We start from the raw sequence: 66,117 nt of genomic DNA on the forward strand, positions 1-66,117 counted from the left end.
CATGTGAAAATCACTGCTCCCAGCAACCATTTCTTCCTATTTCTTTCTTTCTTCCCTTCCTTTTAATTTATTGGATAGGACAGAGAGAAATTGAGAGTGGAGACAGACAGAGATAGATAGATACCTACATACCTTGCTTCACTGCTAATGATGCATCCCCCACTGCCGGTGGGGAGCTAGGGCTCAAACCCAAGCCCTTGCACAAGGTAGCTCAACCTGGTGCACCACCACACATCCTTGAAAGTATATTTTCTGAAGATGAATTTAATTGCACATGAGACAGAGAAAAGAGAAGCCAGAGCACCATTCTGGCACATAGGACATCAGGGATTAAACTGGAAACCTTAGGCACTCAAGTTCAATGCTCTGTCAATTGAGTTATTGCCCCAACTGTGAAAAATATTTCATTTCATTAAATGTCTCTTTTTAAATTTTATTTATTCATTTCTTATATATTTATTTATTTTGCCTTTGTTGTTTTTCATTGTTGTAGTTATTATTGATATCGTCGTTCTTGGATAGGACAGAGAGAAATGGAGAGAGGAGGGGAAGACAGAGGAGGAAAGAAAGATAGACACCTGCAGACCTGCTTCACCACCTGTGAAGCAACTCCCCTGCAGGTGGAGAGCCAGGGGCTTGAACTGGTATCTTTATGCTGGTCCTTGCGCTTTGCGACAGGTACACTTAACCCGAAGTGCTACCGCCCAACTCCCATTTATTCATTTCTTTTTTTAAAATTCTCTTCTTTTATTCTGTTTATAGTTTATTTATTTATTTATTTATTTATTTATTTAAAAAAGGAGACATTAACAAAACCGTAGGATAGAAGGGGTACAACTCTACACTATTCCTACCACCAGATCTCCATATTCCATCCCCTCCCCTATAGCTTTCCCATTCTTTATCCCTCTGGGAGTATGGGCCCAAGGTCATTGAGGGTTGCAGAAGGTGGAAGGTCTGGTTTCTGTAATTGCTTCCCTGCTGAACATGGGCATTGACTGGTAAGTCCATACTCCCAGTCTGCCTCTCTCTTTCCCTAGTAGAGTGGGTCTCTGGGGAAATGGAGCTCCAGGACACATTGGTGGGGTCATCTGTCCAGGGAAGTCTGGTCGGCATCATGCTGGCATCTGGAACCTAGGAGCTGAACAGAGAGTTAACATACAAAGCCAAACAAATTGTTTAACAATTATGGACCTAAAGGCTGGAATAGTGCAGATGAAGTGTTGGGGGTTACTCACTGTAGACTATTGTGTACTTTTGCTTTCAGGTATATATTTTGCCCTAGTTTATGGATACGTGTGAACATATGCTCTATCTCAGGGGACCTGGTCTATATCTAGGTTTTGAGACTTTGTTAGCAAGTGAACCGCTTGGAATGGAATTAGAGAATACTATGAAAAGAAAGGTCTCACCGGAATAATGAAGCTGAAGGGTTGTCATTCCACACCTGAAGTCTCTGGACACCGACTGAAGTGAAGCATGCTGGGGTGGCACTTGCGTTGATTAGGTTGGGATCGGTGGATGCAATATTATTTTATATGAATTGAGAGAAGCATGTAGGAAAGTGGGCCCCACTCTAAGGTTCCAGGACTGGGGGAAATATAGGCTCTATAGTGGAAATGTGAGGTTCCTGCTGTCTTAGGGTTCAAGAAGACAATGGATAGTTGTTACCATCACATTATTTGGTAATTGGGTTAACTTTGAAAAGTCCCTTTGTTAGGATTTGCTGTATAATACCCAACATCTTGTATATAGCTGTGCCATTGGTTGCTTCTGTTCTCCCTGGTCTAGGCTTTTGAGAAAGTCAACATATCAAAGTCTCAGCCTATATATTAAAAAGACTCAGTCTGTGCTTTAAAAAGTTTGAGACATACAATCAATTTTTCCCCTCTCATATTAATTAGTGATTTATATGACTACAAATTAATAGGAGTGTACATAAACACCATTCCCACCACCAAAAGACTGTGTTCCATCCCAACCCCCCCACTCCCACCCCTACCCCCGCCACCCCGGGAAGCCAAATGTCCACCCTCACCCTCACCATAGGGTTTTTACTTTGGTGTCCTACGCTAGATTTAGTCAATTCCTGCTTTTAGTTTCCCTTTCTGATCTTCTCTCTTAACTTATGTTGATGAGTGGAATCATCCCATACTCATCTTAATCTTTCTGACTTAGTTCACTTACCATAATTCCTTCTAGCTCCATCCAAGATGGATCAGAGAAGGTGGGTTCATTGTTCTTAATAGCTGTATACCATTTATTCATTTCTTTATTCCGGTCCTCGGCTTTGCGCCACCAGCGCTTAACCAGCTGCGCTACCGCCCGACTCCCTATTTATTCATTTCTTAACTACAGCATTGTTCAGCTCTGGTTTATGGCGGTGTGGGTGGGATTGAACCTGAGACTTTGGAGCCAGGCTCAGACATGAGAGTTGCTTTGCATAATCATTAAATGTCTTCTTATCAGAGCCATGAAAAGAGATGGTAGATAGGTAGAGAGATGATAAGAGATAGAAATATAGAGAAACTGGCGGGGGTAGATAGCATAATGGTTATGCAAAGAAACTCTCATGCCTGAGGCTCCGAAGTCCCAGGTTCAATCTCTGGCATAAACCAGAGCTGAGTAGTGCTCTGTTGTTTCTCATTGTGTTTTTCTCTCTCTGCATCTCTCTCAAAAATAAAAATAAGTAAATAAATAAAATACTTTAAAAATATTTAAAAAGGAGTCTTTCTGGACAGCCCAATATATATATATATTCAACAAATACCACATTTCACCAAGAATTCACACAGCTAGTATGATCAATCTTCCAATTTTTTAAAATTATGTTCATTTTTTTCTTGGGTAGAGACAGCCAGAAATCTAGAAGTAAGGGGAGATAGAAAGGGAGAGAGACAGAGAGACACCTGCAGACCTTCTTCACTACTCATGAAGCTTTCTCCATGCAGGTGAGTCCAAGGGCTTGAACCTGGGCCCTTGTGCGTTGTAATGTGTGCACTTTACCAGGTGCCCCACCTCCTGACCCCTCAATGTAAATTTTTTGTAATATATTTTTTAATTTCTTTATTGGGGATTAATGGTTCACAGTTAATGGTTAATTAATGGTTCACTGTGAACCCCCAGTTCACAGTGGGGGTTGTATTGTTAAATGGGAAACTGGGGAATGTTATGCATGTACAAACTATTGTATTTACTGTAAAATGTAAAACATTAATTTAATGTAAAACATTAATTCCTCAATAAAGAAATTAAAAATATATATATAGTAGTTTGTACATGCATAACATTTCCACATAACAATACAAACCCCACTAGGTCTTTCTCTGCCACTATGTTTCAGGACCTGAACCCCCCCACCCCCAACCCCAGAGTTTTTCACTTTGGTGCAATACACTAACTACAGTCCAAGTTCTGCTTAGTGTTTTCCCTTCTGATCTTGTTTTTCAACTTCTACCTATGAGTGAGATCATCCCATATTTATCCTTTTGTTTCTGACTTACATCACTTACTATGATATCTTCAAGCTCCAGCCAAGATGGGGGTAAAGAAGGTGGATTCACCATGAACCTGGGCCTTTGGAGCAGGTGCAGGTGGCACAAAGTGCAAGGACAGGTATAAGGTTCCCAGTTTGTGCCCCAGGCTCCCCACCCGCAGGGGAGTTGCTTCGCTGCAGGTGGCAAAGCAGGTCTGCAGGCCTCTATCTTTCTCTCCTCCTCTCTTTCTTCCCCTCCCCTCTCCATTTCTCTTTGTCCTATCTAACAAAAATGACATCAATAGCAACAACAATAATAACTATAATAACAATAAAATACAAGGGCAACAAAAGGGAAAATAAATAAATAAAATATATAAATTTTTTTTAAAAAGTAAAGTTAAAAAAGTTTTCAAAAAATGAAGTTGGGGGAGTCGGGCTGTAGCGCAGCGGGTTAAGCGCAGGTGGCGCAAAGCACAAGGACCGGCATAAGGATCCCGGTTCGAACCCCGGCTCCCCACCTGCAGGGGAGTCGCTTTACAGGCGGTGAAGCAGGTCTGCAGGTGTCTATCTTTCTCTCCTCCTCTCTGTCTTCCCCTCCTCTCTCCATTTCTCTCTGTCCTATCCAACAACGAGAACAACAATAATAACTACAACAATAAAAAAACAACAAGGGCAACAAAAGGGAATAAATAAAATAAAATATATTTAAAAAATTTTTTTAAAAAATGAAGTTGGGGGGAGCCAGGCAGTAGCGTAGCGGGTTAAGCGCATGTGGTTCAAAGCCCAAGGACCAGCCTAATGATACCGGTTCGAGCCCCCGGCTTCCCACCTGCAGGGGAGTCGCTTCATAGGCAGTGAACCAGGTCTGCAGGTGTCTGTCTTTCTCTCCCTCTCTCTGTCTTCCCCTCCACTCTCCATTTCTCTCTGTCCTATCCAATGACAGCAACAACAACAATAATAATAACCACAACAATGATAAAACAACAAGGCAACAAAAGGGAAAAAATGGTCTCCAGGAACAGTGGATTCATGGTACAGGCACCAAGCCCCGGGAATAACCCTGGAGGCAAAAAAAAAAAAAGTTGAGTTGGTGCTGCCGTGACCTTCCATATATGGTGCTGTCTAGTTCTCATATCAATCAATCAGTAAATAATAAAATTTTTTTAAAATAGTGTAGACAAGATATTAATAGTTTGTAAATGTGAGTACATACTATGCTGCAGAACTCATTTTTAAACATTTATTTCTTTATTCATTTCCCTTTTGTTGCCTTTGTTGTTTTATTGTTGTAGTTATTATTGTTGTTGTTACTGATGTTGTTGTTGTTGGATAGGACAGAGAGAAGTGGAGAGAGGAGAGGAAGACAGAGAGGGGGAGAGAAAGACACCTGCAGACCTGCTTCACCGCCTGTGAAGTGACTTCCCTGCAGGTGGGGATCCAGGGCTGCAACCTGGATCCTTACATGGCTCCTTGCGCTTCGCGCTGTGTACACTTAACCCTCTGTTATCGCCCAGCCCCCCTCTGTTTGCTTGTTTTGTTTTACCAGATTACTCAACTCTGATGTGCACAATTTCCCAGGTTCAAGGCACAGGTCCCCACCTTCAGAAAGGAAGCTTCAGGGTCGGGAGGTGGGGCACTGGTTGAGTGCACATGTTACAATGTGCAATGACTCAGGTTTGAGCCCTTGGTCCCCACCTTCAGAGGAAATCTTCACAAGAAGTGAGGCAGTGCTGCAGGTGTCTCTCTTTCTCTCTCCCTACCTTCTTGATTTCTAGCTGTCTCTAATAAATAAAGATAATAAAAGTAGTTTTAAGTTTTTGTCCCTTTTGTTACCTTTGTTGTTTTTTTATTGTTTTAGTTATTGTTGTTATTGATGTTGTCGTTGTTGGATAGGACAGAGAGAAATGGAGAGAGGAGGGGAAGACGGTGGGGGGGGAGAAAGACACCTGCAGACCTGCTTCACCGCTTGTGAAGTGACTACCCTGCAGGTGGGGAGCCAGGGCTTGAACTGGGATCCTTATGCTGGTCCTTGCGCTTTGTGCCACGTGAGCTTAACCTGCTGTGCTACCGCCTGACCCCAGTAAAAGTAATTTTTAAAATAGAGGAAGCTTCACAAATGACGAAGCAGTGCTGCAGGTGTGTGTGTCTCCCTCTCTATCTTCACTTTCCTCTCAATTATCTTGTCTCTGTCCAATAAACAGTAAATAAATATGGGTAGGTACTGGGGAAATAATTTAGCCTGCTTATAATGCACAAAATTTGGAGCAAGGTCCAAGTGGTGGTACACTTGGTGGAACCCACACACACTTTATCTTGAGCTGGGGACTGAGCTCTAGCCCTGGTCCCTCATCTGCAGTGGATATGTATGTGAGGTGGTGAAACACTGTTGCAGTGTCTCTTCTCCTCTCTGTTTCTCTCTCCTTATCTATCTGTTTCTCAGCCACTAAAAGAAAAAGAAAAAAGGGGAGTCTTGCTGTAGTGCAGTGGATTAAATGCACGTGGTGCAAAGCACAAGGACCCAGTTCGAGCCCCCAGCTCCCCACCTGCAGGGGAGTCGATTCACAGGTGGTGAAGCAGGTCTGCAGGTGTCTATCTTTCTCTCCCCCTCTCTGTCTTCACCTCTCTCCACTTTTCTCTGTCCTACCCAACAACATCAATAACAACAACAATAAAACAACAAGGGCAACAAAGAGGAATAAATAAATAAATATTAAAAAGGAAGAAAGAAAAAGAAAAAAACTTTTTTTTTTGCCTCCAGGGTTTTTTGCTGGGGGTCTGTGCCTGCACTAGGAATCCACTACTCCTGGAGGCCATCTTTTTTCCATTGTTGTTATTATTTCTTGATAGGATAGAGAGAAATTGAGTAGGAGAAGACAGAGAGGAGGAGAAAAGGATAGACACCCACAGGCATGCTTCACTGCTCGTGAAGAGACCCCCCTGCAGTTGGAGAACCCATGGTTGGAAATGGGATCCTTGCGCTGGTCCTTGCACTTTGCACTATGTGCGCTTATTTGGTGAGCCACCGCTGGGCCCCTTATATTTAACTATTCTATGCCACAACAACAATAGAAAAATGACCACCGGGAGCAGTGAATTCATAGTACAGGCATTGAGCCCCAGCGATAACCCTGGAGGCAAAAAAGAAAAGTTCTTTGCCTTAATCACTAGACAATCTCAAAGGTCACTAAAATAGTTTTTTTGTTTTGTTTTGTTTTTGTGCTTCCAGGGATATCGCTGAGGGTCTGTGCCTGCACTACAAATCCACTATTGTTATTGCATAGGACAGAGAGAAATAGAGAGTGGAGGAGAAGACAGAGTGGGGGGAGAGAAAGATAGACACCTGCAGACCTGCCTCACCACTTGAGAGGCAGTACCCCTCCCCCCCCCCCCAGATAGGAGCTGGGGGCTCGATCCAGCATCTTTATGCAGGTCCTTGTGCTTTATTCCATGTGCACCTGACCCGCTACTCTATCTATCGCCCTGCCGCCCACCCCCCCTCTTTTTTTTTTTTTTTTAACTAGAGCATTGCTCAGCTCTGGCTTGTGGCAGGTGTGTTGAACCTGGAACTTTGGAGGCTCAGGCATGAGAGTCTCTTTTTGCATAACCATTATGCTATCTACCCCCCCCCCTTTTAAAATTGTGATCCAAGAGGTGGTGTAATAGATAAAGCACTGGACTCCCAAGCATGAGGTCCTGAGTTTGATCCCTGGCAATGCATGTGTCAGAATGATGCTCTGGTTCTCTCTCCCAAATAAATAAACAAATAATAAATAAACCTTTTTTGAAAAAGAGAAGAAAAGGGAGTTGGGCGGTAGCACAGTGGGTTAAGCACATATGGCGCAAAGCACAAGGACCAAAAGATCCTGGTTAGAGCCCCCAGATCCCCCACCTGCAGGGGAGTCACTTCACAGGCGGTGAAGCAGGTCTGCAGGTGTCTGTCTTTCTCTCCCCCTCTCTGTCTTCCCCTCCTCTCTCCATTTCTCTCTGTCCTATCTAACATCGTTGACATCAGTAACAATAACAATAATAACTACGACAATAAAAAGACAACAAGGGCAACAAAAGGGAAAATAAATAAATAAAATTAAAAAAACTTTAAAGGAGAGAAGAAAAAACAAACACAAAGTGAAACCAGAGTAATGAGCACCCAAATACATACACATAACAAGCATCCTAAACACGTGGGCATGTCCTAAAGTATTTGTTGATTGATGAAGAGAGGGAAATTGCAAGAGGGCCTCAGGGCAGAGTTCCAAGATTCCCAGATGCGAAGGGACTGAGAAGTCAACTAACTCCACCTTCTGCAGAAGAGGAAACAGTTCTAGAAAGACAAAGGAACATGTTCAAACTTGCATGGCTTCTTGCTGATAAAGGTAGCTGTGAAAGCCCTGGACTCTGGTTTTGCCAGACGCCCGGCCTTCCTGTGATTTGACTAGCAAGTGACCTTCTGAAAAGACATTGTTTGGAGATAAGGACCTTGAGGCCTCTTAGGCAAGTTGAAGTCTGTTTGATAAGGGATCTATCTCCTCAGTCTCAGAAAGGACATTCCTGTGGGGATCTCTGAGGCTGACAGAAATGCAAAAGTAGCCAGAAAGCTAGTCCTCTTCCTCAGTGACAGTGTGGGTGGGAGATAGAAAGGAAACACCTGAGGAGGCAGTTTGAAATGTAGGTGCTCTTGCCCCCCCTCTCTAAAAAATTCTGAGTTATTTTCATGTTAAGAAACAGGGATGGGGTAGATAGTATAATGGCTATGCAAAGAGACTCTCATGCCTGAGGTTCCAAAGTCCCAAGTTCAATCCCCCACACCACCATAAACCATAAACCAGAGTATCTCTCTCTCTCTCTGCCTCTCTCATTAAATAAATTAATAAAATATAAAAAGAAAGATAAAAAAAAACAGGGAGAGGGAGTCGGGTGGTAGTGCAGTGGACTAAGCACACGTTGCGCAAAGTGCAAGAACTGGCATAAGGATCCCAGTTCCCCTGGCTCCCCACCTGCAGAGGAGTCCCTTCACAGGCAGTGAAGCAGGTTTGCAGGTGTCCTCTCACCCTCTTTGTCTTCCTCATTTCTCTCTGTCCTATCTAACAACGATGACATCAATAATACCAACAATAACTACAACAACAATAAAAAAAAAACCAAGGGCAACAAAAGGGAAAATAAATTTTTTTTTCCTCCAGGGTTATTGCTGGGCTCGGTGCCTGCACCATGAATCCACCGCTCCTGGAGGCCATTTTTTCCCCCTTTTTGTTGCCCTAGTTGTTGCAGCCTCGTTGCGGTTATTATTGACATTGTTGACGTTGTTTTGTTGTTGGATAGAACAGAGAGAAATGGAGAGAGGAGGGGAAGACAGAGAGAGAGGGGAGAGAAAGATAGACACCTGCAGACCTGCTTCACCGCCAATGAAGCGACTCCCCTGCAGGTGGGGAGCTGGGGGCTCAAACCGGGATCCTTACGGTCCCTGCGCTTTGCGCCACGTGCGCTTAACCCACTGCGCCACCGCCCGACTCCCGGAAAATAAATATATTAAAAAAAAAAAAAAGGGAGAATGGAGAACATCAAGGACTTGAAACTCACAGCACTTTCTGTGCCTTAACAGACAAATAGAAACTAAAATAGCATAATAGTTATGCAAAGAGACTCCTATGCCTGAGGCTCTGAAGTCCCAGGTTCAATCCCCTGCACCACTATAAGCCAGAGATGAGCATTGCTCTGGTTAAAAAAATAAAATAAAATAAAGAAAGAAATTAAAGGAGTAAGCATCTTGGAGGGCTACAAAAATGCTCAGGCCAGGGAAAACCTACTGGTGTTGCAAGAAACACATCACTAACCTAGACATAGGCAAAGAGATAAAGAGAGAGAGAGAGAGAGAAGAGTTATAGTGATATGGAAATATCTCTACATACAAAATAAAAATCTAGGGGAGCCAGGTAATGGTGTACATGTTACAATGCACAAAGACCGGGGTTGTAGCCCCTGGTTCCCAGTTGGAGGTAGAAAGCTTTGTGGGTGGTGAAGCAGTGTTACAGGACTCTCTTTCTCTCTCTCCCTCTCTATAAACCCCCTTTTCCTCTCAATTTCTGGCTGTCTCTACCCAGTAAATAAATAAAGATGATAAAATTTAGGGGCTAGGCGGTAGTGCACCGGGTTAAGCACACATAATGTGAAGTGCAAGGACCAGCGCAAGGATCCCATTTCGAGCTCCCAGCCCCCTGCCTTTAGGGGGGTCACTTTGTTAGCGGTGAAGCAGGTGTGCAAGTGTCTTTCTCTCCCCTTCTCTGTCTTCCCCTCCTCTCTCCATTTCTCTCTGTCCTATCCAACAACAACAGCAACAACAACAACAACAATAGAAAAGAGATGGCCAAATTATAAATAATAATAATAATAAATAAAAAATAAAAATAAAGCTCCAATAATAATAATAATAATAATAATATTAAAGTAATTAAAAAAATCCAGTGGGGTTGGGTGGTAGCGTGGGTTAAGTTCACATAGTACTAAGCATAAGGATCCCAGTTCCAGCCCTTGAAAGTGCAAGTAGTGAAGCAGGTCTGCAGGTGTCTTTCTCTCTCTCTCTCTATGTATCTTCCCCTCCCCCTTTCAATTTCTCTCTGTTTTATGGGGGAAAAAAAATCTAATCTGCCAAATCCTGTGACTTGACTACCAAGTGACCTTCTAAAAGACATTGCTATTGTCTGGGCAGATGATGTCATGGCTGGGAAAAAGAGCAGAAAGCTGGATCTGGGAAGAGAGTAGCTCCCAAATATGGGAAAGGGGTATAAATATTGTTGACTGTCATCCCCATCAATTTGATATAAATATTGGTATAAATGTAGGGGAATAAATATTGTTGACTGTAATCCCCATCAACTTGATCTGCTCTGGGGCCCTTATTCAGTTTAGGAGCCTATGTGACATCTGCATCCCTGTAGATCTGAGCTCACATTCTGTGGTCATGAGTAGGATGTGGTCATGAGTAGCTGCCCCAATTTCAGGACCCATTTTCCTCAGGTGGAGCATAGAGTATGTTGTCCATCCTCCCTTTGGAGGATGGAACATTCTCTACCGTTGTTGATCCAAGTTGAGGGCAAGGTCCCATGGGGGGCCACAAAGAGTTCTATTGTGTTGTTCCTGATAGAGATGATTGGTAACATTGGGGAGAGGGATTTATTCAAGGTCTAGGCCCATCATGTCTGTTTGGGAATCCCAGGACTCCCCAAATAGGGCCCCAGCTGATGGGGTGGCCTGATAGTGACTAAAGAGTCAGCATTAACGTATGCTAGTCTCTTGCCCTTATTTAGTTTTTGCAGTCCTTGCTTTGCTAAGGTTAGCTTTGGAGTGAGTGCAGGAAGTGTAATAGGAAGTAGGTGAGGAGGGTATCTAAGTCTAGGTAGACACTATTTCATATGAACTTTATACTGACTCACTGCAGACTTGTGTACTTTTGCTTTCAGGTATATATTTTGCCCTAATTTATGGATACATGTGAACATATGCTCTCTCTCACAGGACCTGGTCTATATCTAGGTTTTGGGACTTTGTTAGGAAGTGAACCATCTGGAATGGAATTAGAGAATCCTATGTAAGGAAAGGTCTCACGTGAGAGAAATGAGGCTGAAGGGTTGACATTCCATGCCTGACGTTTCTAGACACAGTGTGAAGTGAGGCATGGTGAGGTGGTACTGGTTGCATTGATTAGGTTGGGATCGGGATTGGTGGATGCAAGATCATTTGGTATGAACTGAGAGAATCATGCAGGACAGCTTCAGCTGGATACCTATTACTACTTCTAGGTGTTGATTTCGTTTTTTCCTCTCCTGTCTTATGTAAGAGAAACAGTGCCTGACTTCCACTAGTGGTTTCCTGATTCACTTCCCTTTCATTGCTGGTATAAAACAGGATTCCTTGTGGTCCAGGAGGTGGCGCAGTGGATAAAGCATTGATTGGACTCTCAAGCATGAGGTCCCGAGTTCAATCCCCGGCAGCACATTTACCAGAGTGATGCCTGCCTGGCTCTTTCTCTCTCCTTCTATGTTTCTCATTAATAAATAAAATCTTAAAAAAACAAAACAAAACAGGATTCCTTCTAACAAACACTCTGGGGGGTCCTAGTGGAATGGGGGTATATAGCCCTCTTGTTTACTTCTCCTACCATTTACCCCTCTGGGTATATACTGTTCTTTACACTTCAGGGTCTTTGGTTATCAAAATGGTTATGTTTTGGGGAACTAACTGAAAGGGTTGGGAGACATCCCCTCGGTGCCCGGCATTTATTGTATGTGCTATCACAACGTATGAAATAATAAATAGTACATGGTGATGCTGGGGACTGAACCTGGTACCTTTGGTACCTAAGGCATGAAAGTTGGTTTGCAAAACCGCCTCCTTTCAGACTTCTCTTGCCCCCCCTTTAAAAAATTTTTATTTATAAAAGGGAAATACTGACAAAAACCATAGGATAAGAGGGGTACAACTCCACACAATTCTGAACTCTGTATCAGAATTCTGTATCCAATCCCTTCCCTGATAGCTTTCCTATTCTTTAACCCTCTGGGAGTATGGACCCAGGGTCATTTTGGGGTGCAGAAGGTGGAAGGTCTGGCTTCTGTAATTGCTTCCCGGTTGAACATGGGCGTTGACAAATCGATCCATACTCCCAGCCTGTCTCTCTCTTTCCATAGTGGGGCGGGGCTCTGGGGAAGTGGGGCTCCAGGATACATTGGTGGGGTTGCCTGTCCAGGGAAGTCTGGTTGGCATCATGGTAGCATCTGGAACCTGGTGTTCTCTCCCGAGAATGCCAGGTTGAAAGCTGCTTCTTTTCGGAGTACACACCAGGAATTGTCTCCAAGTCTCCATCTTGGCTCCGCCTCGCCGCCTCCCCCTTTTATTTTTATTTATTTGTTTGTTTTACTCGATAGAGATAGAGAAAAATCAAGAAGGGGGAGATAGACACCACAGAACTACTTCACCATTCTCAAGCTTTCCCCTGCAGGTGGGGGTTAGGGGCTTGAACTCAGGTACTTCTGTTTTGCCATGTGTGTGCTTTAACTGGGTGTTCCACCCCCTGGCCCCTGCCCCTTTTCGATCTCTTTATGATAGGCAGAATGGAAGAGGTAACCTTTGGTTTGCATAAATGCTGAATTTTGGCTTGCAAGACATTGCAGGAGACAACAGCTAGACAGGTAATGGCAAGACAGATCTCCCCTCAGCCAAAGCCTAATCAACAAACTCTTCCTGGGTTGCCCAGCTGCACTACTTTGGACTACAACTCCCGGCGGGACTTGTGTGACAGGGACGTGCGTCCCGCGAAGAGCGTGTGCGACTCATGCTGAGTGACGGAAGTGGGCGGGGCGTGCCTGAATGAGCGCATTTCGGTTCCACAATAGGAGGAACCGTGGAGAGGGGGCGGAGTCAAGGTTTGGCTCAGCCAATAGTTTGCGGTAAAACGGAAGGGACGGGGCATGGCCGGCCTTTCTCGCGTTCTGCGAGGGGCTCACTGAGCCCTGGGACGCGGGTTTGGGGCGTGAGGAGGCGTTGCTCTGGGGCCTCAGCTGCCGCGCACAGGAGGAGATGGCGGCACGCTGGAGCAGCGAGAATGTGGTGGTGGAGTTCCGAGACTCCCAGGTGAGCTGCTGGGGGCTAATGGAGCCTTCTGGACTTGCGCTCTCTCGGGCCCCCCAGCTCCCCTCCCCCACGGCTCCGAGAGCCTGTGGGAGGAGGGAGACCTCGGTTCAGTTTGGGGAGATGGAGCGTGGGGAATCCCAGATCGTCAGAACAGAGCGAGTGACTTGCAGACCGTGGAGGGCGGTTTGTGCAGCACTGAGGGGGTTTTGAGCATCCTCGCTGGGGGACCAGGTGTGGGGTCAGGCTTGGGACATCGAGGCACCAAGGTTGTTGCACGAGTGTGCGCCCGCGAGCGCTGAGAACTTTCCCACGACCTGGACGGGGAGCTCGGCGGCGGGTGTTTGCGCCCCTACACGGCTCTGTGCTTAGTGATTTGGGCCCAATCGAAGGAATTTCTCTGAGACTCTGCAGCGTGGACCGAACCTTGCCTCATGGAATTCTTCTGTGGAGTCAATAAAAAAGTCGCATGTTTGGGGGCCGGGCGGTAGCACAATAGGATGAGCGCAAAAGGCGGAAAGTGCAAGGACCAGTGGAAGGATACCGGCTCCAGCCCCCGGTTCCCCACCTACAGTGGGGTCGCTTCACAAGCGGTGAAGCAGGTCTGCAGGTGTCTATCTTTCTCTCCCCCTCTCTGTCTTCCTCTCCTCTCCATTTCTCTCTGTCCTATCCAACAACAACGACAGCAGTAACAACAACAATAATAAAGACAAGGGCAACAAAAGGGGAAAAAATGGCCTTCAGGAGCAATGGATTTGTATTGCAGGCACTGAGCCCCAGCAATATCCCTGGAGGAAAAAAAAAATCGCATGTTTGGAGCCATGAGGTGATACACCTGGTTGAGCGCACAGTTGGTTTTTTTAAAAAAAATATTTTATTTAAAACAAGGGCAACAAAAGGGAATAAATAAATAAATGTTTAAAAAAATATTTATTAATGAGAAAGATGGGGGATAGAGCGGGAGAGAACTAGACATCACTCTGGTACATGAGCTTCTGGGGATTGAATTCTGAACCTTATGCTTGAGAGTCCAGTATTTTATCCACTCCACCACCTCCCAGACCACACTGCACTTTATCATGAATAAGGACCTGGGTTCAAGTCCCTAGCTCTCACCTGTAGGGGGAAAGTTTCACGAGCCATGAAGCAGTACTGCAGGTCTCTCTCTCCCTCTCCCTCTACCTCTCCACACACACACACACACACACACTCTCTCTCTCTCTCTCTCTCTCAATTTTTTTCCTTTTTTTAAGTATTCCCTTTTGTTGTCCTTGTTGTTTTATTGTTGTAATTATTATTGATGTCGTTGTTGTTGGATAGGACAGAGAGAAATGGAGAGAGAGGAGGGGAAGACAGAGAAGGGGGAGAGAAAAACACCTGTAGACTTGCTTCACCACCTGTGAAGCGACTCCCGGGATCTTAATGACTGTCAGTCCTTGTGCTTTGAGCTACGTGCGTTCAACCCAAGACTCCCTTTATTTACTTTTTACTTTTACTTTTGTTTCTGTTTCTGTTTTTTCCCCAAGATTGTTGCTGGGGCTTGGTGCCAGCACTATGAATCCACTGCTCTTGGTGGCCATTTTTTCCCATTTTATTTGATAGGAGAAATTGAGAGGGGAGGGGGAGGTAGGGTGGGTGAGCAAGAGAAAGACATCTGCAAACCTGCTTCACTGCTTGTAAGACATCCCCCCTGCAGATGGGAGCCAGGGGCTGGAACTCAGATCCTTGCATGGGTCCTTGCACTTGTTCTTGTACTTGGTACAATTTGCACTTAACTGAGTGTGCCATTGCCTGGTCCCTAGAGTTTTTTTTGCAGTCAGAGATAGGGAGATACCACAGCACCAGAACTTCTCCCCATATCATGGCATCTTCCATGTGGTGCAGGCATTTGAACCCAGGCAGAGCTCATCACAAGGCATGTCCTCTTTGCTCTGGCTTATTTTGTACATTTCTTTCTTTCTTTCTTTTTCTTTTTGCCTCCAGGGTTATTGGTGCCTGCACCATGAATCCACTGCTCCTGGAGGCCATTTTTCCCCCCTCTTTTGTTGCCCTTGTTGTTGTAGCCTTGTTGTGGTTATTGTTCGTTGTTGTTGGATAGGACAGAGAGAAATGGAGAGAGGAGGGGAAGATGGGGGTGGGTGGGTGGGGGGGGTGGGGTGGGGGGGTGGGGGTTTCGGGGGGTGGGGGGGGAAGAAAGACACCTGCACACCTGCTTCACTGCCTGTAAAGCGACTCCCTGACTCCCCTGCAGATGAAAGCGACTCCCCTGCAGGTGGGGAGCCGGGGGCTCGAACCAGGATCCCTATGTGCGCTCAACCCGCTGTGCTACCGCCCAAGCCCCCTGTACATTTCTTTCTTTCCTTTTTTTTAGCTTAGGGCATTATGTTTGTGATTCCATTGCTTCTGGGTCAGTTTTTTAAATTTTATTTTGTTATTTGTTTAAATTTTATTTATTGTGTAGAGACAGAAATTGGAAGGGAAGGAAGAGAGAAAATGAGACTCCTTAGCATTTCCATTGTTTTATAAGCTTCCCCCTGCACGTGGAGACCAGGGGCTGAACCCAGGTCCTTGAGCATGGTAACACATGCTTAACCAGGTGTGCCACCACCCAGCCTCTAACTCTTTTTATTTCAGATAGGAAGAGGGAGGGAGAAGAAGAGAAAGAAAGAGGGGAGAGACACCTTTCATGGAGCTTTCTCTGTGCTGTGGTATTTTGTGTTGTGGTGTTAGAATCTGGGATCTTGTGTATGGTAAGACAATGCCCTACTTAGGGGAGCTATCTCCCAGCTCCCGTGTTCTTTTTTTTGATTCATGAAAGATTCATACAGGGAGTAGGGCAGTAGCGCAGCTGGTTAAGCGTAGGTGGCGCAAAGTGCAAGGACCAACGTAAGGAACCCGGTTCTTGCCCTGGCTCCCCACTTGCAGGGGAATCGCTTCACAAGCAGTGAAGCAGGACTGCAGGTGTCTGTCTTTCTCTCCCCCTCTCTGTCTTCCCCTCCTCTCTGTCCTATCTAACAACGACATCAACAACAACAATAATAACTACAGCAATAAAACAAGGACAACAAAAAGGGAATAAATAAATAAATAAATGTTAAAAAGGAAAGAACCATACAAGATAAATAGATATTCCATTTTTCCAAATGGGGAAGTTGAACCCTATTTGATCCCAAGTAACTTAGCCAAGACTTTTTACTTTGTTTCCATATTGGGATTTGAACTTCTAGGCCTTTATTGAGGTTATTGCATTATGTTGCTTCATACTGTGTGAGTCTATACATAGGAAATGTGTGTGTCTGTGCACGTGCGTGCACACCCCCCACCCACTCAAGATAATCTTGGTGATTATCTTTATTTTTATTTATTTATTTTCTTTTGTTGCCCTTATTGTTTTATTGTTGTAATTTTTGTTGTTATTGATGTCGTTGTTGGATAGGACAGAAATGGAGAGAGGAGGGGAAGACAGAGAGGGGGGAGAAAGATAGACACCTACAGACCTGCTTCACCGCCTGTGAAGCGATTCCACTGCAGATGGGGAGCTGGGGGCTCGAACCTGGATCCTTAAGCTGGTCCTTGCGCTTCACGCCAGGTGCGCTTAACCCACTGTGCTACCCGCCTGACTCCCGGTGATTATCTTTATTTAACAATTATATACCTTTGGTGTGCCAGACTTTAGTTAATTCATATTTGCTCATTTATTCAACAAGGGATTTATTTATCTCTTGCCTGGTTCACACTGTCAGTCACTGTGTTGATACATAAGTGGTTTATATTGAATGGAAGTCTGGAGTATAATAATGCAATATGTTTTCCTTTATTTTTAAATATTTATTTCCCTTTTGTTGCCGTTTTTAAATATTTTGTTCCCTTTTGTTGTTATTTTTATTGTTGTTGTAGTTATTATAGTTGTTTATGTCATTCTTGTTGGATAGGACAGAGAGAAATGGAGAGAGGAGAGGAAGGCAGAGAGGGGGAGAGAAAGATAGATACCTGCAGACCTGCTTCACCACCTGTGAAGCAACTCCCCTGCAGGTGGGGAGCCCGGGCTCAAACTGGGATCCTTACACCAGTTCTTGCACTTTGTGCCACGTGCACTTAACCCGCTGTGCTACCGCCGGACTCCCCCACTATTTTCCTTTTTATACAACCCCAGCCTGTCTTTTGCCATAGGCTTAATGAGTGGATGAGCCACCTGCCATTTTTCTTATTGGGCCCTCTGCTACATGCCCTCCATGGAGAATCTGAGCAGCAGTGTTAGGATTAAAGGATTCTGAAGCACTTTGCACTGTCGGCACATTGTCTCCCAAGGGAGTTGCCTGACTCCTAGGGGAAAAGAATTATATTCCTGTTCCCCTTCTTGTTTTTTGCTTTCACTGGGGGACTAAGAACAGACTCATGGATGGTACCTCTGAGCTTGTTAATTTGGAAGCTACTGATTTGTAAGCCCTTTAATTCTCATAGAAAGGCAGGCAGTCTCTTTCCTACTTCTATATAGGGAGAGCTGTAATTGAAGACACCTGCAGAGAGGGTGCTGCCACATATATTAGGATGCTATGAAATGGCATCAAATAATTAAACTGAAGCAGCAGTTGTCATAGGAAGAGAACAAAGTAAATTGGGTAATTTTAAGTGCCTTGCAGGAGTGCAGGAGTTTCTGTTCTTTTTTTTTTTTTTTTTCCCTTTTCCTTTCTGAATTTTGTTTACTTGGAAGGGTATATCTTAATGTGAATTAGCCTAGTTTTGTGGTTGATTTTGATGGTGATTGGAAGGGGTAGGGATCCATTTTCATTAACCATCTCACAAATGTAGAAAGAAAAAATAGGAGCCAGGTTAGTGGCGCACCTGGTTTAGCATGCACGTTACAGTGCCTAAGGACTCAAGTTTGAGCTGTTGGTCCCCACCTGCAGGGGGAAAGCTTTGCAAGTGGTGAAGTAGTGCTGCAGGTGTCTCTCTGTCTCTCTTCTTATCTCCCCCTTTCCTCTAGATATCTGGCTGTCTCTATCCAATAAGCAAATAAAAATATTAAAAAATGTGGCCTGGGAGGTGGTTCAGTGGATAAAGCACTGGATTCTCAACCATGAGGTCCTGAGTTCAATCCCTGGCAGCACATGTACCAGAGTGATGTCTAGTTCTTTCTCTTCTCCACTTCTCCTATCTTTCTCATGAAAAAATAAATACATTATAAAAAAATATTAAAAAAATAAAAATATAGAGAGGGAAGGGGCCCGGGCCGTGGCACACCCAGTTAAATGCACATAATACTAAGTGCAAAGACCAATGCAAGGATCTAAGTTTGAGCCCCTACCTCCCACCTGCGGATAGGTCGCTTCACAAGTGATCCCCCCTGCAGGTGGGGAGCCGGGGGCTTGAACCAGGATCCTTATGCCTTGTATGCTTAACCTGCAGCACTATTGCGTGGCCCCTAATGTTATCTTTTGTATTGCTGAGTAGATCTCCATTGAGTATATAGCCTATAATTTAGACTATTTCAGGTATATTCTAAGGGGCCCATGACTTTTTTTGCCTGAGCCCCACAAATAACGTGCAAGTGGGCTAAAAGTATTGATCTGAACCTCATTAAAAATCTTTCAAGGGTGATCTGGGAGGTGGCGCAGTGGATAAAGTGTCGGATTCTCATGCATGAGGTCCTGAGTTCAATCCCTGACAGCACATGTACTTGAGTGATGTCTGGTTCTTTCTCTCTCTCCTCCTATCCCTCTCATTAATAAATAAAATATTAAAACAAACAAACAAAAATCTTTCAAGGGAGTTGGGGGGTAGCGCAGCGGGTTAAGCGCACATGGCGCAAAGCACAATGACAGGTGGTTCGAGCCCCCAGCTCCCCACCTGCAGGGGGCTTCACAAGTGGTGAAGCAGATCTGCAGGTGTCTGTCTTTCTCTCCCCCTCTCTGTCTTCTCCATCTCTCTCCACTTCTCTCTGCCCTATCCAACCATGACAACATCAGAAACAATAACAATAATAACTATAACAAAATAATAAGGGCAACAAAAGGGAATAAATAAATAAATATAAAAAATATTAAAAAAGTGTTTTCAGAACAACGGGTGCTGGGTAGGGCCTTGAATGCTCAAGCATGAGGTCCTGAGTTCAGCCCCTCAACCTGTGGCATCTCATGTGTCAGAGTGATGCTTTGGTTCTCTTTTCCTTCCTCTCTCTTACTATCAGATCAATACATCTTTATAAAAAATAAAAATAATAAATTATTAAAGCTACTAGGTTCTAGAGAACACCCCTCATCTAAAAAAGGTGGAACTTGGGAGCTGTACAGTGGTGCACTGGTGGAGGGTACCCCATTCCCTACCTATAGTGGGGATGCTTCACTAGTGGTGAAGCAGATCTATAGGTGTCTCTGTTTCTCCTTTTTTAAAAAATTTTTATTTATTTATTTGCTATTGGATAGAGACAGAAAAATTGAGATGGGAGAGGGAGATAGAGAAGGAAAGAGACAAAGAGACTCCTGCAACACTGCTTCACCACTTGTGAAGCTTTCCCCCTATAGGTGGGGACCAGGGGCTTAAACCTGCATCATTGTGCACTGTAATGTGTGTGTTTAACCAGGTGCTCCACCTCGGGATCCCCCCCTTCTCTATCTTCCTCTCCCCTCTCAATTTCTTTCTATCCTATCAAATAAAATAGAAAGGAAAAAATGGTCACTGGGAGTGGTGGATTCATAGTGCCAGCGCTGATTCCTAGTGACAACCCTGGTGTCAATTAAAAAGAAATTGTTCATTAAAAAAAAGTGAGGTGGGGTTAGATAGCATAATGGTTATGCAGAGACTCTCATGCCTAAGGCTCTAAAGCCCTAGGTTCCATCCCCTACACCACCATAGGCCAGAGCTGAGCAGTGCTCTGGTTTTGTTTTGTTTTTTTTAAAGGAACTTTAAAATTTTTACAGTTGACATAAATGTTGATTACTTTATAAAAAAATACCTTGAGATGTTACCACTCCCAGTTTCACTAAGAGGACTCAAGAATTGCATTTGTAGTTGTGATTTTTTTTTTTTTTTAAATGTTGGTGCTGGGAATTGAACCTGGGACTTCAGAACCTCGGGAATGAAAGTCTTTCGCATATATAGTATGCTGTCTCCCCACCCCCCTGCAGTTATGATTTTTTACGAGGAGGATACAAAGTGATGTATAAGGGAAAAGATGCATGGGTAGGATACCATGTGGGAAGGTGGGAACTCCCAAGACTCTTCTTCCCATAGAAACATGCAGGGGATGCCTAATTTTCTCAGCATTGCAATGTCCTCGATTGTTGAATTGAAATGTTGTTTCAGTTTAACGTATTGTGAGAAACTCAGTATCCAAGGTTTTTATTTTGAGCTGGTCACAAAGGCACCATCTGGTTAGCACAAATCAATTTCTAGATTCCCAGAGGGATAGCAGGAACCACATTGTTTGACATACAATTTAGGGAATGATGGGAACACTGCCCAAATTGAAGTTCTCGGAAATCAGCCAAGAACCAACCACGGACACTTCATGGGTGGTGGAGCTGTGCATTGGTGTGTCACTCACCTCCTTAAATTTTTTTTTTCACCAGGCTTATTGCTGGGGCTTGGTGCCAGCATAATGAATCCACCCCCTTCTATTTTATTTGATGGGATGGAGAGAATTTGAGAGGGAGAGTGATATAGGTATGGAGAGAGAGATTCCTGCAGACCTGCTTCACAGTTTGTGAAGCGTTCCCCCTTGCAGGTGGAGAGTGGGGGCTTGAACGAGGGTCCTTGTGCATGGTAATGTGTGTGTTCACCTGGTATGCCACTACCCAGCCTGTCTTGCTTCTCTTTGTCTTCCCATACCCCCGTCATAGATACACACACACATTTGGGTACATAGGCTAGATATATTTGGGCCATAGGCTAGAGAGCTAACTTACTGGGGTAAGCCTTGCCATGTGTCCCAGGTTCCAGCCCTGGCAAAATGTGGAAGGTTCCACTGCTTGTGACACCTCCCATGTGCATGGTGTTGGGTGCTTCAACCCTCAGGTCCTTGTTCATGGTAAAGTGTGTGCTTTCCCAGGTGAACCATCATCTCCTGACTATTATTATTATTTAATTATTTTTTTGAGAGCCAGGGTCTCATGCAACTACATTTTCACCACTTTGGGCAGCATTTTTTCTTTTCTTTTTCTTTAAAGTGATTCTTTTTTAATTTATTCCCTTTTGTTGCCCTTGTTGTTTTATTGTTCTAGTTATTATTGATGTCATTGTTGTTGGATAGGACAGAGAGAAATGGAGAGAGGAAGGGAAGACAGAGAAGGGAAGAGAAAGATAGACATCTGCAGACCTGCTTCACTGCTTGTGAAGCGACCCCCCTGCAGGTGGGGAGCCGGGGACTGGAACTGTTTCCTTAGGCTGGTCCTTCACCTGCGCTTAACTTGCTGTGCTACAGCCCGACTCCCTTCTTTCTTTTTCATTCAGGGGAACAAACACTACTATACTGGTGCTTTTTTTTTTTTTGATTTTTTTAAAAAGTTTTTAAAAAATATTTATTTATGGGCAAGGGTAGATAGCATAATGGTTATGCAAACAGACTGTCATGCTTGAGGCTTCAAAGTCCCAGGTTCAATCCCCCGCATCACCATAAGCCAGAGCTGATCAGTGCTCTGGTAAAAAAAAAAAAATAATAAAATAAAATATTTATTTATTTTCCCTTTTTGTTGTCCTTGTTTTATTGATGTAGTGATTATTGTTGTAATTTGATGTCGTTGTTGGATAGGACAGAGAGGAATAGAGAGAGGAGAAGACAGAGGAGAGAAAGATAAACACCTGCAGACCTGCTTCACTGCTTGTGAAGCGACTCCCCTGCAGGTGGGGAGCTGGGGGCTTGAACTGGGATCCTTCCAGCAGTCCTTATGCTTTATGCCACCTGCGCTTAACCTGCTGCGCTACCTACCGCCCAGTCCCTAAAATGGATATGTAATTCAGTCCATTTCCAAATTCAGTGTCATTTGGTTAATATGAAGTATCATACCTGTTTTTTTTTTTTAAGGATTTATTTTTAAAAATTTCTTTTTTCTTTTTTTCTTTATTTTCTTTCTTTCTTTCTTTTTTATTATAGGGTAATTAATGTGTTACATTCAACAGTAAATACAATAGTTTGTACATGCATAACATTCCCCAGTTTCCCATATAACAATACAAGCCCCATTAGGTCCTCTGAATCCTTCTTGGACCTGTATTCTCCCTACCCACCCACCCAGAGTCTTTTACTTTGGTGCAATACGCCAATTCCATTTCAGGTTCTACTTCTGTTTTTTTTTTCTGATCTTGTTTTTCAACTTCTGCCTGAGAGTGAGATCATCCCATATTCATCCTTCTGTTTCTGACTTATTTCACTCAACATGATTTTTTCAAGGTCCATCCAAGATCGGCTGAAAACGGTGAAGTCACCATTTTTTTACAGCCGAGTAGTATTCCATTGTGTATATAGACCACAACTTGCTCAGCCATTCATCTGTTGTTGGACACCTGGGTTGCTTCCAGGTTTTGGCTATTACAAATTGTGCTGCCAAGAACATATGTGTACACAGATCTTTTTTTTTTTGTAATGGTGATAGTGGGAAGCCCTGTCTAGTACCTGATCTGAGGGGAAATGCTTCCAGTTTTTCACCATTGAGTATGATGTTGGCTGTAGGTTTGCTATGTATAGACTCCACTATCTTGAGGAATTTTCATTTATTCCCATTTCTAGTAGTGTACACAGATCTTTTTGGATGGATGTGTTGGGTTCCTTAGGATATATCCCCAGGGGAGGAATTGCAGGATCATAGGGTAGGTCCATTTCTAGCCTTCTGAGAGTTCTCCAGACTATTCTCCACAGAGGTTGGACCAATTTACATTCCCACCAGCAGTGTGGGAGGGTTCCTTTGACCCCACACCCTCTCCAGCATTTGCTGTTGTTACTTTTTCTGATGTATGACATTCTCACAGGAGTGAAGTGGTATCTCATTGTTGTCTTTATTTACATTTCTCTGACAATCAGAGACTTGGAGCATTTTTTCATGTGTTTCTTCTCAGCCTTTTGGATCTCTTCTGTGTTGAATATTCTGTCCATGTGCTCCCTCCATTTTTGGATGGGGTTATTTGTTGTCTTTTTGTTGAGTTTGGCAAGCTCTTTATATATTTTGGTTATTAGCCTCTTGTCTGATGTATGGCATGTAAAGATCTTCTCCCATTCTGTGTGGGGTCTCTTGGTTTGGGTAGTGGTTTCTTTTGCTGTGAAGAAGTTTTTTAATTTGATGTAGTCCCATAGGTTTATACTTGCCTTAGTCTTCTTTGTAATTGGATTCGTTTCATTGAAGATGTCTTTAAAATGCATGCGGAGGGGGTCGGGCGGTGGCACAGTGGGTTAAGCGCATGTGGTGCAAAGCGCAAGGACCGGCGTAAGGATCCCGGTTCGAACCCCGGCTCCCCACCTGCAGGGGAGTCACTTCACAGATGGTGAAGCAGGTCTGCAGGTGTCTATCTTTCTCTCCCCCTCTCTGTCTTCCCCTCCTCTCTCCATTTCTCTCTGTCCTATCCAACAACGAACAACACCAACACCACCAACAATAATAATAATAATAACCACAACGAGGCTACAACAATAAGGGAAACAAAAGGGGGAAAAAATGGCCTCCAGGAGCGGTGGATTCATGGTGCAGGCACCGAGCCCAGCAATAACCCTGGAGGAAAAGAAAAAAAAAAAGTATGCGGAAAAGAGTTCTGCTAATATTTTCTTCTAAGTATTTGATAGTTTGTGGTCTAACATCCAAGTCCTTGATCCACTTGGAATTTACTTTTTTAAAATATTTTATTTATTTATTATTTATTCCCTTTTGTTGCCCTTGTTGTTTTATTGTTGTAGTTATGATTGATGTTGTTCTTGTTGGATAGGACAGAGAGAAATTGAGAGAGCAGGGGAAGACAGGGGGAGAGAAAGACAGACACCTGCAGACCTGCTTCACCGCTTGTGAAGCGACTCCCCTGCAGGTGGGGAGCCGGGGGCTTGAACCGGGATCCTTATGCTGGTCCTTGTGCTTTGCGCCACCTGTGCTTAACCCGCTGCGCTACCGCCTGACTCCCCGGAATTTACTTTTGTATTTGGTGAAATATAGTGGTTCAGTTTCATTCTTCTGCATGTTTCAACCCACTGTTTCCAACACCATATGTTGAAGAGACTCTGCTTTCCCCATTTAATAGTCTGAGCCCCTTTGTCAAAGATTAGATGTCCATAGGTGTGGGGATATTTTTTCTTTTTTGAAATATTTATTTATTCCCTTTTGTTGCCCTTGTTTTATTGTTGTAGTTATTATTGTCGTCGTTGTTGGATAGGACAGAGAGAAAAGGAGACAGGAGGGGAAGACAGAGAGGGGGAGAGAAAGACAGACACCTGCAGACCTGCTTCACCACTTGTGAAGTGACCCCCCTGTAGGTGGGGAGCTGGGGCTCGAACCAGGATCTTTACGCCGGCTTTTGCGCTTTGTGCCACGTACGCTTAACCTGCTGCTACCTACCGTCTCACGCCCAAGAATTTATTTATTTTGTGTTTTATTGGTAGTAGGGCGTTTGATGGTTTACAGCACAGTTGTTTACACTTGGGCACAACTTCTCGATCTTGCATGACGGGTGTCTGCAAAATACTCTTACTCCCAACCTAGAACGTCAAACCTCCCTGCTTTCGATCCTTCCCCAGAGTCTCTTGCTTTAGTGCCGTGCACCACTCCCAGTCCAGGTTTCACTCTGTGTTCCCTCTTTCTGACCATGTCTCCTGAGTTCTACCTACATGTAAAGTCCCTGCATAGATCCTTAAGGCAAAACTAGAGACAAAAAGTATGCTTTTTTTTTGGTGTTATTACTGGTTCACTTTTTTTTTTTTTAAACCAGAACACTGTTCAGTTCTGGTTTATGGTGGTGTGGGGGATTGAACCTGGGACTTTGGAGCCTCAGGCATGAGAGTCTCTTTGCATAGCCATTATGCTATCTGCCCTCCACCTCTGGTTCACCCTTTATTAGTATTCTGTCTCTGTACCACAAGCTTAACAGCTTGAAACATTATCCATTTATTAGTTCATAATTCTGTTGGTCAGAAGACCAGGCACTGTATGACTGGTTTCTCTGTTCAGTGTCTCAGAGGTAGTAATCAAGGTGTCAGTTGACTGTGTTCTCATTTGGAGGGCTTATGTGATTAAGCATCTCTATCTTTTATATTACCTTCTGTCCCTCAGAACTTTTTCATCATATTTAATGATTACATACATTTGCCCTGTCCCCCAAATGTATGTAATCATTAAATAACAGCTCCTCCCCCTAATCTTGGACAACCATGATTTTGCTTTCTCTTTCTTTTTTTTAATTAAACTGTATTTTTAAAAATTATTTATTTTATATAATTTTTATTGATAAAAAGGAAACACTGACAGAAACCATAGGCTAAGAGGGATACAACTCCACACAAATCCCACCACCAGATATTTATTTATTTATTATTGGATAGATGGAGACAGAAATTGAGAGGGGAAGGGGAGATAGAGAGGAAGAGAGACAGAAAGACACCTGCAGCACTGCTTTACCATTTGTGAAGCTTTTCTTCCTGTAGGTGGGGACTGTAATGTATGCACTTACACAAGTGTGCCATGGCCTGGCCCTGCTTTCTCTCTCACTCTCTCTCTCTCTCTTTCTTTCTTTCTCTCTTTCCTTCTTTTTTAAATATTTATTCCCTTTTGCCCTTGTTTTATTATTTTATTTTTTATTTTTAATTTCTTTATTGATAAATTAATGTTTTACATTCAACAGTAAGTACAAAAGTTTGTACATGCATAACATTTCTAAGTTTTACATATAACAATATAACCCCCACTAAGTCCTCTGTCATCCTTCTTGGATCTGTATTCTTCCCCCCCCCCCCAGAGTCTTTTACTTTGGTGCAATACGTCAATTCCAGTTCAGGTTCTACTTGTGTTTTCTCTTCTGATCTTGTTTTTCAACTTTTGCCTGAGAGTGAGATCCTCCCAGATTCATCCTTCTGTTTCTGACTTACTTCACTTAACATGAATTTTTCAAGATCCATCCTTTACTTTAAAGTCTATTGTGTCAGATATGAGAATAGCTGTTCCTTCCCTTTTTTGTGGGCCATTGGCTTGTATGATAGTTTTCCATCCTTTCATTTTGAGTCTGTGTTTGTCTTGTTGAGTTAGATGGGTTTCCTGTAGACAGCATATTGTTGGGTTGTGTTTTCTGATCCATCTTCCTACTCTGTATCTTTTAATAGGTGAATTTAGGCCATTGACATTTATTGATATCAAAGATTGAAGATATTTTAACGCCATTCTTATAGAGTTTTAGAGTGTTCTGATATATGGCCTATTTATGGTGGTCTGACTGTTTATAGGAGACCTTTCAAAACTTCTTTCAGGGCAGGCTTGGTGATAGTTGATTCCTTCAACTGTTGCTTGTCTGAGAAGGTTTTTATGCCTCCATCTAGTCTGAATGACAGTCTAGCAGGATACAGTATTCTTGGTTGAAAGCCTTTCTCGTTGAGCACTTGATAGATATGCCCTTGTTTTATTGTTGTAGTTGTTGTTGTTATTGATGTCGTTGTTGTTGGATAGAGCAGAGAGAAATGGGGAGAGGAGGGGAAGACAGAGAGGGGGAGAGAAAGATACTTGCAGACCTGCTTCACTGCTTGTGAAGCAACTCCCCTGCAGGTGGGGAGCTGGGGGCTAGAACCGGGATCCTTACGCTGGTCCATGTGCTTTGTGCCACCAGCGCTTAACCCACTGTGCTACCACCCAACTTCACTGCTTTCTCTTTCTATGCACATATTCCAGGTACCTCATATAAGTGGAATTATATAATATTTGGCCTTTCGTGTTTAGCATATTTTGCTTAGTATCGTGTTTTCAAGGTTCATCCATGTCATATAGCCTGTATCCCCTTGTATTTACCAACCACCTTTTGTTTATTCATTTGTGTGTTGATGGACATTTGGACTGTTTCAGGTCTCTTCTTTTTTTCTTTCTTTTCAGTTCTCTATATTTTAAGGTCAGTTTAATTGCATCTACATAATCCCTTTGCAGTGGTACCTAACTAGTGTTTGAATAATTTGGAGGAAGACTATGGGTTCAGCCTCTTGAGGATCATATTAGGATTATACCTATTGTACATTCTCTGGAAAGATTGTATTATGCTTGCTTGAATGTACTGTGGTGCTGTCTCTCATACTGTTTCATTGCTTGCCTTCCCAGCTGGGTTTTTCTCTGCTTGTGACTAGTGGAATGAACGATGATGCATAATAATCACTTTCCAGCCTTCAGTGAGAGCACTCTGGCTTCTTGTTTTCAATAGACCCTACCTAGGTCTAGGACATGTTTCTTGAGGGTGTACAAGTATGAGAAGCTATTAATAACACGAGCCAGGGTGAGGAAAATAGTTTGTCTACCATTTATGATTTGTGATTGTAGCAGAAGGTACAAAGTGAATTGTCTTGATAGTCTCGTGAGATGAACTTAGAGCATTTAATAATTAAACAGTGGCACAAACTGTTTCAGAAATGCTCTGAGATTGCAGCAGGGTATGAACTCACCCAAATAAAGAGAATTCAGGACTAATTCAGGAGAATTAGCGCTGTCATAATCATCTTTATGCCTCAGACTGAATGTAAACTCATTGCTTCAGTGTGCTATATTGGGAACTAGATGTTAGATCCTGAAAAGATGTTGGTCTCTAGAACCTAGGCAACCTGAGAAATGGAAACAAGTGAAATGTGCTAGGAACTTCAGATTAAATGTGACCTTAGCATCTCAGTAACAAGAACATAGCCTTGGATGTGGCAGGGTGGTGTTTAAATATTATGTACCTATAAGTAGAACCTTAACTGGAATAGGCGTATTGCACCAAAGTAAAAGACTCTGGGGTGGGTGGGTAGGGAGAATACAGATCCAAGAAGGATGACAGAGGACCTAGTGGGGGTTGTATTGTTATATGGGAAACTGGGGAATGTTATGCATGTACAAACTATTGTATTTACTGTTGAATGTAAAACATTAATTCCCCAATAAAAAATAAAAATAAATAAAAACAAATAAAAAAGTTGGAAAAATATTATCTACCAATTGTTAGAGGTTTAGAAGAGCATTCCATGGCCTTTGGAAAAACATGGATTTTATATGTAAAGTGTGAGTGTGTGGTGTCCCAGGTTAAGTTTTACTTGGATGGTGCTCTTCACAGATTTGTTTGTTCATACTCTGTTCTAGTTTGGTGAGGGGGTGTGCAGAGGAACATGCAGCAGCTACCCTGTAGGGATAGATGAATTTGAAATTTGGGTGGGAACTAGAATGGGTGAAAGTGTCCACTGTGACTGCCTGGAAGGTAGCACAGTGGCTAAGACTTTGGGCTCTGAAACATGAGGTCTTGAGTTCAGTTCCTGGCATCATATGTATCAGAGTGACATTCTGGCTTATCTCTCTGTCATAAGTAAATAAATTTTTTTTCTTTCTTTTTTTTTTTTTGTTGTTGTCACCTGGTATTCACTACTCCAGGTCAATCTTGATATTTCTTTTCTTTTATATTTATTTATTTCCTTTTGTTGCCCTTATTGTTTTATTGTTGTTGTTATTGATGTCATTGTTGGATAGGGCAGAGAGAAATGGAGAGAGGAGGGGAAGACAGAGGGGGGAGAGAAAGATAGACCTGCTTCATCGCCTGTGAAGCGACTTCCCTGCAGGTGGGGAGCCAGCGGCTTAAACTGGGATCCTTAAGCTGGTCCTTGCGCTTTGCACCACATGCACTTAACCTGCTGCGCTACCGTCTGACTCCCAATAAATATATTTTAAAAAATTTTTCACTATGGGGAACAAATGGGACTTGCTGGCTGGGGATCAATCATGGGATGAGGAGGAGCCACAGGAGACTGAATAACTGTCTTCTCCAACCTTAGCTTTGCCAGCAGGACTCAATCTATGTTCTCTCTCATAGGCAACAGCCATGTCTGTGGACTGTCTTGGGCAGCATGCAGTGCTTTCTGGGTAAGTGAGCTGTCAGAGTTCATCTGTCACAATTTGTGGGAATAAATTGAAAACCAAGGGACTTCTGGGGAATCAGAAAATCACTTATGTAAAGATTACCATCACAGGACTTAGTTCGGGTAGTTTGCTAACCTCAGAGATACATGTAGGGATTATTTGCAGTTTATTTTTGTCTCTTCTCTAATAGATAAGGAATAAAATGTCTTTGAAATTTTAGTGACAGGTAGTTTTGTCTTGAAATGGCAGTTTCCTGCTCACAGTGGGCTCTTCAGAGAGATGCTATCTGGGATTGCATAATGGTTGTCTAGTTAAGGGGATCCAGAATCTCCTTTGGCAGTGCCACTAGTCAGAAGCCCTTGGACATTTATTCTCTTGAATTCCTTGGACCTACAGTTTTCTCCTAAAGGGATTAGATTTCATCATAAAAAAAAAAAATTGAACTACTTGTCTGGGAGATAGCCCAGTGGGTAGAATGCACACTTTACCATGTGCAAGGAGCCCCCAGTGCCATATGGGAACACCATGCGCAGCTCAGGGGTAGGCTTCATGAGTGGTAGAGCAGTGCTGTGTTGTGCTGTCTCTCTCTTTCTCCCAGTCTTCCTTACCCTCTTCATCTCTTTATAAAATTGAAAGAGATAAAAAATATCTGCCAGGAATTGTTTATGTACAAAGCCCACTGAGCTAAAAAAAAAATCATACAAGAAGTTAAACTACCTAATATATTTTTATTTTTAGATTTCTTTTACTTATTTAATATGAGATAGTTTTATATGAATGACAGAGAAGCCAGAACCCCACACTGATACATGAGGTACGGGAGATCAAATTGAAAGCCTCAGATGTATAATAAGTCTTGCACTCAGTGATTGGAGGAACAAAGAGCACAATTACTGAGTGAAATATACAGCAGAAGGAAACATGCAGAAAGGTTCAGGTGGAAAGCAAAAGTATAAGGCAGAGGAGGCTAACCTCAAAAAAACTACAAAAAGAAAAAATGTTAAAAGAAATGAAGATAATATAAAAGAGTTATTGGACAACATCAAGAAAAACATTTATTGGGGGTTAGGCTGTAGTGCAGCAGCACATGGCACAAAGCGCAAACACCAACGTAAGGATCCCAGTTCGAGCCCCTGGCTCCCCACCTGCAGGGGGGCTGCATCACAAGCTGTGAAGCAGGTCTGCAGGTGTCTATCTTTCTCTGTCTCCTCCTCTTTCCATTTCTCTCTGTCCTGTCCAACAACAACTACATCAGTAACAACAATAATAATAACCTCAACAATGATATATATATAAAAACAACAACAACAAGGGCAACAAAAAGGGGAAAGAATAGCTTCCAGGAGCTTTGGATTTGTGGTGCAGGCACCGAGCCCCAGCAATAACCCTGGAGGCAAAAAAAAAAAATTATGTCATTGGGGTATAATGAGAGAGAGAGAGGGAGAGAGAAGAACAAAATTCATATGTAAAGAAATAGTAGTTGAGATTTGCCCAAATTAGATAGACCTTAAAAGACAAAAAGATCTACAAGAAAAATGAATCCAAACCTAAGCTCACCAAGTGGTTACAGTGGTGGTAATCAAGGACAAAGAGAGGATTCTAAAGGCTGCTAGAGAAAAGCAGAGAGGGGTCAGGTGGTGGTGCTCCTGATTGAGCGCACATGTTACAATGTACAAGGACCCTGGTTCCAGCCCCCAGACCCCATCTGCAGGGGGAAATCTTTGTGAGTCGTGAAACAGGTCTGCAGATCTCTCTCTCTCTCTCTCTCTCTGCCTGCCTCCAGAGTTATCGCTGGAGCTCAGTGCCTGCACTACAAATCCACCTCTCCTGGAGACCATTTTTGTTCCCTTTGTTGTTGTTATTGTTATTGCTGTTGTTGTTGGATAGGAGAGAGAGGATTGAGAGAGGAGGGGAAAACAGAGAAGTGGAGAGAAAGATAGACACCTGAGACCTGCAGATCTGCAGGCGGAGGAGCCAGGGGCTTGAACTTAGGTCCTTGTTCCAGTCCTTGCGCTTAGCGAGGTCCCTCTCTCTCTCTTCATACTCTCTCTATTTCTGGCTGTCTCTATCTAATAAAGATAATTAAAAAATTAATAAAGAGAGAAAAACAGAGTCACCCCAAAGATGTTAGCTGATTCCTCAATATAAATCATAAAGGCTAGAAAGGACTGGCAGTACATATTCAAAGTTTTGAAATAATTTCCACCCCAAAATACTTTAACCTTCTAAGTTATAAATCATATTTGAAGGAGGATTGAAGAAATTTTCAGATGAGAAACAACTTAGAGAATCACAACTACCAAACTTACAAGAAAGGCTAAAGGAACTCATGAAGTAACAATGCAATAACCTTATTCTTAGGGGGTCAACAAGCAAAGGAAGGAAAAACAAGCAAAGCCCAGCTAAGACCACCGACTCAGCATGTAGAACTGAACTTAATGAAAGGGCAGTACAGAGGAGGAGGGGTCCAGTGGTGGAGGGATATTTGTGTTGGGGATGTTATGGTAGTGATGACTCTTATTTTTATAATTTTTTTTCACATTTATTTATTCCCATTTATTTTTGTAGTTTTATTGTTGTAGTTATTGATGTCGTCGTTGTTGGATAGGACAGAGAGAAATGGAGAGAGGAGGGGAAGACAGAGGGGGAGAGAAAGATAGTCACCTGCAGACCTGCTTCACCGCTTGTGAAGGGACTCCCCTGCAGGTGGGGGTGATCACGACTCTTACTGAAACAAATCCGGCATGTATAATCTTTAGCTCATTTTTGTTTTTTTCTCTAATGGGAGAGTTTGCTTGCCAAGAGTGATTTCTTTGGAGTAGGAGGTCAGAGGTAGTAGATTGAGTCCTTTTGTATCTTTCCTCCTGCTCCCACTGTTCACACACAGTCACCAATATTCAGATAGTGATGCTTCTTCCTTTACCGGAAATCCCAGCTGTTCACTGATAAAATTTGTGTTATTTTGTTGAAACATTTGTTTTCTGGAGGAGAGCCAAATTCTCCAGATTAGATTCCCATAGCTCCACCCCAGAATATCCTTTTACAATATCCTTTTTTCCCCTTCCTTCCAGGGTTATTGCTGGGGGCTTGGTGCAGGCACTATGAATCTGTTTCTGGCAGCCATTCTTTCCATTTTATTGGATAGGACAGAGAATTTGAGAGAGGAGGGGGAGATAGAGAGGGAGAGAGAAAGATAGATATGTGCAGACTTGCTTTGCAGCTTGTAAAGCATCCCCCCTGGAGGTGGGGAGCTGGGGGCTTGAATCTAGAGCTTGTATGGGTCCTTGTGCTTCATATTACGTGTGCTTAACCAGGTGTGCCACCACCCAGCCCCTGCAACATCCTTTTGTGCTTGAGTCTCAGAGGCCCCACGTTCAATCCCTGCAACTGCCATAAGCAAGAGCTGAGCAGTGCTCTGGCTCATAAATAATTAAATAGTGTGGTTTGGGAGGTGGCACAGTAGAGAAAGCATTGGACTGTCAAGCATGAGGTCCTGAGTTAGATCTCTGGCAGCACATGTACCAACCAGAGTGATGTTTGGTTCTTTCTCCTATCTTTCTCATCAGTCAATAAATAAAATGTGAAAAAAAAAATCTGCAGTTACCTATTAAAAAAAGTAAAAAATAATTAAATAAGTAAGTAAATAAATACAAAATGGGGCAGGGGAGATAGTAGATAGCATAATGGTTATGCAAAGATCCTCTCATGCCTCAGGCTCCAGAGTCCCTGGTTCAATCCCCTGTACCACCATAAGCCAGAGCTGAGCAGTTCTCTGGTGTAAATAAATAAATTAAAAATGTATTCCCTTTAATACTACTCAGCTGTAAAAAATGGTGACTTCACCGTTTTCAGCCGATCTTGAAAAAATCATGTTGAGTGAAGTAAGTCAGAAACAGAAGGATGAATATGGGATGATCTCACTCTCAGGCAGAAGTTGAAAAACAAGATCAGAAAAGAAAACACAAGTAGAACCTGAAATGGAATTGGCGTATTGCACCAAAGTAAAAGACTCTGGGGTGGGTGGGTGGGTGGGGAGAATACAGGTCCATGAAGGATGATAAATGACATAGTGGGGGTTGTATTGTTAAATGGGAAACTGGGGAATGTTATGCATGTACAAACTATTGTATTTACTGTTGAATGTAAAACATTAATTCCCCAATAAAGAAATAAATTAAAAAAAAAAAAAAGAAAGTTGTAATACGGGGCCGGGTGGTGGCGCACCTGGTTGAGTGCAAGTGTCACAAAGCACAAAGACCCAGGTTCAAGCCCCCAGTCCTCACCTGCAGGGGGAAAGCTTTGCAAGTGGTGAAGCAGGGCTGCAGGTGTGTCTCTCTGTCTCTTTTCCTCTGTATCTCCCCATTCCTTCTCAATTTCTGGCGGTCTCTACCCAATAAACAAATAAAAATTTAAAAAAAGTTAAAAAAAATGTATTCCCTTTACTAGATAGTTGATTTGTAAGAGGTATTTGAGACTTTCTCTAGTATATTTAGCTAGGTGCTACCTTTAATTTGGCATACATTTATCAGGTACAAATGCTGAGCCTAGGATATGGGACATAAAAGTTATTCAGGGCTTGGGAGATAGTGTAATAGTTATGCAAAAAAAAAAAAGAAAGAAAGAAAGAAAAAAGCTTTCATGCCTGAACCACCAAAGGTTTCAGGTTCAGTCTCAGTACCACACCTAAGTCAAAGCTGAACAGTGTTTTGGTCAAACACACAAGTTATTCAATCAATACATGACCCATACTCTACAGACCCAGCTGATTTAAGAAGTACTTTAACATGAGTAACTCTGTTGCATAGATAAATTCTGTAGTTGAAATGCAAACCACATAGTAGGTGTAATGTGGAAGTTGTAACTTATCCTGACAGGAAGATTGAAAAGAATGTGAGTATAGCAGGGCTGGAATTGAATCTGGTGGTCAGACTTACATGGATATGGTTAGGGAAGATTATCTGGAGGGGAACACTCAAGGACCTTCACAGTCATTTTGAATTGTTCTTCACTTGTATGTTTTTAAAAATAGATGATTGGGAGTTGGGTGGTAGCACAGCGGGTTAAGCGCACGTGGCGCAAAGTGCAAGGACCTACTAAGGATCCCTGTTCAAGCCCCTGGCTCTCTACCTGCAAGGGAGTCGCTTCACAGGCGGTGAAGCAGGTCTATAGGTATCTATCTTTCTCTCCCCCTCTCTGTCTTCTCCTCCTCTCTCCATTTCTCTCTGTCCTGTCCAACAATGATGACATCATTAACAACAATAACTACAACAACAATAAAATCAACAAGGGCAACAAAAGGGAAAATAAATAAATATAAAAAAATTAAATAAAGAAAAACTTAAAAGTAGACAATTATCTGGTGTATCAGGGGAGTTTTAGGTCATTGCTTGCAAACAGTATGAAATTCCAGATACATTCTTCTGTCTTTTTTCTCTCTTTTTTTTTTAATATTTACTCCCTTTAAAAATTTTTTTAAAATTATCTATTTATTTATTGGATAGAGATAGCCAGAAATTGAGAGGGAAGGGGAAAATAGTGAGAGGGAGTGACAGAGAGACACCTGCAGACCTGCTTCACCACTTGCAAAGCTTTCTCCCTGCAGGTGGGGACCGGGGGCTGAACCTGGGTCCTTGTGCATTATAACATGTGTGCTCAACCAGGTGCACCACCACCCGGCCCCTATTTATTCCCTTTTCTTGCCCTTGTTGTTTTATTGTTGTAGTTATTATTGATGTCATTGTTGTTGGATAGGAGAGAGAAATGGAGAGAGGTGGGGAAGACAGAGGGGGGAGAGAAAGGTAACATTGTTCTATCTTATTGCTAATGCTGTTATGTTATTACAGTGTTGATATTTTCTCCCAGCCGCAGATTCCTGTACATTGTTAATCTAGATGCCCCTTTTGATGGTCACCGGAAGATCTCTCGCCAGAGCAAATGGGACATTGGAGCTGTGCAGTGGAATCCTCATGACAGCTTTGCACATTACTTTGCAGCTTCGGTGAGCTTTGTACACTGCTTCGCCGCTTCGGTGACTCACAAAAGAGTCTTTTTAAAATGCTGTCTGGAGCAGGTGTATGTTCTATGTAGAAAAGAGAGTACAACTGGGAGTTGGGCGGTAGCGCAGTGGGTTAAGCGCATGTGGCACAAAGTGCAAGGACTGGCGTAAGGATCCCAGTTTGAGCCCCCGGCTCCCCACCTGCAGGGGAGTCGCTTCACAGGCGGTGAAGCAGGTCTGCAGGTGTCTATCTTTCTCTCTGTCTTCCGCTTCTCTCTCCTTTTCTCTCTGTCCTATCCAACAACGACGACATCATCGACAATAACAATAATAACTCAACAATAAAAAAAACAAGGGCAGCAAAAGGGAATAAATAAATCAATATTTGAAAAGAAATAAGAGAGTACAACCCTCAGTTCTCAGGTAGAAAGGAGGAGTAGATGGTTCTAAAAGAAAGAAGTGAATTACAAGTTTAAAAATGTATATATGAAAAAAATTGCTGGTACCATTGCCAGACCTTTTTTTTGTTGTTGTTGTTTTGTTTTTTGCTCTGGATATTGGTGGTGCTGGGGACTGAACCTAGGATCTCTTGCATGCAAATCCTCAGCACAACTGCTATGCTATGTCCTTGACCCCCACTTATATATATTTTTTTCCATTTTTGGCTTATTTTTTTTATTTTACGAAAGCACCACTCAGCTCTAGCTTGTGGTGATATTAAAAACTGAGCCTGGAGGGAGTCGGGTGGTAGCACAGTGGGTTAAGCGCATGTGGCGCAAAGCGCAAGGACCGGCGGAAGGATCCTGTCTCCCCTCCTCTCTCGATTTCTCTCTGTCCTATACAACAACAATGACAGCAACAACAGCAATAATAATAACCATGACAATGATAAAAAAAAATTGAGCCTGAAATCTAGAGCCTCAGGCATGAAAATCTATTGCATAACCACTGTGCTATGTCCTTGATGCCCCTTGTATTTTAAAGCAGTTCCTGTGAATTAACTGAGAACCTTGTGCATATAAGATGCTACTGAACATTTATTTTTATATTCTTAGAGGAAAGAGGTAGAGACACCATAGCACTACTGTACTCTGCAAGAATCTCCCTTGGTGCTGTCTATGGTGCTGCCATGCACTGTTAATCAAATCTGTGGTCTTATGCACAGTAAGATGTTATACTTGGCCTCAGACTTTGTTTTTGTAAGGATTGAATCTGGATTTTGAAAAGGAAATCAGTGGGTATCTCTATTTCTTTCTTTTAAATAGTTTTTATTATTTTATTTTACTTTACTGCCATCAGAATTATTATTGGGGCTCAGTGCCTGCATTATGACTCTACCATTCCTGGTGGCAATTTTTTCTTTTTTTTTTTTTTTCTATTTTTATTAGATTGGACAGAGAGAAGTTGACATAGTGCCTGCACTATGAATCCACTGCTTTGGGAGGCCATTGCTCCCATTTTTGTTGTGCTTGTTGTTGTTATTGCTGCTATTATTGGATAGGACAGAGAGAAATTGAGAGAGGAGGGGAAGACAGAAAAGAAGAGAGAAAGATAGACACCTGCGGACCTGTTTCACCACTTGTGAAGTGACCTCCCAGCAGGTGGGGTGCCGGGGTCTTGAACCAGGATTCTCTGCTTTGTAGTATGTGTCCTTAACCTGGTGCACCACTGCCTGACCCCCTATTTATTTATTAATTGACAAGATAGGAGGAGAGAGAAGGGAGATCCAGATACCACTCTGGTACGTGTGAAGCCGGGCATCAAACTTGGAACCTCATGCTTGAGAGTTTGATGTTTTATTCACTGTGCTACCTCCCAGACCATGACTCTGTATTTTAAAAAAAATTTTATTTATTTTCCCTTTTGTTGCCCATGTTGTTTTTCATTGTTGTTGTAGTTATTATTGTTATTTATGTTGTCATTTTTAGATAGGACAGAGAGAAATGGAGAGAAATGGGGAAGACAGAAAAGAGGAGAGAAAGATAGACATCTGCTTGATCCCCTGTGTAGGGACCCCCCCCCTGCACTGTGGGGAGCTGGGGGCTCCAACCAGATCCTTATGCTGGTCCTTGCACTTTGTGCCAAGTGTGCTTAAGCCGCTGTGCTACCGCCCGACTCCCAACTCTGTATTTCTAAGCCTTCATATATTTTTTTTATTAATTAATTAATTTATTCCCTTTTGTTGCTCTTGTTGTTTTATTGTTGTCATCGTTGTTGGACAGGACAGAGAGAAATGGAGAGAGGAGGGGAAGAGAAAGACAGACACCTGCAGACCTGCTTTACCGCCTGTGAAGTGAAGCCTCTGCAGGTGGGGAGCCGGGACTCGAACCGGGGTCCTTATGCCTGTCCTTGCGCTTTGCACCACGTGCACTTAACCCTCTGTGCTTCCGCCCGACTCCCATTTTTTTTTTTTTAATGACTTTTTTGTTTTGTTTTTTTGTTTTATTTTTACCAGAGCAGTGCTTAGCTCTGGCTTATCGTGGTGCAGGGTATTGAATCTGGGTCTTTGGAGCCTCAGGTATTATAGTCTCTTAGAATATCTATAAAGCTATCTACCCCTGACCAGCCCTGATATGTTTGGTCATATCATTTGTGGGAAGGTTGTCCTGAACATTGTAAGAGATGTATCAACATCTTTGGGCCTTACCTACAATATTCATATGCCATCCTTCTTCTCCCTCCATTGTGAGAACCAAAAAGAGCACTAGATACTTTAGAATGCCTTCTGAGAAGCAAAGTCACTCTTGTTTGGAACCAACTTAAATGGGCTCCTTGTTACTTAGCCCAAGTGGATAACATTGCAGCAGTGCATTTGTTTGGAGAGTTGAAGAAGATATCTCAAATAAATAAATAAATAAATAAATAAATAAATAAATAAATGCCAGGATCTGGAAGTAGTTCAGTAGGTAGAAAGATGTATGCTTTGTGTTTTGCCATTGATGCTCTGGTAAGTAGTGGTGTCAAACATATGCAATGCAAGATCTAAAGGTTCCAAAGATACAGATTAGTGATAGAGCATGTGCTGATTATATTTGATGCCCTAGATTTGATTGTCAGCATTGTCTCCCCAAAATAAAAACAGTAATGCTCAATCTGTAATCTTATAAATTGGTTTCTACTTGGCTTCTTCTTCTTGGTCTTGAGTAGATGGGTTGGGAGCAGATGTTTGATGTCCTGCCCACTGCCTTATTTACTTTATTTCTTTTTAGAGTAACCAACGGGTTGACCTTTATAAGTGGAAGGATGGCAATGGGGAAGTTGGTACAACTTTACAAGGTCATACTCGAGTAATCAGGTAGGCTCCAACGTTCACTGCTCCCTGGGCTGTCTCACTGTCATAGTCCCTTGGAGAGTGAATTGAAGACACTATCTTCTTCCCATAACTTTTCGCTCTGTGTTGTCCTGGCCCTGGGTGATTGCTACGTCATTCACATTCACAGCAAAGAACATGTGGTATATAGGAACCATCATCCAAATAGCCAAAGACACATTGACAGATACAGTTCGATGCAGAGCTAAGTATTCAAACATAATTTTGCTACAGGAAGGAAATGAAACTATACTAGTAGAATCCTTCAGCCCCCAATCATTGAGCCCAGGTACCAAGGCATTGGGATATGGTCTTTTGTTCTTAACTTTGCCAGCTATGAAACACCATATAGGCCATTGCAGGTTGTTTCTAAATGCACAGTTGCCTCCCATTAATGGTCTTCCAGTTGGTTTCTTGAATGTTACTTTTTTTTTTTTTTGTTAATGCAGTGCTAGGGAATGGACCCAATCAATTGCACTTGTGAAATGTTAGCCCTTTGTGGCCTCTATACTCCCAATATCTTCATTCTTTATTTTAAAAAAATATTTAATTAATTTATTTCCTTTTGTTGCCCTTGTTGTTTTTATTTTTGTTGTAGTTATTATTGTTGATGTCGTCATTGTTGGATAGGACAGAGAGAAATGGAGAGAGGAGGGGAAGACAGAGAGGTGGAGAAAAAGATAAACACCTGCAGACCTGCTTTATCGCCTGTGAAGCGACCTCCCTGCAGGTGAGGAGCCAGGAGCTTGAACAGGGTCCTTATGCTGGTCCTTGCGCTTTGTGCCACATGCACTTAATCCGCTGGGCTACCGCCCAACTCCTTCTTCTTCTTTTTTTTTTACAGCTATGATGTGTTTCTTCTTTTTCTTTTTCTTTTTTCTTTCTTTCTTTCTTTTTTTTTTTTTATAAGATTTTATTTATTTATGAGAAAGATAGGAGGAGAGAGAAAGAACCAGACATCACTCTGGCACATGTGCTGCTGGGGATTGAATTCGGGACCTCGTGCTTGAGAGTCTAAAGCTTTATCACTGCGCCAACTCGTTTCTTCTTCTTTTTTTTTTTTTCCAAATATTTATTTATTTTCCCTTTTGTTGCCCTTGTTGTTTTATTGTTGTGGTTATTATTGATGTTGTCGTTGTTCGATGGGACAGAGAGAAGTGGAGAGAGGAGGGGAAGAAAGAGAGGGGGAGAGAAAGACAGACACCTGCAAACCTGCTTCACTGCCTGTGAAGCGACTCCCCTGCAGGTGGGGAGCCGGGGGCTTGAATCCGGGTCCTTGTGCAATGTAGCATGTGTACTCAACCAGGTGTGCCACCACCCCTCCCCTAGATTCTGATTTTTTTTTCCTCATTGTTATTTCCTGTTATTATTGTTGTCTTTATGTTTCATGTTCCCAGTGACTTGGATTGGGCAGTGTTTGATCCAGATCTTCTGGTTACCAGCTCTGTGGACACCTACATCTACATTTGGGATATCAAGTAAGAATAATGAGGAGGCATCACCACTTGGTTGGGGGAGGTTCTTTTTTAAAAATTTTTTTTATATTTATTTATTTTCCCTTTTGTTGCCATTGTTGTAGTTATTGATGTCGTCGTTGTTGGATAGGACAGAGAGAAATGGAGGGGGAGAAAGAGACAGAGAGTGGGAGAGAAAGACAGACACCTGCAGACCTGTTTCACCGCTTGTGAAGCGACTCCCCTGCAGGTGGGGAGCCAGGGTCTCAAACCGGGATCCTTCCGCTGGTACTTGCACTTTGCACCACAGTGCACTTAACCCACTGCGCCACTGCACAACTCCCGGTTGTGGGAGGATCTAGGTCTAACATTTTAAAGGTCAAATGTCTTAATTTGGTTTCTCCAGATGCAGATCCTGACACAAGTGTACATTACAGACACATCCTTTAGAGGTGAAGGAAACATTAATAGGGATGGATATGAGAGATGGGAAAGAGGGCACACCTCCACCTCAGTGCCACCTCCAGAAATAGAGCATAATCTCACCAGGGGCCACTAGGGACTGGTTTAAAAGTCCCTTTTCAGTGGTGTCTCACCTCCAAAAGCTAGGGAAGTAGGGTGTGCTTTCCACTACTAGTCTTTGGTGGAAGGTTGCTCTCAGGTCTTTAATTCCCTGCGTGTCGAAAAGATTTGCTAAGCCAGTTGAAGCAGCAAGTGAATTCTCTTTGACAAAGGAGCACAGGTGCTGGCATTTGGAAGTCAGACTGGAGTTTACTGAAGTGACAAGTGACAGTGGGGTGGCTTTTTAAAAAAATTTATTTATTTGTTATTGGATAGAGACAGAGAAATTGAGAGAGAAGGTAGAGATAGAGAGGAAGAGAGACACCTGCAGACCTGTTTCACTGCTTGTGAAGTGACTCCGCTACAGGTGGGGAGCCGAGGGCTCAAACTGGGATTCTAACCAGTTCTTGCGCTTTACACCACGTGTGCTTAACCCGCTGTGCTACCGCCTGACTCCCTACAGTGGGGCAGCTTTTATAGCATAGGCACACACAGGCAGCTTTTATTGCATAGGCACACATCTGTTACAGCAGGCAGTGTTGTGAGACACAGCTGCTTGGTGCACCTTTTACTCTCTCTCCATTTGGCTTCAATTCCTCTCTCTGGTTGGGAATCAGAGTCACTTTTTGGGGTTCATTTTCTCCTCTCCCCTCTTTTCCCACCCTTTCATTCCCACCCATGCCCCTTCTTCCTTGTTGCTTTACTCTTCCGGATTGACTTTTTCAGATAGAAAAGAGACAGAGGGAGAAAGAGAAAGACAACACAGCACCAAAAATTCCCTGAGTGTAGTAGGGGTCTGGCTGGAGCCTGGGTGACATGTGTGACATGTGTGACAAAGCAGGCACCCTCCCAGGTGAGGTATATTACAGAACGGGGTTATCCTCAAGTGAAAAGAGATTTATCTGGTCTAGGACCTAGTACTGTAACTTCTTTTTTTTTTTAAACTGAAGGTTTTTTTTTTTGTTGTTGTTGTTGTTTTTAAGAATTTATTTATTTATTCCTGAGAGAGACAGGAGGAGAGAAAGAACCAGACATTACTCTGGTCCATGTGCTGCTGGGGTTCGAATGTGCGATCTCATGGTTAAGAATCCAATGCTTTATCCACTGCTCCACCTCCCGGACCACTGCAACTTCTAACAAATCTCAGTTTCTTCTCCTGTGCAGAACAAAGTTCTCTTGGTCAGAACAGAGGTGAATAACAAGAACACAGTCTATGGATCCTCCTGATGGACTCCCGCCCCCCAGGAAAAGGGACTCCCCTGCTCCCAGATGGCCCCACTTTTGTGATCTAAGCTGGGCTGCAGGCAGAAGACAGTCAAGTACTTCAGTTTGACAGAGCAGACAGGCCAGTGACCGGGACTCAGATGGGGCATGTATGATTAGCTTCATCTCCTCTAGATAGAAAGCACTTCAGGGGTGATTAGTCCACAGGTAACACCAGAGGGTTGTAAGACCATGGGAAATGGAGGAGATAAACATTTTGCTGTATGTAGCATCAGGGAATAAACCTAGGGCTTCACACATCTGTGATGTAATTGAACCACCTCTCTGCAGAGAGCAACCCCAATTTTCTGTTAATTTATTGAAAAAGTTTTAAAAATATGTTGTTGCTGAGTCTTTCACTGCTTTGGCTGACTTTTTTTTTTTTTTTTAACAGATAAAAAAAGAGAGGGACAGAAATAGAGGGAAAGATCTCACAGCAACAAAGCTTCCACCATTGCTGTTCTTGAACCTGGGTTGTATACTTGATAGAGTAGGCACCTTCTCTGTTGAACTGTGTCATTGGCTCATTATATTTATGATTATGATTACTACTGAGAGAGGGAGAGATACCATAGCATTGTTCCATTATCCACGATCGCTTCCCATATTGGGCCCAAGTGGTGTCAAGTCTCAGACCCAGAGCCTTAAACACAGAAAGGCATGTATTCTACCCAGTCAGCTAATTCTTGGTTCACAGAGAGCTCTTAAATGAGCAAAAACCCAGTGGGATAGGGACCTCAGTTACAGTATTCCACATTTATGAAGCAGCTGTTTTCATAACTTAAAGGTTAAAGCAAACTGAACTGAAGATTCCTTATTAGGTTTTCTTTCATTTCATTTCCTTTCTTTTCTTTTTTTTAAAAAATATTTATTTATTCCCTTTTGTTGCCCTTGTTGTTTTATTGTTGTAGTTATTGTTGTTATTGTTATCGTTGTTGGATAGGACAGAAAGAAATGGAGAGAGGAGGGGAAGACAGGGAGAGGGAGAAAAAGATAGATACCCACAGACCTGCTTCACCACCTGTGAAGCGACTCCTCTGTAGGTGGGGAGCCAGGGGCTGGATTCGTGATTCTTACACCAGTCCTTGCGCTTCGTGCCACCTGCGTTTAACCCACTGCGCTACCGCCTGACTCCCCTTTTCTGTTCTTTTTTTTTTTTCCTTTTTTACCAGAGCACTGCTCAGCTCTGGTTTATGGTGGTGGTGCAGGGAATTGAACCTAGGACTTTGGAGCCTCAGGCATGAGAGTCTGTTTGCATAACCATTAAGCTATCTACCTCTGCCTTCTTTTCTTTTCCTTTCCTTCTTCCCTTTCCCTTTCTCTTTTCTTTTCTTTGCTTTACTTTTCCCTTTCCTTTTTCTTTTTCTTTTTCTTTTTCTTTTTACAAGAGCACTGCTCAGCTCTGACTTATGGTGGTGTGGGGGATTGAACCTGGGACTTTGGAGCCTAAGGCATCAGAGTTTCTTTGCATAACCATTATGCTATTTACCCTCTTATTAGGTTTTCTAGTATATCAAACTGGAGCAACAGATTCACTTTTTTTTTTAAAAGAATTTATTTATTTATTCATGAGAAAGATAGGAGCCAAGAACCAGACATAACTCTGATACATGTGCTACTGGGGATTGAACTAAGGACCTCATGCTTGAGAGTCCAATCCTTTATCCACTGCGCCACCTCCCGGACCATGTACAGATTCACTTTATCTTGTCCTCTTAGCCCTGGATGCCACCCACCTCTGCTATTTTACCACTTGTAATGAACTGCGGACTATCTCCAAGAGTCTTCAGGAGTCTTTAAAAAAACTAACATCAAAGGTGGAGGGTAGATAGCATAATAGTTATGCAAAGAGGCTCTCATGCTTGAGGCTCCAAAGTCCCAGGTTCAATCCCCCGTACCACCGTAAGCCAGAACTGAGCAATACTCTGGTTAAAAAAAAAAAAAGGGGAGTCGGGCAGGGTGCAGCAGGTTAAGCACACGTGGTGCAAAGCGCAAGGACCAGCATAAGGATCCCGGTTTGAGCCCCCGGCTCCCCACCTGCAGGGGAGTCGCTTCACTAGCAGTGAAGCAGGTCTGCAGGTGTCTATCTTTCTCTATCCCTCTCTGTCTTCCCCTGCTCTCTCCATTTCTCTCTGTCCTATCCAACAACAATGACATCAATAAGTAACAACAATAACTATAACAATAAAACAACAAGGGCAACAAAAGGGAATAAATAAATATAAAAAAAACTAACATCAAATTTATCATCTTCAATATATATATTTATTTATTTAAATATTTATTAATGAGAGAGATAGAAGAGAGAGAGAAAGAACCAGATATCACTCTGGTACATGTGCTGCCAGGGATTGAACTCAGGACCTCATGCTTGAGAGTCTAGTGCCTTAGCCACTGCACGCACCACCTCCTGGCCCACAATCCTCACAATTTTATGTGTAGTCTGGAATACTAAGTATATTCATGTTGTTATGCAACAAATCTCCAGAGCTAAAACTTGATAGCCTCTTAATAACCATGTCCCACTTACCCTTCTCCTAAGCCCTACAACTAGCATTTTTCTATGGACTGGACAACTTAAGATGCATCTCATAGGTGAAGTCATAAAGTATTTGTTTTTCTCTGATTGATTTGAATCAGCATAATGTCTCCAGGGCTTATCTGTGGTGTGGCATGTAACAGGACCTCTTTTTTTCTTTCTTTTTTTTTTTTAATATTTATTTTCCCATTTGTTGCCCTTGCTTTTTATTGTTGTTATTGATGTCATCGTTGTTAGATAGGACAGAGAGAAATGGAGAGAGGAGGGGAAGACAGAGAAGGGGAGAGAAAGATAGACACCTGCAGACCTGTTTCACCACCTGTGAAGCGATTCCCCTGCAGGTGGGGAGCTGGAGGCTTGAACCGAGATCCTTACATTGGTCCTTGCCCTTTGCGCGCCATGTGGGCTTAACCCGCTGCGCTACCGCCCCACCCCCTGTTGTTAGATAGGACAGAGAGAAATGGAGAGAGGAGGGGAAGACAGGGGGGGCCGGGGAAAGACAGACACGTGCAGACCTGCTTCACTGCCTGTGAAGTGATTCCTCTGTTAGTGGGGAGCCGGAGGCTCGAACCGGGATCCTTACTCTGGTCCTTGTGCTTCATGCCACGTGTGCTCACTCCCCTGCACTACTGCCCGACTCCCTCCCGCCCCCTTTTTATTGTACTGGCTGTTACCAAGTTAATGCACACAGGATCTGGTCCATGCACACCACCATTGAGTGACCTTGTCCCTCATCTGGTTTTTTTTCATTCCTTTAAGAGAGAGAGAAATGTAGGGAGCAGCAGGCAATGGTTCATGCAATGGCACACCTGGTTAAGTGCTCACATTACAGTGTGCAAGGACCTAGGTTCAAGCCCCTGTCCACCTGCAGGGGGAAAGCTTCATGAGTGGTGAAGCAGTGCTGCAGGTGTCTTTCTGTTTCTTCCCCTCTCTGACTCTCAAATTCTGTCTCTTTAAAAAACAATTTTTAAAATTATCTTTATTTATTTATTGTGTACTCAGCCCGAAATTGAGAGGGGAGAAGAAATAGAGAGGGAAAGAGGCAGAGAGACACCTGCAGCACTGCTTCACCACCTGCAAAGCTACTCCCTGCAAGTGGGAACTGGGGGCTTGAACCTGGGTCCTAGTGCATTGTAATATGTACACTCAACCAGGTGCACCACCACACTCCCAATTCTCTGTCTCTGTCCAATAATAAACAAAAAATATTTTTAAAAAAATCTTTAAAAAGTAAAAGAGAAAATATAGGGAGAGAGAAAGAGAGGAGAGTAGAGAGACAAGACAGAGAAAAATGCTCCCATATTACTACTCCACCATCCATGGATCTCCCCCAGTGTTGTCTCTGGTGTCCGTATGTGGTGTTTGGTCTCAAACCCAGGTACATGCATATAGCAAGGTATGGATTCTACCAAGTATGCTATCTCCTGACCTCCAGGACTTTCTTCCATTGTATGTATAGATGATTTGTAGCTGTGTTCATCAGTCATAGACTCTTAGCTGTGGTAAATTGTCTAAAGTAGTTTATTTTTTAACTTGAATGAGAGAGATAAAGAGAGAAAGACCAGAGCACTGTTGAGCTCTGGCTTATGGTAGTGTGGAGATTGAGCCTGGAACCTTAGAACCTTAGTTAGAGAAAATCTTTTGCATAACCATTATCTGTCTTCATAGCCCCCACAGTAGTTTCTTACTTTACCTTTGAAATGTTAGGAAGACTCTAGTAGAGTTATACCTTCATGATCACCACATAAATGCCACAGGGAAAAATGACACCAGAAAGGATACTTTTGGCTTCCTCTGCCCCTTCCTCTGTCAGGGTCACCCAGACCAGGCCAAATCATGCCATTTGTTTTCCATGGATATGGCTGAGTAATTTAAAATTCTGACTCAGCCTCAATTGAAATGGCTGAGAAAATGCATCCAATCTGGAATGTGACTGGCTTCTCTTTACAATTTTTTAAAATTATCTTTATTTATTGGATAGAGGTAGCAAGAAATCAAGAGGGAGGGGGGTGGTAGAGAGGGAGAGAGGCAGAGAGACACCTGCAGCCTTGCTTCACCAGTTGTAAAGCTTTCCCCCTGCAGGTGGGGCCCGGGGGCTTGAACCCAGGTCCTTGAGCATTGTAATACATGCGCTCAACCAGGTGTGCCACCACCCGGCCCCTCTTTACAATTTTTAAGGCCCTCACCTTCCCAATAAATTCCCAAGTACCTACTGAATGGAAAGTGAAGAAAGAAGTGCAGAGGGTGAGAAGCCTGAGGTGGATGGGGGCATATGATATGGGCATTTGATTTTTGATTTTTGTGTTTCAGAGACACAAGGAAACCTACCGTTGCACTGTCTGCTGTAGGTGAGTGTATTCCCTCACCCATCCACTCATCTTCATCCACTTCTTTTATCCCTTCTTTCATACTGCCACTCCAGGCCCTGTGCTTCATGTCCCATCAAAGCTTGGTGGAATTGAAAGTCCCACTTTGCAAATGGCTTGCTAAGACTATCCTCAAGTGATCAAGAATTTACTTCAGAATTCACAGGACAGGAGCCAAACTGATTTGCTTTAAAACTTTCTGCTGTGGAAAAAAATTATACCTGTGGGGACTGGGTGGTGGCACACCTTGTTGAGTATACGTGTTACAGTGCACAAAGACTCGGGTTCTGGCCCCTGAACCCCACCTGCAAAGGGAAGTTTTGTGAGTGGTAAAACAGTGCTTATGGTATCTTTCTGTTTCTCTCTCTATTTCTCCCTTCTTCTCAATTTCTGACTGGGCTGTCTCTATTCAATAAGTAAAAAGAGAAGAAAAAAAAAATACTGTGCAAAACTAGGAAGAAGATAAACCTTTGAGTTTCTTATCTGACTTCAGCACCCAATGCTTGGTAAGCCTTAGTCCCATTTTCACCTCCACTCACTCCCCTTTCGGGATTATGCCTTATTTATTTTATTGGCTAGGACAGAGAGAAATTGAGAGGGAGAGAGATACTTGTAGAAATCCTTCATGGGGCCAGGTGGTGGCACACCTGGTTAAGTGCACACATTGCAGTACACAAAGTTGTAGGTTTAAGCCCCTGGTCCCCACTTGCAGGGGGAAAGCTTCATGAGCAGTGGAGTAGGGCTTTGTATGTCTCCAAGTCTCTCCCTTTCTGTCTTTTCCCCTCAATTCCTGTCTCTCTATCCAATAATAAATAAACAAAAACATTAAGAAGTATTAACTTAAGAAATAAAGTTCAAAAAGTGCTTCACCACTTGTGAAGCTTTCCCCTGTAGGTGGGGAGTAGGGACTTGAACCCAGGCCCTTGTGCACTCAACAGGGTATGCAACCACCTGGCCCTTGTTTTTTTATTTTATTTTATTTTATTTTATTTCTTTTTAATTTTTTATATTTATTTATTTATTTATTTTCCCTTTTGTTGCCATTGTTTTTTTTAACTGTTGTTGTAGTTATTATTGTTACTGATGTCATTATTGTTAGGACAGAGAGGAATGGGAGAGAGGAGGGAAAGACAGTGAGGGGGAGAGAAAGATAGACACTTGCAGACCTGCTTCACCTGCTTCACCTCCTGTGGAGTGACTCCCTTGCAGGTGGGGAACCAGGGGATCGGACCCGGATCCTTACGCTGGTTCTTGTGCTTCGCTTAACCCACTGGGCGCTTAACTCACTGGGCAATCACCCAACTCCCCCTTGTTTTGTTTTTGACCCAGGAAATTAACTAGAGCTTTATACCTGCTTGATTTCACTGTTCCCTGCAGACTTTGTTTTCTTCTTTTAATCAAAGATAAAAATGAGAGACAGAGGAGAGATAACAGCATTGGTTGTGAAGCTTCTCATTGTATATGGTACTCCCATATAGTGGCAGGAGGCTTGAACCCAGATCATTGTGCATACAAAAGTGTGCACTCTACTGGGTGAGGTATTTCCCTCCCTACAGAATTATTTTGAAGCAAATTCCTGGTATATTGTTTCATCACTAAGTATTTCAGTAATAATAATTTTTTTCTTTTGTGCAAAAGAGTGCTATTATAAAAAAACATGCTGCTAGCTGCAATGCTATTAACATGTCTAAAACTATTAACAGTAAGGGTAGGGAGATAGCTCAGTCTCTTAGAACACCAGCTTGTGTGGTTGAGGTCAGAGGCCACCCGTTTAATCTTGTGCACTACTTTGTGCCATGGCTGGGCAGTGTTCTTGTCCTCTCTCCTTTCTCATTCCCTGCCTCTTATAGTAAATAAACAAGCATACAAATATTTTAAAATTTGTTTTATTTATAAAATGGGGATATTGACAAGACCATAGGTTAAGAGGGGTATAATTGCACATCGTTCCTACCACCAGAACTCCCTATTCTATCTGTGTTCCCCCAGCCCCCAAAGCTCTCCTAATCTTTATCCCCCTGGGAATATGGACCCAGGATCATTATGGGGCACAGAAGGTAGAAGGTCTGGCTTTTGTAATTCCTTCCCTGTTTTTTTTTTTTTTTTTTTTGCCTCCAGGGTTATTGCTGGGCCTCAGTGCCTACATGAATCCACTGCTTCTGGAGGCTATTTTTTCCATTTTTGTTGCATTGTTGTGCTTGTTGTAGTTGTTATTGTTGTCATAGCTGTTGTTATTGTATAGGACAGAGAGAAATTGAGAGAGGAAGGGATGACAGAGGGGGAGAAAAAAGACACCTGCTAACCTGCTTCACCGCCTGTGAAGCGACCCCATGCAGGTGGGGAGCTGGGGGCTCAAACCGGGATCCTTATGCTGGCCCCTGCACTTAACGTGGTTTATTTTAAGTTGACAATGGCTCCTTATTATTTTGCACCAGAGCACCACTCAAGTCTGAGTATTGATGGTACTGAGGTTTGAACCTAGGACCTTTCATACGCACGTATGATAAACTACTGCTGTATAATCCCCCTGCCCCACAGTAGCTTTTTTTTTTTAATTTTGAAAATTATTTATTTATTATTGGATAGAGACTGTGATTGAAAAGGGAGGGGGAGATATAGAGGGAAAGAGGCAGACACCTGCAGCCCTGCTTCACCACTCATGAAGCTTTACCCCTGCAGGTGGGGACTAGGAGCTTGAACCTGGGTTCTTACACACTGTAATGTGTGTCATTAACCAGATGTGCCCATTGCTAGAGCCCCATAATTGGAATTTTTTTTTTTTAAACCAGAGCACTGCTCAGTTCTGGTTTATGGTGGTGCAGGGGGACTGAACCTGGGTCTTTGGTATCAAGAGTCTCTTTGTATAACCTTTGTGCTATCTGTGCCAACCCTCCCATCCTAATTGGAATGTTCTTTTTTTAAAAAAATATTTATTTATTCATTTTCCCTTTTTGTTGCTCTTTTTTAATTGGAATGTTCTTATCCCTCTTCTCTTGGCTTGTTTGGTGTTCTTTTCTAGCAATTTGTTTGTTTTTGCTACCAGGATTATCATTGGGGCACAGTGCCTACACTGTTCCACTGCTGCCAGCAACCATTTCTTTTTTTTAAATTAAAAAAATTTTTTTATTATCTTTATTTATTGGATAGAGACAGCCAGAATTTGAGAGGAAAGGGGAGATAGACAGAGAAAGAGAGAGACAGAGGCAGACAGACACTTGCAGCCCTGTTTAACCACTTGTGAAGCTTCCTCCTTGTGAGGCAGGTAGAGACTGGTGGCTTGAACCCCGGCCCTTGTGCACTGTAACATGTGCACTCAACCAGGTGTGCCACCACCTGGGCCCCCAGCAACCATTTCTTTTCTTTTTCTTTTCATCTTGATAGAGGATGAGAGACAGAGAAAAATAGACACACACACACACACACACACACACACACACACACACACAAGAGAGACCAGAAACATTGCTCCATTGCTTATGAAGCTTCATGTATTCACTCAGGTACACCACTGCCCAGCCCCTCCGGTAGTTTATTTTGGAAGAAACCAAGTCTTTTGTCTTGTGGTTTCCCCATAATTTAAACTATGCTGATTATGCCCTGCTGGTGTCATTTAATATGGACATAATATGTCTTTAAAACTGCTTTTTCATTTCCCTGTTGCCACTGCTTAGTCGAAATTGATTATTTTTAGAATTCCATATGAACCATTCCCATGACTTCCAGAGAGTAGAATTTGGGCATAGAACTGGTATAGTTTATAAGCTAAAAAAACAAACAAAAATGGTATAGCTTAGAATGATGAGTCTAGATGCACAGGAGATGGCACAGTGGATAAAGTTTTGGACTCTCAAGCATAATGTCCTTAGTTTAACCCCTGGCATTCCATGTGCCAGAGTAATACTCTGGTTCTCTTGCTCATTCACAAATAAATAAATCTCTTTTTTTAAATTAAAAAATAATGACTCTCATCGTTAGCATTGCATTTTATCAGCCTTGATTGAAACATCATATTCTGTATCTCTTAAGTCTTATTCTTTTGTATCTTCTTGGCACATTTGAATTCACTTTTGGTGTTCTTTTCCCCCTGTACCCACATGCTCATTAGTAAAGATATTTGGCATCATGACCAATAAGTAGCTGGATTCGATGAGGTTAGGGACCACATCTGTCTTGTTCAGTGCTCTAGACCAAGGTTGGCATTTATGCAGAGGGAGGAGGTGCTCTTTAAATGTTAGTTACATTATATAGGGGTCAAGCCCTGTGCCTCTCTGCTGAATGCTTGACAGATTAGCCCTCTTCCTCTACCCCTTTGGTTCTTATGATCTAAGACACAAAATGGACTCTAGACATGATTGCCAGGAACATCCAAGTGAAGAAAAGCACAAATGTCTATAAATATTTCAATTGCATTCTTCCTGACTTTTTTGTTTCAACTTACAGGTCTCTAGTTAGAGTAGTCATAGAAAATCCCTAAGCAGAAGGGTAGTTCTTTTTTCTTTTTTCCCACATCACTAAGTATTTTTTTTTTAAGTCCTGAATAAATTGACTTCTTTCATTTTTTTGCACCTTGGTGAGACTTCTCAGTGTTGACAAAAGCACACATGAGGCTTATGAGCTCATACTACTTGAGCTAATTTTTTTTTTTTTTTTTGGAGGGGGGAATGTAACCTTGGAGTCTGCTACTGTCCTGTGGTCCTCAACTTCTGAGAACACATTATTTGTACCTTCAGGTAGGGAGTCAGCATGAGCATGTCCATGTGTGCTCAAGTGTTTTCTGCATCTGAGAGAACTTCTAGTCTGGGCCAGAAGTTGAGACTTGCTGGTATCATGTCATAGAAAGCATTTCAAATTAGAACCCTTGGGGAGGCATCATGTTCTGAAGGTCCTTCCACTGGGCAAATAATCTTTTATTGTTGTTGTTATTGTGGCACTGGGGAATGAACTGAGGGTTGTGCACATGTGGGATACTATTGAATGGCTCCCCCCCCCCCTTAAAAAATTCCATTTACTTGGAGAGAGAAGAGAAAGAAGTAGAATCAGACTGATGAGAGAGAGGCAAAGACACTAAAAATCTGCTTCACTATCCATGGAATTCCCTTTGGTGCTGTCCCTGACGCTCCCAGATAGTGTCAAAGATTAAATCCAGAGCCTGCACATGGTAAGGAGTGCACTCTATTGAGACAACGTCTGTCCCTACTTTGATTATTTTTTTAGGAGTTAACTAGAAGTGTTGTTATATTGCAATATTCCATGTCTCAGTCCCTTCTTATGCTTCCTCTTACCTTATGCTTCCTCTCTTTAGTAGTTTTTTCATCTTTGCTGTTACCTCTTCATATTGACAGATTGGGACAGGGAGTAAGTTCACACAGTGCCAGGGGTGTGCACTTAATGCAGGGACCACCTCTAACTGCTGATGGCAGACTTGGACAACACTGGGACTTATTCTATATCTGGACTTTGGCTGGAGGCTCTGTTTTTCTAAGACTTTATTTAAATTAAAATTTTTTTTTTTTGGTGAGAGGAAGGAGTAGGTATTGGGCAGAAGTTCTTCTGGTTGGTAGTGCAAGCTTTTTTGTTGGAGCTGATCAAGAACCAGGTTGCATAATAAGTCAGTTACTGACCAACTGCACTATGCTGAACTACTACTCAGTAGGAAACTACATTTCCCTGCTGATTCTGCTCTGAGCTACCTGTGGATTTTTTTTTCCATGAGTGAGATTACTTCCTCAATTAGGTGACTTATCCTGTTCTTAGTGTTAATTCATTTCTTTTTTGGCTTTACTTTCTTGTTCATGGTGGAGGTGGTGCAATCCTTGAGACTTGAAGTGTTCTGTTCTTGTACAACCGGAACTCATTATCCAGCTTCCCTGGATGTGTTCTGGTTCTGAAGGCACTGAGGGCAGCAGCTTTTCCCCCTGATTTTTCTTTGCAGCGGGTGCTTCCCAGGTCAAATGGAATAAAAAAAATGCTAATTGCTTGGCCACCAGTCATGACGGGGATGTGCGGATATGGGACAAGCGGGTAAGTAACATTAATTTTTTTTTTTTTACCCCCTGTGGGTCTTCAGTTCTTTCCAGAGGGTATGAAGAGGACATTGTGAACCATAGGACTTGTTTGGAGAGTAAAGGTTCCCCAGTGTAGCCTGGTAAATTGCCATCAGCTCACAGTACTAGATGACATTTACCTCCCCATTAGGTTCATGTTGAAGGTAGGTAGGTGAAGCATTATGCTGAGAGGTGAAAACTAAAGGAAAAAAAAAAACAGTGAAGGGGCCAGATGGTGATGCACAGGTTGGACACATGTTATAGTGCACAAGGACATAGATTTTAGTCCCCAGCCTCCATCTGGAGGAGGGCACCTTTGTGAGTGGTGAAAGAGTGTTGCAGGTGTCTCTGTTTCTCTCTCCCTTTATCTCCCTCATCCCTCTCAATTTCTCACTATCTACATCCAGTAAATAAACTAATAAGAAAACAAAGATCAACAGCAGCAGCAAAACCCAACAAACTTTTGATGTACCTAAGTTAGAGTCCTCTTTTGCTGCCTCTTGACTATGGCATTAGGTGAGCAATTAATGCTTTTGTAACCTCAGTTTCTGTATCTTTATTGGAAGTCTTTTAAATAGTGTGCAGATGATGATATTCACACTGTGGATATTAATTCTCACAGTGGATGATTTAACCTCATTGCAGATGGGATAGTCTTACTGCAACCTCATGCAATTGACAGGGTCAGAGAGGTATAGGATCCTAGGCTGCTGTAATGGAAAGTACTGGAAGTTTGGTGAGTTGACATCAGTAAAAATAATGATACAAGAAAGGACATCTTTTTTTTTTTTTTTTTTTTTTCCTTTCTTTGGCTGGAACCAGGGTTATCACTTGGGCTTGGTGCCTGCACCACGAATCCATTGCTTCCTGGAGACTATTCCGCCCCCCCCATTTGTTGCCCTTGTCGTTAATTTAATAATAACTAATAAGCCACACTGAGATTACAGTCCACACCTAAGTTGGATGGCCCCTGGACAAGTTCCGGGAGCTCTATGAGTAGGCCCTTCAAGGGTAAGGGTCACTAGTGTGGAGGCCTGGCAGTAGCACAGTGGGCTAAGTGCACATGGCACAAAGCACAAGGAACAGAGTAAGGATCTTGGTTCAAATCCCTGGCTCCCCACCTGCAGGGGGGTTGCTTCACAAGCGGTGATTACTATTATTATTGTTATTGTTGTCATTGATGATGTTGTTGTTGGACAGGACAGAGAGAAATGGAGAGAGGATGGAAGACAGATGGGGGGGGAAAGACACCTGCAGACCTGCTTCACCACCTATGGAGTGACCCCTCTGCAGTTGGGGAGCTGGGGACTCAAACCAGGATCCTTAGGCCTATCCTTGCGCTTTGTGCCATGTGCACTTAACCCCTGTGCTACTGCCTGACCCCCCGGAAGGACATCTTTATCTACCAGACAACTAGTTAATGATGCCTAGAGATTTCTATAAGGTCTAGGATGTGAATGAAGCTTCCTGCTCTGAAACTTGATCTTTTTTTTTTTTGCCTCCAGGGTTATTGCTGGGGCTTAGTGTCTGTACTACAAATTCACTGCTCCTGGAGGCTGTTTTTCCCTATTGTTGCCCATCAGTGTTAATTATTATTGTTATTGCTGTTGTCGGGTAGGACAGAGAGAAATTGAGAGAGGACGGGAAGACAGACAGGGGGAGAGAAAGATAGACACCTGCAGATCTGCTTCACAGCTTGTGAAGCAACACCCCTGCAGGTGGGGAGGCAGGGGTTCGAACCAAGATTCTTACTCTGGTCCTTGCACTTTGCACCACGTGCACTTAATTCACTGTGCTACCGCCAGGCCCCCACGCTAGTGATCCTTACCCTCTAAGGGCCAACTCATAGAGCTCCCGGAACTTGTCCAGGGGCCATCCAACTTAGGTGCAGACTGTAGTCTCAGTGTGGCTTCTGACTGCCATTGTTGGAGAGAGGAGGGGTAAGTGAAACAGGTTTGGCAACTGCTGGATTGGGGGCCAAAACCTGCTGGGGTAGTGGCAGTGCCTCTGCCTCCCATTGCTATTAGGTGAGAAGGAATTTTATTTATTTATTTGATTAATTTAATTTTATTTTATTCTCACCAGGCTTATTATCACTAGGACTCAGTGCTAGTACTAGGAACCCACTGCTCCTGGCAGCAATTTTTCCTTTTTTTTTTTTTCTTCTTTTTCTAATTTTTTTATTAGATAAGACAGAGAGAAATTGAGAGAGGACTAAGAGATTGAGATAGGAAGACAAAGATAGACATTTGTAGACCTGCTTCACTGCTCACAAAGCAGACCCCTGAAGATGGGGAGTAGGGGGCTTGGTAATCTGTGTGCTTAACTGGGTGTGCCAATACTGGCCCCCAAAAGGATTTTATAAGTAGAGTTTGTGCTCATGCACTTTCTGTATATTAGTTTTTGTCTTTTGCCTGTTTATTTCAGTCTGGTAATAGGCATTCATTCCTCTTCTTTATTTCTTAAATTGGTGATTACTTTACAATGTTTTCTGCCACTAACCTAACATTTAAATATAGTAAATGGTTTAAAAGAAATGTCTGGTTAATTTGTAGTGCATACATTATTTCCTTTAGACTGTTTTCAGAGCCATATGCAAAATAAACAGTTTGGCAGTTAGCCATGAACTCTGCCAGTACCTGTGTTCTTTACCCCGTTGAAACAACTGTTAAATGATTCTCTTCTAGTTTCTAGTGCACTAGTAACACTGACATTCCACAGCATGATTTTTTAAAAAGATTTTATTTAATTATTAATGAGAAACGTAGAAGGAGAAAGAGCCAGACATCACTCTGTTACATGTGCAGCCGGTGATTAAACTCAGGACCTCATGCTTGAGAGTCCGATGCTTTATCCACTGCGCCACCACCTGGACCACCCACAGCAAGATTTTTATCTATTTGTTTTCATGTTGTGGTGAAGATCAGCATAGAGCCTCATACATACAAAATGCTGATAATTTCCCTTGTATTTTTATTTATTTATTTATTTATTATTAGATTTTTAAGAAAGATTTTTATTAATTTATTTATTCCCTTTTGTTGTCCTTGTTGTTTTATTGTTGTAGTTATTATTGCTGTTATTGATGTTTGTTATTAGATAGGACAGATAGAAATGGAGAGAGGAGGGGAAGACGGGGGAGAGAAAGACACCTGCAGACCTGCTTTGCCGCTTGTGAAGTGACTTCCCTGCAGGTGGGGAGCTGAGGGCTGGGATCCTTCAGCCGGTCCTTGCGCTTTGCACCACATGCGCTTAACCCACTGCACTACTGCCTGACTCCCCCCTTGTATTTTTAGACACACCAAGGGGGAGTCACTATCATCTACCATCCCTGGTGCTGTCTTTTGTGTGCCCATGTGGTGTTAGTGATCTAACCCAAGGGCTTACACATGGAAGGCATGCACTCTAATACTAAGCCACCGCTGGACTCATCTTACTTATTTTTGGTTAAATAGGATTTTTTTTTCTTTGCTATTAATACTTAGGTCTTCTGCTCAGATGGTGTATAAAACTTGTTAGTCATATTTCACTCCTGACACTTTTAGTGTCTAAGCACAGCCACGCTGATGGCAGCAAGCATCAGAGGTTTAAAAAGTATAGATCAGTGGCAACATTACATTTTTGTTTCAACTCATATATGACTAGTAATGCTAAAGTTTACTAAATGTTGATTATGTCTAGGCATTTTTCTAGGAACTTTACATGTTTTGATTTCTCTCTCTGTAACTAGCCTTTAAGTTAGGTACTGTTTTTATCTTTCATTTGTTGCCATGATTTGGACTGTCAGGGAGGTTGGTTTTGGAGGCTGTAGACTTTTTCTTTTAAGAAAAATTTTAAAATATTTATTTATTTATTCATTCCCTTTTGTTGCCCTTGTTTTATTGTTATAGTTATTATTATTGTTGTCGTCGTTGGAGGATAGGACAGAGAGAAATGGAGAGAGATGGGGAGAGACAGAGGGGGAGAGAAAGACATCTGCAGACCTGCTTCACCACCTGTGAAGCGACGCCCCTGCAGGTGGGGATCCAGGGCTCGAACCGGGATTCTTATGCCGGTCCTTGTGCTTTGCGGCACCTACGCTTAACCTGCTACGCTATAGCCCTTCTCCCGGAGGCTGTACTCTTAACCCCATAGACTCAGGTTGCTTATAGAACTCAAAGCAGGATTTGACAGGATCTGGAGTAGGACACCAAAGTAAAAACCCTGGGTTAAGGTTGAGGGTATATGTTTGGCTTCATGGGGCGGTTGGGGATGGGGTGGTTGTGGGGGGGTGGGATAGGACAGTCTTTGGTGGTGGGAGTGGTGTTTATGTATACTCCTATTAATCTATAGTCATATAAAACACTATTTAAAAAAAGAATACATGTTCTTTGTAAAAAATGCAAGAGAAGGTAAAAAAAAATTCATAGTCTGTGAGTCTGGCATAGAGTGGTAGCGCAGCGGGTTAAGCCTACGCAGCTCGAAGCACAAGGACCACCATAAGGATCCCAGTTCGAGCCCCAGGCTCCCCACCTGCAGGGGAGTCACTTCACAAGCGGTGAAGCAGGTCTGCAGGTGTCTTTCTCTCCCCTTCTCTGTCTTCCCCTCCTCTCTCCATTTCTCTCTGTCCTATCCAACAACGACGACATCAATAACAGCAACAATAATAACTACAATAACAATAAGATGAGGGCAACAAAAAGGAAATAAACAAAAACAAACAAATAACAACAAAAAAATCATAGTCTTATAACCCAGAAGCAAATACTGATAATTTGGTGAAAAAAAAAAAAAGGTTTATGATCTCATGCCTAGTTACTTAAACATTTATTTTCAAATTAAAAAAATTATTATATTTATTTACTTATTGGATAGAGACATCCAGAAATCCATTGGGAAAAGAGAGATAGGGAGAGAGACAGAGAGACACCTGCAGCACTACTTCACTATTCGCAAACTTTCCCCCTGAAGCAGGGGGATCAGGGGCTGGAACCTGTGTCCTTGAGTATTGTAACATGTGCGCTCAACCAAGTGCGCTACCTATCACCCGACCCCAACATTTTTTCATATTTATTTTTCATGTTGTTGTAACATATGCATGCATTCTTTCAGGTTATAAGCTCCAGGTATAACTTTTAGTAGCTATATCATATCTATAACTGTACTATAGTTCATTCTAAACTTTAATTATTCCCCCTGACTACTTAGGTATGTTGTTTGCATTTTTCTAGTGTTCCAAACAATAGCAGATTAACTATCTGTCTCTAAAGCTTTTTGTGAACTTAGAGTATTCTCTTAAAAATTTTGTCTTTTGAGAAATAATGTCAAATTTCTTTTCCAAAATGATTGTATGTACACCAGCCATGACAAAAGTAGTAGCCATACTGCTTTGAGTATTGTTTACAAATATTCAATGTTTATAAATAACCCAAATTTGAGGGTTTTTTTTCCTTTTCCTCCAGAGCACTGCTCAGCTCTGACTTATGGTGGTGCTGGGGATTGAATTTGGGACCTTTGGTGCCTCAGGAGGAAAGTCTTTTTGCATAACCATTATGTTTTTTCCCTAGCCCTTATAAACCCAAATTTGATAGATTAAAAAAACTTTAGAAGTCTAAACATATATCCTGAGATGTTTATTAAGCATGCATTGTTTCCTTTTGGGGGCAAGAGTGTCAGGGATAGAACCCAGGGTCTCAAACATTTGGCATTGACTTTTTTTTAACTATTAGGAATTTCCTGGGGGTTTGTGGCTTTGCAGTTCTGCCACTCCCAGTACACTCCAGTTTTTGTAAAGTGTGCGCATAACTGAGTGTGCCACCACCTGGCCCCTGGACTCTAGTTTTTGTTTTTTCTTTTTTTTCATAGAGCGGTGAGACACTGTATTACTGCTTTACTATTTTAAAACTTCCCCTTTGTATAGTGTTCCTATGTGGTGCTCAGGAGTTCAAACCTGGGTCTCTGCACATGGCAAAATGGGTGTCTCCCCGCTCAGCACCCAGTAGACAGTTTAGTTGGTAGATATTCAGGGATTTTATTCTAAATCAGCAATACTCAATGATGCTCCTGTTACAGAAACCCAGCACAGCAATGGAATACCTTGCTGCCCACCTCTCCAAAATCCACGGACTGGACTGGCACCCTGATAGTGAGCACATTCTCGCCACCTCCAGTCAAGACAACTCTGTCAAGGTGAGTGGTACCCACTGATCAGCGCTCTGGGATTTGTGACAGCACTTTTAGAAGGAAAGGCTCAGCAGGTGTAGCATAGCATGTATGTGTCTGAAATAACTGCTTTGGGAGGCACTGAGCCAGTATACCTGGCTATGTATGTGTGATATACCACAGGTATCTGATGTAGCTACTGATATTTAAAAGCAAAAAATTTTTTTAGTTCATTTAACATTGGTCTATAAAATTGTAAGATTTCAGGGTTATAGTTTCACTCCTACATATCTTTGTGTGTACAGCTTGCCACACCCACCACTGAAGTTTACACACACACACACACACACACACACACACACACACACACACACACGTACACACAGTGCATTTATTTTAGATCATATGATCTGAAATAAATGTGTATGTATGCACATCTACATGTATATATGTATGAAGGAGAAAAGCCCACAAAATTGTTAAGGGTTGCCAACTTGACAAATAGTCTACTAGGGTGGCAAAACTAGAATTTTTTTCACATGACTACCATTTGTCTGCAAATGTTTTGGCATCACCAATGATAAGCATTGCCAAAGTCAGCAGTAAAGTTGTTTTGTTAGAGACTCTCTAATTTACAGGAAATGCTTATGGATTTATGTGTTTTGGTAATCCTGTTATTTGTGGCTTATCTCTGAGGGCAGTGTTTTTATTTTTCCTTTCCAACTTTGGGAAGAAGTGAAACACTTGGTCAAAAAGATGCAGGCCACAAAATCAGTCTCACTCCTTAGTTACTCCTTGTGGTCAGACTTCTGCCTTTAAGAATAGAGATTTGACCACAGAAGTTTGTTTAGCAATTTTGTGATTCAGCACCATTAGTCTTTTTTTTTTTTTTTTCCTCCTCCAGGGTTATTGCTGGGCTTGGTGCCTGCACCATGAATCCACCACTCCTGGAGGCCATTTTTTTTTCCCCCTTTTGTTGCCCTTGTTGTAGCTTTGTTGTGGTTATTATTATTGCCCTTGTTGAGGCAATTCGTTGTTGGATAGGACAGAGAGAAATGGAGAAAGGAGGGGAAGACAGAGAAGGGGAGAGAAAGACAGACACCTGCAGACCTGCTTCACCGCCTGTGAAGCAACTCCCCTGCAGGTGGGGAGCCGGGGGCTCGAACCGGGATCCTTACGACGGTCCCTGCGCTTTGCGCCACATGCGCTTAACCCACTGTGCCACCGCCCGACCCCCAGCATCATTAGTCTTAAGGCTTTATTTACATAGGCATAGACACATACGCTGTCTTTTGGTATGGTTAGCAAAACAGTAGTCATATACTAAAGCTTAAAGGTTAGCTTCTGTCTTGAGGTTTATAAATTCTGTGGAGCTGTGAAATATACTTTTTTTTGGTGTCAGAAGGGATTTATTTGTTTTGTATTTAAGTTTTTGTTTTTATACCATAATCAGCTTGCCTCTCAAGTTCAGGAACCAGGAAGTAGTCAGTACATCTCTATTTAAATTTATTTGTTTATTTATTTATTTCCAGTTCAGCTCTAGCTTATGGTGGTGTGGGAGAATTGGACCTGGAGGGAGTTGGGCTGTAGCGCAGCGGGTTAAGTGCAGGTGGCACAAAGCACAAGGATCAGCATAAGGATCCCGGTTCGAACCCCGGCTCCCCACCTGCAGGGAAGTCGCTTCATCAGGTGGTGAAGCAGGTCTGCAGGTGTCTGTCTTTGTCTCCTCCTCTCTGTCTTCCCCTCCTCTCTCCATTTCTCTCTGTCTTATCCAACAACGACAACAACAATAATAACTACAACAATAAAACAACAAGGGCAACAAAAGGGAATACATAAATAAAATAAATATTTAAAAAAAAAAGAATTGAACCTGGAACTGAGCCTCAGGCATGAGAGTCTATTTGCATAACCATTATGCTATCTACCCCTGCTCTTATTTAATTTTAATTAATTAATTAATTAATTGGACAGAGAAAATTTGAGAGGGAAAGTTGGGAGGGAGAGAGATAGAGAAAGATACCACAGCACTGAAGCTTCCTCCAATACGGTGAATCCTGGGTTCAAACCTGGCTTGTGTGTATAACAAAGCAGTTCACTTTGCAAATGAGTTATTTTGCTGTCCCCAATATATGTATACCTATATATATAGAGATAAACTGTCTATTTTGCAAAAATCGTCTTCTTCTAAACTAAGACTTCTGGACCTCCAGACCCATCCATTTATACATTCTGATAGGTGTGTGTCTGCCCATGGAACAAGGGCAACTTTACCAGGAATCCTATATTCAAGGGCCAGCTCCTTGTGATTTCAGAGCTGCTGAACTTGACTAAGGCTCTTCTGGTATTTCATCATAAGCCCTTTCTCATCTATAATGTGTAGCGGGGTCCTTTGGCCATGGTGAGAGTGAAACAGAGAGCCCCTATGTGGGAAGATGACATGGGGTAGGTCAGCTTATTATTTTTGTTATTAGTGTCATTTTTGCTACCAGGGCTCTGCACTTGAACTTTTCCATTGCTCCTGTCAGTTTTTTTTCTTTTTCTTTTTTTTTCATTCTGAGAGAGAAGCAGAGAGAAAGAGAAGAGAGGAAGGGAGGGAGAGAAAGAGAGAGAAGAGGAGATATACATCAGTTTGTGAAGCTTCCTTAGTGTTGCTATGTAGTGCTTGAGGTTCAAATCTAGGTCTTTGCATATAATAAAGTGTGCCATATATCAAGTAAACTATCTCATGATTCTTAATATTTTTAAAAAAATACTTAATTAATTAAATTTATTTTTTTACCAGAGCGCTGATCAGCTCTGGCTTATGGTTGTGCTGGGGTTGAACCTGGAACTTTGGAGCATCAGGCATGACAGTCTGTTTGCATAACCATTATACTACCTATCCCTGACCTTATTTTATTTATTTAACATGGGATATAATTTCATATGAGAAAGAGAGAAGCCCAAGCACCACTCTGGCACATGTGATACTGGGAGTCTCAGCCATATAAGTTCTGTACTCATCAATTGAGCTATTCCCCCCGGCCAGCTCAACTTACTGTAATAGCCAGCTCCGTCTGTCCTTCCTTCCTTCCTTCCTTCCTTCCTTCCTTCCTTCCTTCCTTCCTTCCTTCTTTCCGCATTGCTCAACTCTGGCTAGTAGTGGTGTGGTGTACTGAATCTGGTTCTTTGGAACCTAAGGCACGAGAGTCTTTTTGCACAACCATTATGCTATCTACCCCCACTGTAATAGACAATTATATTTTATCTATCTATTGGATAGAGACAGAGAAATTGAGAGGGAAGAGGGAGATAAAGAGGGAAAGAGAGACACACATGCAGCACCATTTCACTGCTTACAAAGCTTTCCCCCTGCAGGTCAAGCCAGTGGCTTGAACCTGTGTCTTAGCACATTGTAATATGCGTACACAACTGGGCACACTGTTGTCTAGTTCCTGAACTTAAAGTCTGTTCACACATAATATGTAATCATTTCATAAAAACTCTTATTAGTAATACCTTGAGTATAAGAGCATATTATCAGGAAGGACATTATCAAATCTACATGATCTCCAAATTTGACCCATCAGTTATACAATTATTACCAGTTGATGAACATACTTGAACCTAGGAATAAAAAAAAAACAAAAAACTTTTTTTTTAAAATTCTGGAACCTTGTGTATGTGCAATTTAAATGCTCTGTTTGGAGCATTTTTCTTCTTTTTTTTTGTTTCCTTTTTTTAATTTTTATTTTAATAAATTTATTTATAAAATGGAAACACTGACAAGACCATAGGATAAGAGGGGTACACCACCAGAGCTCCATATTCCATCCCCTCCCCTGATAGCTTTCCTATTTTTTTAAAAAAAGATTTTATTTATTTATGAGAAAGATAGGAGGAGAGTGAAAGAACCAGATATCACTCTGGCACATGTGCTTCCGGGTATCGAACTCGGGACCTCATGCTTGAGAGTCCAAAGTTTTACCACTGCACCACCTCCCGGACCACTGTTTTTTTGTTTTTTTTTCCAAGCTATCTTTACTTATTTATTGGATAGAGAGACAGGTAGAACTTGAGAGGGAAGGGGATGATAAGGAGGGAGAGAGACAGAGAGACACCTGCAGCCGTGCTTCACCACTTGTGACGCTTTCCCCCTGCAGGTGGGGACCGGGGGCTTGAACCAGGGTCCTTGCGCATTGTAACATGTGTGCTCAACCAGGTGCTCCACCACCCGGCCCCCACTATTTTTAAAAAATATTTATTCCCTTTTGTTGCCCTTTTTTTGTTGTTGTTGTTATTGATGTCATCGTTGTTGAATAGCACAGAGAGAAATGGAGAGAGGAGAGGAAGACAGAGAGGGAGAGAGAAAGATAGACACCTGTAGACCTGCTTCACCACCGGTGAAGCAACTCTCCAGCTGGTGGGGAGCCAGGGGCTCGAACTGGGATCCTTATGCTGGTACCTGCGCTTTGCGCCATGTATGCTTAACCGGCTGTGCTACCACCCAACTCCCAGCTTTCCTATTCTTTATCCCTTTGGAAGTATGGACCCAGGGTCATTATGGGGTGTAGAAGGTGGAAGGTCTGGCTTCTGTAATTGCTTCCCCGCTGAAATGGGCGTTGACAGGTCAATCCATACTCCCAGGCTGCTTCTCTCTTTCCCTAGTGGGGCAGGGCTCTGAGGAAGAGAGTGGAGCATTTTTCATTTAAGTAGTGGGGCAGGGAGACACAGAGCACAGAAACACAGAGGGAGAGGCACCACAGCACTAAACCTTCCTTTGTGGCCATTGCTCTTCTCTTGTAGTGCTGTGGTTTGACCTGTATACATGGTAGGCATGTGTCCTACCCAATGAACTATTCTTTCTGCCCGAGAACTTTAGTTTTTTAAAAAATTACTTGTAGCCCCCACACCTATGGACATCTAATCTTTGACAAAGAGGCTCAGACTATTAAATGGGGAAAGCAGAGTCTCTTCAACAAATGGTGTTGGAAAAAAATGGGTTGAAACATACAGAAGAATGAAACTGAACCACTGTATTTTGCCAAATACAAAAGTAAATTCCAAGTGGATCAAGGACTTGGATGTTAGACCACAGACTATCAGATACTTAGAAGAAAATATTGGCAGAACTCTTTTCCGCATAAATTTTAAAGACATCTTCAATGAAACGAATCCAATTACAAAGAAGACTAAGGCAAGTATAAACCTATGGGACTACATCAAATTAAAAAGCTTCTTCACAGCAAAAGAAACCACTACCCAAACCAAGAGATCCCTCACAGAATGGGAGAAGATCTTTACATGCCATACATCAGACAAGAGGTTAATAACCAACATATATAAAGCTTGCCAAACTCAACAAAAAGACAACAAGTAACCCCATTCAAAAATGGGGGGAGGACATGGACAGAATATTCACCACAGAAGAGATCCAAAAGGCCGAGAAACACATGAAAAAATGTTCCAAGCCTCTGATTGTCAGAGAAATGCAAATAAAGACAACAACGAGATACCACTTCACTCCTGTGAGAATGTCATATATCAGAAAAGGTAACAGCAGCAAATGCTGGAGAGGGTGTGAGGTCAAAGGAACCCTCCTGCACTGCTGGTGGGAATGTCAATTGGTCCAACCTCTGTAGAGAACAGTCTGGAGAACTCTCAGAAGGCTAGAAATGGATCTACCTTATGATCCTGCAATTCCTCTCCTGGGAATATATCCTAAGGAACCCAACACATCCATCCAAAAAGATCTGTGTACACATATGTTCTTGGCAGCACAATTTGTAATAGCCAAAACCTGGAAGCATCCCAGGTGTCCAACAACAGATGAGTGGCTGAGCAATTGTGGTATATATACACAATGGAATACTACTCAGCTGTAAAAAATGGTGACTTCACCGTTTTCAGCCGATCTTGGATGGACCTTGAAAAAATCATGTTGAGTGAAATAAGTCAGAAACAGAAGGATGAATATGGGATGATCTCACTCTAAGGCAGAAGTTGAAAAACAAGATAAGAAAAGAAAACAGAAGTAGAACCTGAAATGGAATTGGCGTATCGCACCAAAGTAAAGACTCTGGGGTGGGAGTGGGTGGGTGGGGAGAATACAGGTCCAAGAAGGATTTAGAGGACCTAGTGGGGGTTGTATTGTTATATAGGAAACTGGGAATGTTATGAATGTGCAAACTATTTACTGTTTAATGTAAAACATTAATTCCCCAATAAAAAAAAGAGAAGAAAAAAAAAGGAAAAAAAATTACTTGTATACTATATATGGCCTGAAGGTTGTGTATACAGTGGTAGTATGCAAATCTTGCAAGAGTGAGACCTAAAGTTCAATCTCTGACACTGTATCTGCTGGAGTGATGCTCTTGTCTCCCTGCTTATTAGTACACACACACAAACACACACACATACACACACACATACACACACACATACACACACACACACCATTTTAGTAATAAAAGAAACCTCTGTTCTAAATAGGACAGATTTTACTGTTTTGTCATTAAAAAGCTGACCTGATCATATGCTCAGAAATCAGAAATAAAATGCAATTTTAGTTTCATATTATCATCCATGAAACAGTTTTCAGAATAGCTTTTTTCATAAACCTTTCCTTTTATAGGAAAATTTGATAACATCCAACTCACTTTGTTAACATGTAAGGCTTTTCATTGTTCCTTTCCTACTTTTTATTTGCAGATTTTATATCCCATGATGAGTAAATAAAGCTTCAGACCTTCTGTCATTTGCAAAAATATTCAGTTTGCTTTTTATTACCTTTTGTATTCTGACAATTTTATTGACAAGATTACATCCTTACCCCTTAAGCAGAACACTGCTCAGCTCTAGTTTATGGTGGCTCAGGGGACTGAACTTGGGACTTTGCAGCCTCAGGGATGAAAGTCTTATTTTCATAGCTATTATGTTATCTACCCCTGCCCCAGAATTACATCTTTGTTTTCTTTTTTTCTTTTTTTTTTTTTTTTTACATTTGCCATATTTTACTCATGTCTCCATGTAAATCGTAGGTTTTTATTTTTTTATTAAAATTTTTATATATTTATTTTCCCTTTTGTTGCCCTTGTTTTTTTATTGTTGTTGTAGTTATTATTGTTGTTGTTATTGATGTTGTCATTGTTGGATAGGACAGAAAGAAATGGAGAGAGGAGGGGAAGACAGAGAGGGGGAGAGAAAGATAAACACCTGCAGACCTGCTTCACTGCCTGTGAAGCGACTCCCCTGCAGGTCGGGAGCCTGGGGCTCGAACTGGGATCCTTACACCAGTCCTTGCACTTTGTGCCACATGCGCTTAACCCGCTG

At 42.4% G+C, this 66,117-nt stretch overlaps 1 protein-coding gene across 1 annotated transcript; it reads left to right on the forward strand.

The window, feature by feature from the left end:
* The first annotated feature begins 12,935 nt into the window (after positions 1-12,935).
* Positions 12,936-58,848, forward strand: LOC132536421 (GATOR complex protein WDR59-like). The gene is made up of 8 exons (XM_060184251.1): positions 12,936-13,102; positions 29,084-29,133; positions 34,993-35,128; positions 38,335-38,420; positions 39,833-39,913; positions 46,563-46,600; positions 52,551-52,639; positions 58,714-58,848. The coding sequence occupies exons 1-8, from the start codon at positions 13,049-13,051 to the stop codon at positions 58,846-58,848; spliced, it is 669 nt and encodes a 222-aa protein (XP_060040234.1). The 5' UTR covers positions 12,936-13,048.
* Positions 58,849-66,117: the final 7,269 nt, after the last annotated feature.

The sequence above is a fragment of the Erinaceus europaeus genome, unplaced genomic scaffold (genome assembly GCF_950295315.1).
Source record: "Erinaceus europaeus unplaced genomic scaffold, mEriEur2.1 scaffold_462, whole genome shotgun sequence".
Lineage (NCBI taxonomy): Eukaryota > Metazoa > Chordata > Mammalia > Eulipotyphla > Erinaceidae > Erinaceus > Erinaceus europaeus.

Excerpts from the sequence above, each read along its gene's own strand:
- LOC132536421 (XM_060184251.1), top strand. The coding sequence starts at position 13,049 with ATGGCGGCACGCTGGAGCAGCGAGAATGTGGTGGTGGAGTTCCGAGAC. Across the intron at positions 29,134-34,992 it reads CAGCATGCAGTGCTTTCTGG|CCGCAGATTCCTGTACATTG; the intron begins GTAAGTGAGCTG and ends ATTTTCTCCCAG. Across the intron at positions 46,601-52,550 it reads CGTTGCACTGTCTGCTGTAG|CGGGTGCTTCCCAGGTCAAA; the intron begins GTGAGTGTATTC and ends TTTTCTTTGCAG.